The sequence below is a fragment of the Impatiens glandulifera genome, chromosome 2 (assembly GCF_907164915.1).
Source record: "Impatiens glandulifera chromosome 2, dImpGla2.1, whole genome shotgun sequence".
Taxonomy (NCBI): Eukaryota; Viridiplantae; Streptophyta; class Magnoliopsida; order Ericales; family Balsaminaceae; genus Impatiens; species Impatiens glandulifera.
Genome location: NC_061863.1, coordinates 17,135,784 through 17,207,872, shown reverse-complemented (window position 1 = coordinate 17,207,872; position 72,089 = coordinate 17,135,784). Strand labels below are relative to the sequence as shown.

At 30.4% G+C, this 72,089-nt stretch overlaps 5 protein-coding genes across 6 annotated transcripts in view; 4 read left to right on the top strand and 1 right to left on the bottom strand.

Annotated features, from left to right (window-relative positions):
* Positions 1 to 20,184: 20,184 nt before the first annotated feature.
* LOC124927379 (F-box protein FBW2) lies at positions 20,185 to 22,245 on the top strand. 2 transcript variants are annotated; one of them, XM_047467786.1, is made up of 3 exons: positions 20,185 to 20,344; positions 20,660 to 20,981; positions 21,404 to 22,245. In XM_047467786.1, exons 2-3 carry the CDS (start codon positions 20,668 to 20,670, stop codon positions 22,041 to 22,043), a joined length of 954 nt encoding a protein of 317 aa, XP_047323742.1. In that variant the 5' UTR covers positions 20,185 to 20,344; positions 20,660 to 20,667; the 3' UTR covers positions 22,044 to 22,245. The 2 variants fall into 2 exon arrangements, with proteins under 2 accessions (XP_047323742.1, XP_047323743.1); XM_047467787.1 differs by having other exon boundaries at positions 20,186 to 20,344; positions 20,668 to 20,981.
* A 12,280-nt stretch (positions 22,246 to 34,525) lies between these two features.
* Positions 34,526 to 38,539, top strand: LOC124924425 (alcohol dehydrogenase-like 2; the record flags this gene model as incomplete). The annotated part of the gene is made up of 9 exons (XM_047464468.1): positions 34,526 to 34,732; positions 34,842 to 34,891; positions 34,999 to 35,324; positions 35,877 to 35,959; positions 36,432 to 36,507; positions 36,787 to 36,851; positions 37,755 to 37,850; positions 38,032 to 38,193; positions 38,303 to 38,539. Coding segments are annotated over 9 exons (1,182 nt in total), but the record flags the coding sequence as incomplete, so codon positions are not given.
* Positions 38,540 to 41,252: 2,713 nt separating this feature from the next.
* LOC124924424 (alcohol dehydrogenase-like 2) lies at positions 41,253 to 46,927 on the top strand. The gene is made up of 11 exons (XM_047464467.1): positions 41,253 to 41,294; positions 41,352 to 41,409; positions 42,252 to 42,391; positions 42,468 to 42,517; positions 42,592 to 42,917; positions 44,086 to 44,168; positions 45,097 to 45,172; positions 45,247 to 45,311; positions 46,287 to 46,382; positions 46,522 to 46,683; positions 46,808 to 46,927. The coding sequence occupies exons 1-11, from the start codon at positions 41,253 to 41,255 to the stop codon at positions 46,925 to 46,927; spliced, it is 1,218 nt and encodes a 405-aa protein (XP_047320423.1).
* Positions 46,928 to 59,172: 12,245 nt separating this feature from the next.
* LOC124924423 (F-box protein FBW2-like) lies at positions 59,173 to 60,935 on the top strand. The gene is made up of 2 exons (XM_047464466.1): positions 59,173 to 59,489; positions 60,320 to 60,935. Exons 1-2 carry the CDS (start codon positions 59,173 to 59,175, stop codon positions 60,933 to 60,935), a joined length of 933 nt encoding a protein of 310 aa, XP_047320422.1.
* A 10,079-nt stretch (positions 60,936 to 71,014) lies between these two features.
* The window catches only part of LOC124926836 (galactan beta-1,4-galactosyltransferase GALS1-like), a 1,646-nt gene continuing 571 nt past the window's right edge, over positions 71,015 to 72,089 (bottom strand). Inside the window, exons 1-2 of the mRNA XM_047467147.1 lie at positions 71,557 to 72,089; positions 71,015 to 71,487 (exon numbers count right to left, since the gene is read on the bottom strand). The exon at positions 71,557 to 72,089 is cut by the window's right edge and continues 571 nt beyond it. Of these exons, the coding sequence (XP_047323103.1) occupies positions 71,109 to 71,487; positions 71,557 to 72,089 (912 nt within the window). The 3' untranslated portion in view covers positions 71,015 to 71,108. The remainder of the gene's footprint in view (positions 71,488 to 71,556) is intronic.

Here is a 72,089-nt window from a genome sequence, read left to right as displayed (position 1 = left end):
AAATAAGATCGTTCGTACACGATCTCGTTTTAAAACGTTATTTGTTAATAGGTATATAAAACCCTATTTGTTGATAGGTAGGTGAGATCGTTCGCACACGATCCCGTTTCCAAACCCTATTTGTTAGTAGGTAACTCAAACCCTATCTGTTGATAGGTACGTGAGATCGTTCATACACGATCTTGTTTCTAAACCCTATTTATTAGCCGGTACCCTAAACCCTATATGTCGATATGTACGTGAGATTGTTCGTACACGATCCCATTTCAAAACTCTATTTGTTATTAGGTAACTGAAAACTTATATGTCGATAGGTGTGTGAGATCGTTCTTACACAATTTCGTTTTCAAACCTATTTGTTAATAGGTAATCCAAAAACTATTTGTCGATTTGTACGAGAAATCGTTCATACACGATTTCGTTTCAAGCCTTGTTTGTTGGCAATCATAGAGATCATTTTTAAATGATCCGTTAACAATTTTGTCTATCGAAGGGACCTGAGATCATACGTACATGATCCAGTCAAAACCCTATTTATTGAAAGGTCGAGACATTGTTTGTGTATAATTCCGTCGAAACCCTATATGTTGATAGGTACGAGAAATCGTTCGTACACGATTTCGTTTCAAGCCTTGTTTTTTGACAAGCATAGAGATCATTTGTACATGATTCGTTAACAATCTTGTCTATCGACAAGAATCTAAGATCATACGTACATGACCTAGTAAAACCCTATTTGTCGATATATCGAGACATTGTTTGTATACAATTCCGTCAAAAACCCTATATGTTGATAGGTTGAGACATTCTTTATAAACAATTCTGTTAAAACTTTGTCTGTTGATAGGTACAAGAAATTGTTTGTACATGATTCCGTTTAAAACCCTATTTGGCAATAGGTATCCAAAACACTATATATCGATAGATCAAGACATCGTTTATATGCAATTCCGCCAAAACCTATTTGTCGATAGATCGAAAAATTGTTCGTATACGATTCCGTCTACAAACCCTATTTGTCAACAAGTGTTCAAACCCTATTTTTTAATAGGTATATCTCCTAATTCACTAAAATGAAAAAAACATATCGTTCGATAGGCATTCAACCATTGTCTAATTAACAAGCACAAAGATCATTTATACACGATCCATTAACAATCTTGTTTGTTGACAAGGACCAGAGTTCATATGTATATGATCCATAATCTAAACCCTATATGTCGATAGGTACGAAAAATCGCTTATATACGATTATGTTTCAAGCATTGTCTAATGACAAGTACAAAGATCATTTATACATGACCAGTTAAGAATCTTGTCTGTCGACAAAGATTAGAGATAATATGTATATGATCCATAATTTAAACCCCATCTATCGATAGGTACAAGAAATCGTTTATATACGATTCCGTTTCAAGTCTTGACTGTTAACAAGCACATAGATCATTTGTAAATGATATGTTAACAATCTTGTCTATCGACAAGGACAAAAGATCATATGTATATGATCCATTATCTAAACTTTATATGTCAATATAATCGTTTATATACGATTATGTTCCAACCCTTGTCTATTGACAAGCACAAATATCATTCATACAAGATCCGTTAACAATTTTATTTGTCGATAAGCATACGAGATCATTTGTGTGTGATCCACCTAAACCCTATCTCTTGGTAGGTATCACGAAATCCTATCACTCAAATAAATACTTCAAACCATATCGCTCGAATAGGTACTCTAAACCCTATCTCTCGATAGGTACTCGACAGGCTCGCGATCATACACATATGATTACCTTAAGATGTTGTTTGTTAGTAACTCACACAAAAGTTGTAGATTTCATGTCTCTTTTATGTCTCATTAAGCAACACTAACCATTAGTCATTTGTACATGACTATCATAAATAATCTATTGATGATTATGCTAAAATTGATTTTTCAATATCTATGATAATCTCTATATCATTATCCCATGGATTTTATGGATACTTTGTTGAGATTTGTAAAATATGATTTCAAGAGTTATCCTTGTTAGGATAATCATCAAGGAAAGATCTTTGAGCGACGTTTAGAAACACCTCGACGAAATGTTATACATAGCATCACCATGTCACTCCAACAGCAGCACGCTACAGGTTTCATCTTTCTAAACACCCTCATTATAAATTAGATAAGATAAACTTAGTGTTAGATGTCATACTCGAATTAGTGTTTTCAAAACCAGTTTCTTGTATTCAAATTCGATTCGAGAGGGGAACTCTATAATCACTAAAAATCTACATACCAAATTTATAAATTTAAAATAATTATTTTGATTTATTTTCAAATAAACAAAATCAAAATAATTAATCCCAAGGCCAACAACTAATTAAAATAATTATTAGTTTAATTAAACTAATTAATTAAGGATAATGTACAAATAAAATAAATAAATTATTTAGGATAAATGTTGTACTTATTTTATCTCAAAATAGTTTTATAAAAATCAAAATGATTAAAATAAATAATTTAGGATGAAATGTCGTTCCCATTTTATCCTAAAAATTGTTTATTTAACCCAAAATGATACAAAAGAAAATAAAATAAATTGACAACATAAATGTCATATTTATTTTAAATATTGTTTGTATTTTAAAAGATTAAAAATAAAGACAAAAGGGTGAAAAAAAAATCAATTACAAATAAACCCTTAAGGTTTTAAATAAAAATAAACATTTGTCATCGGGTGTAGCCGAAATTCGGGAGAACAACTACAGCCGAAATTGCGACCATCGAATGGGCGCTAAATTTTCATTCAACGCCTAGGAACAGCCTGCGTCACCCGCTACAACCAAGGAACGCGCATCCGCGAAGCAGGCGATCATTTAACGCCCCGTTAGCTGAAATGCGATGGAATGCTTGGGATGCAACAGAACCCAGACATAACACAGATGGAATGCTTTGCGTCTCTGCTTACATCCAAAACGACGTCGTTTTATGCCTGGTTCATCGTCTTTCTCACGATCGTCGGAGCGATAAGAACAAGTCCCATCTTTGATTCTTAAAGATGGAACTCCATCGATATTCAACCATTTTGGCTAATTCAAAAGGTGAAATGATCACAATACCACAGTGAACATTTCTCCTATAATCCTAGACCTAATTATGGCCTAAACAAGCAACTGAGATGAAACAACAACCAAAATACCATAAATGAATTTTGGCTAATTCGATCCACTTGACTCCCTCAATTGACTTCGGGAGGCTATAAATAGCCTCCCTTAACAATTCATAAGCCAATAGATATCATCTCAAGACACGAATCAAAAGTTTCAGAAAATCCACCATTGAAGCTCTAAGTTTTTGATTTTTTAAAAAAAATTTGTAAGGCCTTAAATCTTGGATCCATGCATCACAAAAGCTTCCTTAAGGTCTAAGGAGTTTTCTTCAACACTTGGTAAACTTTCAATCATCCTTTAATTCATACTTTCGTTTTAAATTAAAATATTTATATTTCAGTTTTTATAAGCTTGTATGTTGCCTACTTTTTGAATTTGATGATTGAAAATCATGTTGAGTTATAGAGCCTACACTTATAATAAACTCTACATTGTTAATTAGAGTTTATTGGGTTTTCTTTTTGGTTTTGGGCTTGGGCCTAACCAAAGTTATTTAGGTTTATTACCTAAATGTTTACCCTATAAATATGTGATTATTAAGGGTTTACATTAATAAAGACATAATTCTAGAGAGATAAAGTGAAAGGCAAAAAACTCTGTATTCCTTCTTCTTCTTTATACTGAAATCTGGTGGCGGTTGAAGTGGACGTAGCTCAATTTGAGTGAACCACTATAAATCTGTGTCTTCTTGTGTTCTTCTTTCTTGCTTTTGTTTTATAGATTGTTTCAAGCAGGTCGGATTTGAGAGATACAAATCCTAACAACTGGTATCAGAGCAGTTAGGCTAAATCTGAGCATTGAAAACGATGGCAAGCGAGAACAGTTTAGGACATTGCATTGGAAGATTCGATGGGACAGATTATGCCTTCTGGAGAATGCAGATTGAAGATTCTCTATGGAAAGAAGCTTCATGTTCCTTTGAGTGAGAAACCAGAGAAGATGGATAAAGCTGAATGGAAACTCCTTGATAGACAGGTTTTGGGAGTTGTCTGATTGACGTTAGCCAAGACGGTTGCTCACAATGTAGCAAAGAAGAAGACCACCATGGGTCTGATGAAAGCTCTTTCTGATATGTATGAGAAACCATCTGCTAACAACAAGGTACACTTAATGAAAAGACTTTTTTACTTAAGAATGGTTGATGGTACTTCTGTCACTACTCATTTGAATGAATTCAATATAATTGTGAATCAATTGCTATCTGTTGAGATTGATTTTGGAGATGAAGTTAGTGTCTTGATTTTGTTAGCATCTCTACCAAATAGTTGGGAACCTATGAGGGCAGCAATTAGTAATTCATTTGGAAATGCTAAACTGAAATTTGTTGAAGTTAGAGATTGCATTCTTGCTGAAGAGGTTCGTAAAATTGATTCTAGTGAAACATTCAAAGGTTCTGCTCTGAATGTGGAAAATAGAGGTAGAGGTAATGATAGAAATTTCAACCGAGGTATGAGCAGATCTATGTCAAGGAGTAGGAGGAGTCAGTCCAAGTCTGGGCGGACATTTGAGTGCTGGAATTGTGGTAAACATGGTCATTTAAAGAGGAACTGCAAAGAATCAAAGAAAAACGTTGATGATAAAAATGATGCAGCCAACATTGTTACAGAATCTGTCATTGATGCGTTACTTCTGTCTGTTGATAGCCCGATAGATTCATGGGTTTTGTACTCAGGAGCGTCTTTCCACACCACTGCTCACAAAGAATTAATGGAGAATTATGTGGCTGGAAACTGTGGGAAAGTAAATCTTGCAGATGGTGAGCCAACGGATATTGTTGGCATGGGGGACATCAAATTGAAGATGTCAAATGGTTCTATTTGGAAGATTAATAAGGTGAGACACATTCCAAGTTTAATGCGCAATCTGATTTATGTTACACAGATTGATGAAGAAGGTCACAATTACATTTGTGGAAATGGTGCATGGAATGTGACTAAAGGAGCAATAGTTGTTGCTCGAGGTCACAAAATTGGAACGTTATACACGACTTCAACTTGTAGAGAAACAGTAGTTGTTATAGTTGATGACTCAAAGAACAGTGAGCTGTGGCATTACAGGTTGGGCCATATGAGCGAAAAAGAGATGAAAATTCTTTTGAAGAATGGCCAGATTCCAGAACTGAAGTTTATTGAACATCAGTTATGTGAAAAGTGCATTCTTGGAAAATAGAAACGGGTGAGTTTCTTAAAGATTGGAAAGGAGCTCAAGAAAGAAAGACTAAAGTTGGTACACACTGATGTGTGGAGACCTGCACATGTTTCTTCTATTGGCGGATCACAATACTACGTGACGTTTATAGATTATTCGACAAGAAAGGTATGGGTATACTTTATGAAGCACAAGTCTGAAGTATTTACTATTTTCAAGAAATGGAAGGTTTTGGTTGAAAAAGAAACAAAACAAAAAGTTAAGTGCTTGAGATCTGACAACGGAAGTGAATATATCAATTCAGATTTCAAAGAGTATTGTATTGTGAATGAGATCAGTATGGTGAAGACTGTTCCTGAACTCCTCAAGAGAATGGAGTATCTGAACGAATGAATCGAACATTGAACGAGCATGCTAGAAGCATGAGATTGCATGCGGGGCTGCCTAAAACCTTCTAGGTAGAAGCTATAAATACTGATGCCTACTTGATAAACAGGGGACCCTCTATTCCTCTTGAATTCAGAATTCCTGAAGAAGTGTGGAGCATTAAAAAGGTAAACCTTTCTTATTTGAAAGTGTTTGGTTATTTATCATATGTTCATATTAATGAATGTGATAGGAGCAAGTTTGATCCAAAGTCTAATAAATGTTTTTTCATTGGTTATGGTGATATCGAGTTTAGTTTTCGTTTCTAGGATAATCAAATTCGGAAGATCATTCGTAGCAGAAATGTTATCTTCAATGAACAGATTCTCTACAAAGATTGTGTTGGGAAGACATCAGATGGTAATTCTAAGTTGGAAGAGACTGGTATAGTCAATTTCAGAGAATTTTCAGATGAATATATACCGACTGTCGAAGAAGAACAATGTGTTGTTAAAGATGAAATCATTGAGAACATGGTCCTAGAGGCAAATTAGCAAACACCGGTTATATAGTTGATAAGATCATTAAGGAATCGAAAACCAGTCGAGAGGTGGTATCCATCTTTGAACTATATATTGTTGACAGATATAGGTGAACCTGAATGTTATGAGGAAGCAATACAATCTGATGAGGTAGAGTATGTTGTTGTGACAAAGGTTGCTAAGGAGATGATGTGGTTACAACCCTTTTTGCGAGAATTGGGTCAAGACTACGAGGGAAGTGTGTTACGATACGACAGTCAGAGTGCCATTCATTTGGCAAAGAATCCTGTTTATCATGGCAGGACAAAACATATACAAGTTCGTTATCATTTCATCCGGTAACCTTTAAAAGATGGAGTATTAACTCTTGAGAAGATTCCCGGGAGTGAGAATTCAGCTGATATGTTGACGAAAGTTGTGACAAATGAGAAACTGAAGTTGTGTGCAACTTCAGTTGGTCTTCTTCGTTAAAACACCGAATGGAAAGCCACTACCGATCTAGAGATGATGAAGTTAGTCTCCAAGTGGGAGATTGTTGAGTTATGAAGACTACACTTATAATAAACTCTACATTGTTAATTAGAGTTTATTGAGTTTTCTTTTTGGTTTTGGGCTTGGGCCTGACCAAAGGTATTTAGGTTTATTACCTGAATGTTTACCCTATAAATATGTGATTATTAAGGGTTTACATTAATAAAGACAGAATTCTAAAGAGATAAAGTGAGAGGCAAAAAACTTTGTATTTCTTCTTTTTCTTCATAGTGAAATCTGGTGGCGGCTAAAGTGGACGTAGCTCAATTTGAGTGAACCACTATAAATCTATGTCTTCTTGTGTTCTTCTTTCTTGCTTTTTTTACAGATTATTTCAAGCAGGCTGGATTTAGGAGATACAAATCCTAACAAATCAATCATATGATAATTTATTAGCTTTTTGTGATAGTCAAAACCGATCAATCGGTCTAAAACAAAAAAAAACAAATTTGAATTTGGAAAATTATAAAATGAGTTTTCTGTTCTTGGACTAATCCTCAAGAACAACAGCTTAAAAAGCTTCCCAACATGTTTCTACTGATGTTGGGAAACTATTGGGATCATGTTTGATCCATCACGATCATGTTTAATCCAATCAAAATTTTCATAATAAATGAAAATTTGAGTTCTTAAATAGGTCTAAATGAACAACTAGTGTTCATGTTTTGGTATCAATCAAGTATATGAAGTATAAGGAATATATTGGTAAGCTCTTTACACTTCAAAACATCTTTACAACCAAAACCCGATTTTTGACCATAAACTATTTTGAACAAATTGATCATCACTCAGGTCGAATGATACTTTGGGATGATGATTTGAATGTTCCTAGAAGTTTTTTTAAGCAACCAAGAAATTTCAGTTAAGACCGAGATGTCTGACCGAGGCTTTTCAGTTAGGAATGAGAGGTCCGAACAATGTTCTTCATCTAGGACCGATGATATTTACATCCGACCAAGAAGTCAGACCTAGGACCGTGGAGCCTCACACCCGGCCGAGAACTCCCAAACCTAGGACCGATGACTTCCACCCAAGACCGAGAGATCCGACTGATAATTCTAGCACACGACCGAGAATTCTAGCACCCGACCGAGAATTCTAGCCTAGGACTGAGAGGCCCTAACACCCGACCGAGGGACTTTCGCACCCAGATTGAGGATTCTAAACCCAAATCAATGGGTTCTCGACCAGGACCGGGGGCTTTTTGGCCCCGACCGATAAAATAAACCAAAGACCTAGGACACTAGTCCTAAGGCCCATTTAGTTCTAATTTTCAAAATCCAAAATTATTTTTGTAATTTTGGAACTCCAATCCATTTTCTAAAAATCCCGAAAAATTATAATATGATTTTAAAATATTTTTAGAATAATTCCACAAAAAATATATTTTCATAAGGCTTGTTTGAGATTTATGTTTAAACCCTGATTACTTTGAATACTAATATTCTTTAGGTATTTTTCTCCCTAGTCATCATCAACAATATGTATCAGTATTTAAATAATTGTTGTTACAATTCTTTAAATATGCACAAACCTACGCATGTCTAGGATTGAAAGAATAATCAGTTAAAATAAAACGTTATACAATCGATTTTCAAAATCCAAATTTATAAGTAGAAACCATTTTTAAAACGGATACGAAGGATGAAGCGTAAAAGCCCTTTCCCAAATATCACTAAACTACGAACTTAAAGAAACTCTACCTAAAATATATTTGTGTACGTATGCCTTTTAATGATTTTCAAAAATCAATTGGAGACTCTATTTCAAATAAATAATCTTTAAAATTAATTATTTTAAATTAATTTAAACATAAATTTTCAAATAATCAAATTTCAATTTGATTAAAATAAATCTAAAAATTATTTTAACTTGACCCCAAATTAATTATTTATATAATTAATTTCAAAAGTTGTCATGGATTATTTAAAATCTTTTAAAATAATGTTTTATTTTAAAAAGATTTCTGGCATGTAAACCGATGTTTAAATTTTCTAACCTTGAGTTTTCTCCATAACCAAAGGGTTTTTCGTGGGTTACAGTTTCAATTTATTCATATCAACATATTGTTTAGATTAATGCAATAAAGATTCATTTTGTTTTAGTTCTCCATTTATAACATATCAACTCCATTCAATCAAACAGGTAACAAAAATAAAGAGACGTGAGTTTTAGAGTGGAAAACCCTTTAACAAGAGTAAAAAACTAAAGGACACTTATGTCGCTTAAACATCCATTATAATTTCTCTTATAATGGATTACATAAAGTTTTTACAAAATAAGATTTATAATCTAACAGATTACTTAAACTTTTAAAAACATCGTTAGTAAAGATGACACTTACCTATAGAATGTATCTTTACCAATGGTAAAAATAGCTAAACCTATGTATCTAGAAAGAGAAAAGAAGGTAGTTGAAGAAAAGGAGTTTTTCTTCCTAACACTTACATTCCTCATGCTCTCTTTGTATGGTTACTTATTTCCTTCTTTATTGTATATCTTGACTGTGAACCCTTGTTGTTTATAATATTATATTATATTATATTATATTATATTATATTATATTATATTATATTATATTATAATATATTATATTATATTATATTATATTATATTATATTATATTATATTATATTATATTATATTATATATTAGTCCAAGTATAATAGGTCGGACACCCCAACAAACTCCCCCTCCGACTCATATGGCGGGGTCCAACAGATTCGTTATTCTCAGACAAGTCTCAAGTTTTTCACTCGACAAATTCTTCGTCAACATTTCTGATCCGTTCTCACTAGTGTGCACTTTTACCGAGTGCAATTGCTTTGTTTCAAGAATGTATCGAATCCAATGGTATCTCACATCAATATGCTTCGACCTGAAATAAAATGACGAGTTCTTAAAGAGGTGGATAGCGCTCTAACTATCAATAAACACAACAAATTTCTCTTGGTTACAACTCAACTCTTCGAGAATTTTCTTCATCCACAAAACTTCTTTGCAACCCTAAGTGATTGCAATGTACTCAAATTCTATGGTGGACAAATCAACATATTTTTGCAGTTTTGATTTCCATGAAACAACTTCCCATTCAAAAGTCATTAGAAATCCTGAAATAGATTTCCTAAAATCAACATCACCTGCCATTTCTGAATTTGTATACCCAACAAGCATTGGTTCACTACCACCAAAATACAAGCACACTCTAGAAGTACCTCTTAGACATCTTAATATCCATTTCACACGTTTTTAGTGCTCTTTACCAAGATTTGAGAAAAACCGACTAACAAATCCAATAAAATAAGAAATTTTAGAACGAGTACTTGCATACATCAATTTGTCGACAGTAGATGAATAGGGAACTCTAGTCGTTTTTCTTTCTCTTTCTCACTAATAGGACATTACTCCGAAGTGAGCTTGAAATGACTTGTAAATGGAGAATAAACTGTTTGGCCCTTACTCATGTTAAATCATTCAACAACTTTCTCATTATAGTCTTTTTAATATAATCAAAGTTTTCCATTATTTCTATCACGAGAAATATGCATGATTGGTATCTTCTTCTTCGGTCCTAAATCATTCATCACAAAAGATTTGTTCAACTCTCTCTCTTTAATGTACCAATTTTACTAGTTTCATGGCCAATGATTAACATGTCATCGACATATAAAAGAAAATTAATAAAGTTATCTTTTGATTACCTTTCTAAAAACACACAATGATCGGACTATGTCTTGTTGTACACATGACTCACCATAAAAGAGTCAAATTCCTTGTACCATTTCCTTGGAGCTTGTGTGAGACCATACAAGTTCTTTTTCAATTTTCACACAAGATGCTCTTTCTCTTACTTTGAATCCCTCTAGATGCTTCATATACATTTATTCTTCCAAATCACCTTGAAAAAATGCAGTTTTCACATCAAGTTGTTCAATCTCTAGGTTCAAGCGCATTGCTATACCAAGAGAAACTCGGATTGATGACATCTTTACAACTAGAGAGAATATATCCTCAAAATCAATATCTTTCTTTTGATCAAACCCTTTAACAATCAATTGTGCCTTATATATTGGTTGTGAATTGTTATTTTTGAACTTAATCATATAAATTCATCTGTTCTTGTGAGACTTCTTGCTTTGTGGAAACTTTACCAAGTCATAAGTGTGGTTCTCATGAAGTGATTGTATCTCTTCTTTCATAGCTTTCAACCATGACTTTTTCATATCAAGAAAAAATTCCTCTTGGTGGGTTTATGACTCCTCTGCATTCATGAGCATCACGTAATCACGTGAAGGGTACCTCATTGAGGAACAACGCTCTCTAACGGATCTTTTCAAAGAAGGTTATATTGGTTCATCTAGAACCACTTCATCAACATTTTCAATTAAATATACATCACTGATCGATGGAATTTCATCATTAGCGATACTATCACTATCATTGGACACATCTCCCCTTTGATTTAGATGTGATGCATGTGTAGGAACTGGATCCAATTCAATAGAATTATCGCTATTATTCTCAATTGTTTCTATTTTATTATCTATTATATTATAAACATAATGATTAACAAACATTGTCTCGTTTTCACATCAAACTTATATCGTTCATCTTTTAGAATATGAATAAAAGTCTTGCACCAAAAGACGATTAGGTGGTCATAAGAAGTTCCTTTCCCGACCATATATTGTTTAACACCTCAAATTCCAAAGGAGTGCATGTCATATGTTTCAAAACATGTACCATTGTATTCAAAATCTCACCCTAAAAGGCTTTCAGAAGATGTGATTGCAAAAGCAAACATCTCACCCTTTCAACTAGTGTTAAGTTCATCATCTTAGCTAAACCATTTAACTAAGGTTTTTTATGTTGAATTCCTTACTTCATACAATACTCATCAAAAGGACCATATTACTCACCACCATTATCCGTCCAAATTATAGGGGTGTAAGTGATTCAGTTCAGTCGGTTTTTTTACTGAAAATTTCATCCCAACCATTGGTGTTCGTTTTTCAAAATCTTCATCCGACGGTTGGCGGTTAAATATCGATTCAATTTGGTCGGTTATAAAATCGATTCGGTCAGTTTACCAGTTTAATTGCTGAAAAAATAACCGATATATATAATAAAGTATAAAATAAAAAAATAACAAACATATATAATATAATAAAATAATGAAAAACTGATTAAGAAGCTTTTTATGAATAAAATTTTAATAAATTAGGTAACAAAACAATTATTTAACTTAAAAGAAAATATATTAGAATATTAACTAAATCAAAATGAGTTTAAAAAATAAAAAATAAATAAATATACAAAATAATAAATATGTGTATCCCAAGATTGGAACCCTTCACAAAAAAAAATAAAGAACATTTTTATCTTTAACACTAGGCTAGAAAAAAATATACTTAAAAAAATATTCAAACACATATATATATATGGTTGGTCAGTTTATCCTTCGGATTTTTATTATCTAAACCGTCAACCAAACTGGCCATGGTCGGTACAAGAAATTATAAACCGATCAAAACTCGGTTTGGTCGGTTTACAAATATTTCGGTTGTTTTTTATGGTTTAGATCGGTTTTTTTGTTTTTTCGGTTTTATCGGTTGTTCTTACACCCCTAGTCCAAACACACTTAAGTTTTACGCCAGTCTGTATTTTTACAAGAGCATGAAACTATTTGAAAACATTTAACACTTAATCTTTGGACTTTAAAGTATACACCCAATTTTTCCTTGAATGGTCATCAATAAAAGTCATAAAATATAAAGCACCATCAAGTGTCATTATTTTCATAGGACCATATACATCAGAATATATTAAATCAAGTATACCTGATTTTTGCGAGTGAGAAATATTTTTTAAGACAACTCTAGTTTACTTCCCTAGTAAACAATTAGCACACTTTTCAAAAAATCAATCTTCATTCTAGAGAGAAAACTTTTCTTAACTAATATCATCAAGCGTTTCTCGCTCATATGACTAGGTCAATTGTACCAAAATTCAATGTTTTCTTAATCATCAAGTGCATTGACTAAAGAATCTGTAATCGTTGCCCGCATCATATACAATGAGGATCATTTTTCTCCCTTTTCCAATAGCAAAGAGCCTTAAGTAAGCTTTCATTTCCCGTCATAAAATGTATTGCAAAATCCTTCATCATTGAGCTTACTGGTGGAGATCAAATTCATACGAATGTTAGGGACGTGTTTCACATTCTTCAGAACCGATGTGTTTCCATTTTCAAGCTTTAGGAACACGTTTCCAAAACAAATAAATTTGATAATGACAACGTTATCCATTCTAACACTTCCACAATCACTAGAAGTGTAGGATGTGAAGAAATCCATATGCGGCGTGGAATGTATTGAAGTGTCGCTATTAATAACCAACTAGTCTTTTAGCAAGCGAGATTAATATCACTATCATACAAACTAAAAGAATCATGGGTGGCATAGTGACTTTCTAAATTTTATCATTGTCATTGGTTTTTCTTTATTTATCATTTGTATTTTTGTTCTATTTTAGGAATATTCGATAAAGTATCTTGATATGCCCATTTTTGCCACAATAATAACACTCAATATTAGCATTGTTACTAGATCTTTCTTTGTTTATACTTTTCTCATTTGAACCTATACTCTTAGTCCTCCCTCTTCTTTCAGTAAGTAGGACATCATAATGCGAAGAAGAATCTTATGATTTTCTTCTCATCTTTTCATTGAGGACACTACTCTTCACCACCTTCATATTACAAATATTATTTGTAAATGAGTTAGACAATGACGTTATGAACGTCTCCCATGAATCTAATAGTGTACCAAAAAGCATAACTAGAGACGGATCCATGATTTAAAGTTGTGATGGGCTTGAATTTAATGTAATAAATTATATATATATATATATTAAAATGAGACGTTATATTATAACGTTTAAATAAGTTGAGCTCTACGAGAATTTACAACATAAAACTCATCTATAAGGGTGTGTTTGATGAGGGAGAATTGGAATTGGAATTGGCATTGGAATTCTAATTCCAATTCCATGAGAATTGTCATTGAATTACAATTCAATTCCTATGTTTGGAAAAATGATAGAATTGTAATTCAATTCCAATTCCTATGTTTGGGAAAATGATAGAATTGTAATTCAATTCTAATTCCAATGTTTGTAAAATAAAATATCGGTTCAAAATATTAACTTTTAAAATATGTTTTCACGTTTTGGCACATTTAATACGTTTTTGACATTTTTTCACATTTTCACACGTTTTTCACGTTTTAACACGTTTTTCACATTTTCACACGTTTTTCACGTTTTTTAAACGTTTTTCACGTTTTTCACCTGTTTTTCACACGTTTTTCACGTTTTCACCTGTTTTCACACGTTTCTCAAATGTTTTTCACGTTTTCCACCTGTTTTTCACACGTTTTTCACGTTTTTCACCTATTTTCACCTGTTTTTCACCTGTTTTCACACGTTTTTTCACGTTTTTCAAACGTTTTTCACGTTTTCACCTGTTTTTCACCTGTTTTTCAAACGTTTTTCACGTTTTCACCTATTTTTCACACGTTTATCACGTTTTCACGTTTTAACACGTTTTTCACGTTTTCCACATTTTTCACACGTTTTAACACGTTTTTTACACGTTTTCACGTTTTTTACACGTTTTAACACGTTTTCACGTTTTTCACACATTTAAACACATGTTTCACGTTTTCACACGTTTTCACGTTTTTCACACATATTTCACGTTTTTCACACGTTTTCACACGTTTTTCACGTTTTTCATGTTTTACACGTTTTTCACGTTTTAACACGTTTTCAAACGTTTTCACGTTTTTTACACGTTTTAACACGTTTTTTACGTTTCTCACACGTTATAACAAGTTTTTCACATTTTCACATATCTTTCATGTTTTTTACATGTTTTTCACACGTTTTAACACGTTTTCACGTTTTTTCACACGTTTTCCACATTTTTGGCACATTTAACATGTTTTTGACATTTTTAATATGTTTAACATATTTTTCACACGTTTTGATAGGTTTAAAACGTGTCAAACCTATCAAAAACATGAAAACGTGTTAAACGTATCAAAAATGTGTTAAATGTGTCAAATAAGTGAAAAAATTGTTAAACGTGCCAAAACGTGAAAAACGTGTTAAACGTGTTAAAACGTGTTAAATGTGTTAAATGTGTTAAAAATGTGTCAAACGTGTCAAAAACGTAAAAAAAACATGTGAAACGTGTCAACAACGTGTTAAACGTGTTAAAAACGTTTTAAACGTGTTAAAAACATGAAAACGTGTCAAAAACGTGTTAAACGTTCCAAACATGTGAAATTTGTTAAACATGCCAAAACGTGAAAAACATGTTAAACGTGTCAAAAATGTGGTAAACGTGTCAAAAACGTAAAAAAAATGTTAAATGTGTTAAAAACGTGAAAACACGTTAAACGTGTCAAAAGCGTAAAAAAATGTGTTAAATGTGTCAAAAACGTGAAAACATTTTAAACATGTTAAAAACGTGTTAAATATGTGAAAAACTTGTTAAACGTGCCAAAACGTGTTAAACGTGTCAAAAATGTGGTAAACGTGTCAAAAACGTAAAAAAATGTGTTAAATGTGTCAAAAACGTGAAAACGTGTTAAACGTGTCAAAAACGTGTTAAATATGTGAAAAACTTATTAAACGTGCCAAAACGTGAAAAACGTGTCAAAAATGTGGTAAACGTGTCAAAAACGTAAAAAAAAAACGTGTTAAATGTGTCAAAAACGTGAAAACTCATTAAACATGTCAAAAACGTAAAAAAAAACGTGTTAAATGTGTCAAAAACGTGAAAACGTGTTAAACGCGTCAAAAACGTGTTAAATATGTGAAAAACTTGTTAAACGTGCCAAAACGTGCAAAATGTGCCAAAATATAAAAAAACGTGTTAAACGTGTCAAAAACGTGTTAAAAACGTGAAAATCATGTTAAACGTGTCAGAGACGTGAAAAACGTGTTAAATGTGTCAAAAACGTGTTAAACATGTCAAGGACGTGAAAAACGTGTTAAACGTGACAAAAACGTGTTAAAAACGTGAAAATCATGTTAAACGTGTCAAAAACGTGTTAAACGTGTTAAAAATGTGAAAATCATGTTAAACGTGTCAAAAACGTGTTAAACGTGTCAAAGACGTGAAAAACGTGTTAAATGTGTCAAAAACGTGTTAAACATGTCAAGGACATGAAAAAAGTGTTAAATATGTCAAAACGTGTTAAACGTGACAAAAACGTGTTAAACGTGCCAAAAACGTGTTAAACGTGTTAAAAACGTGAAAATCATGTTAAACGTGTCAAAAACGTGTTAGACGTGTCAAGGACGTGAAAAATGTGTTAAATGTGTCAAAAACGTGTTAAACGTGCCAAAAACGTGTTAAACGTGTTAAAAACGTGAAAATCATGTTAAACGTGTCAAAAACGTGTTAGACGTGTCAAGGACGTGAAAATGTGTTAAATGTGTCAAAAACGTGTTAAACGTGCCAAAAACGTGTTAAACGTGCCAAAAACGTGTTAAACGTGCCAAAATATGAAAATATGTTAAACGTGTAAAAAACGTGTGAAAAACGTGTAAAACGTGTGAAAAACATGTAAAACGTGTTTAATGTGTGAAAAACGTGTTAAAATGTCAAAAACATGAAAAACGTGTTAATTTGGAATTACAATTCCGACCTAAAAAGATAGGAATTGAGAACTATCAAATTACACTATATTGAATTCCATTGGAATGGAATTCTAATTCCAATTCCAATTCTTAATATTAAAGTGTCTAACAAACATAAGAATTGGAATTGGACCCTCCAATTCCAATTCCAATGCCAATTCCAGGGTTATCAAACACACCCTAATAGACTTTATACTTATATCTTTAGCTAAATCTCATTTAATATAGAGTGTCAAACAATCGGTAAAAAATCATCTTTTATTTTATTATAAAGTTTTGTCTTCACCTTCTTCATTGCTGAAAATGTTTGCTCACATGTAATGTTAAAACAAAAGATGAATCAATCTAGTCAACATAAAATAAACTTATGATCGTCCACTTCCGGTCAATTGTGTACACAACTTAACAAGTGTAGAAATCTTCAAATTTTGCATCACATTAAGTTTATAATGTATCAACTTATACTTCAATGCAATGATCTCTTGATCTTTAAAATTTTCATAATAAAACTTCGTTGCAAGTTTGTCAATATCATCACTATATATATAATTTAATAAACGATTATACCAATTAATAAAATAAGAATTATAATTTGTTTCAAAAGAGAAAGGGATTATACCTAATTGGAAATTAAAAAAATAAATACGAAGATAAAAATAATTAGACAACAGAAAATTAGTGGAATAAAATCTAAGTACGTTTTTTTGCAAGCAACTTGAAGAGAATTTGAAAAGGGAATCAATGGTTGAACTATGAAATAATTAGGGTATATAAAAGAATTAATATATATATCTAAAATACTTGAAAAAGACTACTTATTTCTAATTTTATTATATATATCATATATTATATAATATATATTTTTCAATTTAAAGAAAAGTTGAATTAAATAAATAAAAAAATTGAAGGAGTTGGCTTAAGCACACCTAAGCCCATATGTGGATCCTCTGTGCCATAACCCTTGTACTTTATCATAAACTTGATTCTCATTTCAGCTAACTGATTAATAATACTCTAAAACGTGATCACATGATTTTTCCATCTTGGTACTTCAAGCTCATCATTTGCTTGATCAGATAGTTTGTTGTTACTAGTCTTTCGAGCATATAACTCTTTAAATTTTATCCATAGACCCTTCGCGTCTATCTCTTCATTGACATGGTTGAGAACATTATCATTCACTCATTGTCTAATTTAGCCACATAGATATCGATGACTCAAGGCTCGTTGCTCATCAATTTTGTCTTATAACTTTCATTAACAAACACAAGTAATAATAATCTTTGACATAAATGATATCTTCCATCTTCCTTTTCTACACATGATAGTTAGAGTCATTGAGAGTAATCATTATACTCGTATTTCTCTCTATTATTATAAACAGTACAATGATTACAACATGCTCTGATATCACTTATTCATAAAATTAACCTCAGAAAAAGTAATGCGGATAATATTTATTTTGTTTTAGTATTCGGTTTATTAACTATAAATCTCCATTTAACGAAACAAATAACAAAAATAAAAAAGACGGGAGCTTTAGTGTGAAAAACCCTTCAACAAGAATAAAAAATTACGGGATTTTTAAGCCGCTTAACCATCCACTATAATATCACTTATAACGGGTTACACAAAATTTTTACAAAATTAAGATTTACAATCTAACAAATTAAATAAACATTTAAGAACATCGTCATTAAAGATGACACATAAATATATAATGCATCTTATCTATGGTAGAAAACCAACCCCTAAATAATTAAAATAATTAAAAAAAATGGTAGAAAACCAACCCCTAAATAATTAAAATAATTAAAAAAAAAGAAGAGAAAGTAATTGAAGAAAATAAAAATCCCAACACATATTGCTCTATCTATCTGATTTCTTGATTATCAGTCTTAATTGTAAACCTTTGTGAAGTATATAATAATATATAATAGTATAGTATATATTATTAGTTCAATAATATAATATAAATTATTAGTTCAATAATGGTCCGGAATTCATATCTTGAAAAATTACTCTAAATCCAGAGTATCTCTAAATTTTGAAACAATAATTAATTTTTTTTTTCTATCAATCTAGAAGATAATTCATTTTTAACTAACATTCTAGCCAAAGTCTTTTTTACCATCATCATAATATAATGAAGTCAAATCACCTTCTAATTTTTTCTTACATATAATTATAATGGTGGGTTCGATTAAACTGACCAACTGCACTGTATAAGCTCGGTTTGGTCTATTTGGGTTGAAAATCCGTTCGTTTTAAATAATTTGAATAATTTGATCATTTTACACCTTTAGATGTAAGATACAAAAGATATGTAACTGATATTATAGAAAAATAACTGTCTAAATAGAAGGAATAAAAAAAAAGAAAGAAATAGGCTTAAAATGATTATATGTTTGTGTCCCCCACACAAAACTAATTAATATTGTCCCTCCTCCATTTAAATTGATAATCCTTCAGCAGTAAGTTAAGATGTTCAATGCTCAATGTACAATGGTTTCTGACCTCCCTTAACCTGATATGTCTATATCTTTACACTAGCTGATTCTTCTCTTTCACAAAATAAATCAAACTTAATTAATCGAGTAACTTTCTAAGTTAGAAGAAACTTACGATATAAAATATTTCTTAGTTTGCTAGGCTAATGAATATGAAAATAGAGTATTTAATGTCTTTTCTTTCTTATCTTGGACTATAAAAAATCTTTACAATTAAAGCTTAAAAACTCTCAAATAAAGAGATATATAAAATGTAAAGGACTTCCTAAATGTAGGCATTTTATTTTACTTCAAATTGGGAGTACCAATCCATGAAAAATGGGCTCTAAGCAATTAGAGGAAGGAAGAGGTGTTGATGTGAAAACCCCTGAGGTATGACTTAAAAAAATTAACATTTATTAAGTCTATAATAAAAGAAAATTGAATTATAAGCCACAAATAATATAAAATATTTCTATTTTAATTTTAACTCTTTTAACTTGAACTTAAATATTATAATAATATATAACAAAATAGTATAAATAGGCATAAAAAAATAACCAAAACAATTCGATAAAAGTCGAATTAAAATATTAAAATGTTACGGATTCAATCTAGTTTGGAAGAACTTTGAATGAAAGGAGGACCATAACGATAGGGTACACTACAACAAAATATATCGATAGACTTAAAATGGGGAAATTTGACTAAATTACTTTAAAGATGTCTTTATTTGATTTTTAGCAGCGCATAAAATTAAATACGCTGGTGACACTTTTTTTTTAGACGAAAATGTCTCCGTTGCGAGACGCAACCCCGACCGGCATTCGCGAGACGCAAATTTTTTTTTTTTTATTTTTTTTGTAAATTTTTCAAAAAAAAAATTTGTGTATCGCGAATGCCGGGTTGCGTCCAATTATTGTAGACTTTTCAAAAGGCATTGTCGACTTTTCACCTGCCATCCGATTTCGTTAAAAAAAATATAAAAATGTTACCTGCGCTAGTAAAAAAAATCAAATAAAGCCATTTTTAAGACTATTTCATCCAATTTTACTCTTAAAATGATTATATGATTATATGTTTGTGTCCCTAAAATATAATACTTATAAAATTAGATAAATTATTATTAGAAGCGTTTTTACCGGAGTCTTTAATCTTTACTGTGGTATTTTCTTGTATAGGTAGCAGAAATATCTCCTCGATAGACTGTTTGGTACACTTCTTGCCTCTCCTTCATTCCTTCTATCCCCATCTCTGCAACAATCCTCTTTTTCTCTCTCTATCTCTCTCTCTGTTTGTTTTCTTTCGTTCCCCCACCGTTTGTGGCGGAATAGCCGGTGGATCTTAATCAAAACCCGATTGTGAGAGTTCTTGGTGGCCGGATTCAACCAGGTAACCCCAGATTTCAACTTCTTCAATGTATATTCTTATCTCAAATTCCACATTTTTCATCTGTTTCTTACATGAAAGACAACTTTATAGCGCAGCCACCATAGATCTATGTTTCTTTCCATCAGATTAGAAATGGGGTCTTCTGTTCTTCATTTGAGAAACCCTCCAACCCCTTTTACTGATTTTGGGTAAATCATCTAATAAATCGAAAATGTGGTTAGACTAAGGTTAAAATGAAATCTTGAAAATTCCCCCAAAATAAATGTTTAACCTTTTTTAACTGTTTGATTCTGCTTCAAATTTTCCATTTGAAAGTGTCTCAGATGGAAGAAGAACAGGTTTCGGATCATCGGTGTTGGGATGAGCTATTGCCGGATACGCTTGGCATAATCTTTTGTAAACTATCTCTTCAAGAATTGCTCACGGTTGTTCCAAGAGTGTGCAAATCTTGGGAGAAAGTGGTGAATGGTCCTTATTGCTGGAGGGAAATTGACATTGAAGAATGGTGCAACGGATCCACGCCGGAGAATATCGATCGGATGGTTCGTATGCTCCTCACAAGGAGCTGTGGTTCCTTACGCAAGCTCTATGTTTCTGAACTTCATGGAGATCCAATATTCTCCTTCATTGCTGACAAGTAAGATGCCCAATCTGAATTCACATTTCTCAATTCAAGTATTATTGATTTTTTCCCATTATTTCAAGTTTTTCATCTGGTAAAAGTCTTGAACTTTAAGTTCCAGGAAAGGTTTATTATTTGGATATAGTCTATATTGCTTTTGAAAAAGTTGATTTTAGTTAAGTGATTAAAATATTGTTTGCATTTAATATTTTAAAATGTTATACAGTCTAAGCAGGATAATCTTTGGTGTTTTGGTTGATTACTTGATTAATTTGGTATTTTGATCAAATGATTTCAATTGGGAAGTTGATTGATGATGGGATAATGAGTTTTAAGCCTTTTTCAATTTTGAGTTATTTGAATTGATGATGGGGTAGAGATTAATTCTTCATAAAACAAGAAAACAAAATTGTTTAATTTCCTGATTATGATTGCAGTGCGAGTTCTCTTCAGATGCTGCGATTGTCGAGGAGTGACATAACCGATGATGTGATTGAAAGAGAGGCGGAGAAGTTCTCCAATATCACATCCTTAGACCTAAGCTACTGCTGCAAACTGGGTGCTCGAGCACTCGAAGCAATGGGAAAGAAATGTCGGTTACTCTCATCCCTAACAAGAAACATGCACCCTTACTACACAGAAAGCAAGGAAATATTATCGCAGGATGAGGAGGCTTGGGCCATTGCCAGCACTATGCAAAAGCTGAAGCAGCTTGAAATTGCATATCTCTTGGTTGAAACAGAAGGTGTGATGGAGATCATCCACAAGTGTCGAGATCTCGAGTTATTGGATGTGAGGGGATGTTGGGATGTGAGGATCGAGCATAAGGAAATTGAGGATAAGTTTCCGAATTTGAAGATTCTGGGTCCTCATGTTCATTACTGGAACAAGACTCATTGGGAATATATGATGTCTGATTGCTCTAACTCACTTTACGATTCGGATGACATGTTGTTCGACTATGAAGATGATGACGATGATGAGCAGCTTGAGCTTCGGTTCTACGATGGGTCGGATGGGGATTTTGGTTACGGTTGGCCTTTGGATCATGATCGTGGCTGGCCTGCTTCTCCTTAAGGTTGGTTGGCTGGCTGGGGGTGGCCTTTGGACCATGTTTCTGTTTGTTTGTGTTGTGTTTTGTTTTGTTTTAGTTGAATGTTCTTCTTGAACATGTGGTTCTTATTTCTAGTATCTACTATGAACCTCCTTTCCAAAAAAGAAAAAAAATGCATCTACTATGAACCTTTATCTATCTAATCTTATTTATCTATTCCATGTTTATTTTGAATATGCAAAGAAAATAAAAAAATGGCCGACATCCTTGAGATAATTAAAATATTCATAAGACTTTTTGGTGAGATTGTTGTTGAAAAGGGAAAAAGGTTAAAAAGAAAGTTGAAGAATAAAACATAGATCGTCAGATTTCCGTGTCTTGTCTGATCAAATACTAATTAAATCGATTGCACTAGAGTCACGTGATCTTTGACATTTTCTGATCCACATTCCCATTACTTTAATAATTATATTAGTCCACTTTTTATTGTATTTATTATTGTATTCTTAATCAAATAAGAACATATAATTGAGCTGGATTGGTGTTTATGCTCTATATTAATCTTAACAAATATTTATTGACAGAATTTATTAGACTAATTTTATAGGTAAATTGAAGTAAGAGTAATTCATAATTAATCAAGATTACGATTTAATTTTTTTGTTTAAAACGTCGTTAAGTTGAAAAAAAAGATGCAATAGACAATAACATCTCTATGCAAAGAATTTTTTTATTATTAATTTAACTAGTATAATAATAGATCATAACTCAAATAATTAATAAATATTTTTCAATAAAGTCATGCAATATCAATTGAAGACAAACACCCATGCTTAGCCAGTCAGCCTAAAGAAAAGTAGACATCCAATAAAATCAAGTCTATTTTGACATTTTAATATGTAAAAAAATTGCTTTAGTGATGAACTATTTTTATTGGTACCAAGTAATTTTTTATAAACATTTATTTAATTTTCATATAAATATTCTTAATATATATATATATATATATATATATATATATATATATATATATATTATTGTTTGTTCATAAACTTTTTGTTTTTTAAAATTTTATAACATATATAAATCTAACATGTAATTTTTTTTTATCTTTTATACACTACTTTACTACAAAAATATTATCATTAGTTTTATGTCTAAATCCACTAGGTAGGTCAAGCAATAAAATCACTCATAAGAAATCAAAAAAATATGTTCTATGTTTATTCAGAAATATCAACATAAAAATGTTTAATAAGCTTATTTTACTAATATTCTACTCCTAAAAATAATCATTCTTTTTCTAAATGTCCAATTTTTATTTCTATTTAAAAGAAAGATATCATGATCCTCGCACCCTGACATTCTATTAAATTTAAGACGTTTTAAATGAAAATCAAATTCATAACCTTTAGTCTCTAAGAGAGTATTATTGTCATTTGAGTTACCTTAGCAGTTACAATTTTCTTTAAATATTGAATAAAAATACATAACCTTATATATTATTAATTCAAATAACTACTCAACATGATTTGGAATTTGGATCCATCTTAAGCCTTCATATTAAATGCAAATTAGTGAAGGAGTTGCAAAACTGGGGTGTTTTTTGCAACGTGTAACAATTTTCATGCCTAAGATGTGGTAGAACCACTTCTTCTAAAAAAACAAGGTATGGATGCATGTAAAACCAACTTGTTCCAAATGGACAAATTCCATTTTCAAAGTCCAAGTGCTTGCATTGCAATCTATAATCTCGAGTTTAGCCATAAATTATTATGTACAGTACTGTAATTTGGCTCAAATTGTAATTTTTTTATTAAAATATTGAATTTTGTTATTGTTATATATATTATTAGTTAGTCAGAATTTCTTTTAATTGTTATATTTTATTTTATATAATTAATATAAGTAATTTAGTTCAGGTTAAATGTTAAGTTAATGATTAGTATGATTTCAAACCTTTGTAGTGTAAGTTTTTTAAAATTTGTTTAGGGTGTCTGCCCTGTCGGGTATAGGCGGTGGCCTCCATGGCCTGCCCTATTTATGCATGAACTATAAAATGTTATAAATACTTTTCTTTTAATAACTACATTGATTAAACTTCTAACTAATCAATTTGAGATTTTAGAAAATACCAACTATTTGGACATACATGTTGATGAAAATCAGATTGATATAATTAAACGACCTAGACTCTAATAGGTTTACTAGCGGCGGAATCGCTCCTGAACGTCGAATTACAAACTTGTTTTCCTCGTTTTGCGATAGTCGGAGAAGAGCGCAAGCCAGGTCGGAGCCAGAATTTGAAATCTACCGGGGGTAATTTTTTATCAAAAAATCTATCCGGACTAGTTTGATAATAATTTAAAGTAAAAACAAACTGTCATCATGACCTTCTAGCGAAGGGAAATAATCAATGCCGACGGTAAATTACTGTCGCTATTGTCAAAATACATACACAAATGTTTTGAGCCTTATACTTGGATCCGCCCCTGGTGCAAGCAGCATTCTCCTTCCTCGTCGATGAACCTATTCTCAAGGCTCTGACAGGCGGTTTGATTGCGCCGAATGATGCTATTATATCTTTGTTATCATGGCAGAGCGAGAGAATGAGAATCATAGTGAAGCCGTATTCTGCTAACTGCTGATTAGAAGATGAGATTAGATTGATGAGCGGTTTGATTGCGCCGTCTCTTGCAACATTAATTTTGATTCTCTGATTTATTCCATGGCTTCTTGTTATGTTCTTCGATTGAGGTGGATTCGAGATCAGGGTGTTAGGTTTTTTTGTTTTCTTAGTCCATGAAGAAAAGTCCAGCAAATAGGCTCATCTTGGACCCCACTTAATACACTTATTTGGGAGTAAGATAAAAAGGAGAGAAAACTTCTTTTGTAAGAAAGAAAACAAGAGAAAGAGAGAGAAAAATCAAGAAAGAAAAGAGGGAAAAACTTCAAGTTCAAGTAGTCTTAGTGTTTTAATGATCGCCGAAATTTGCACCCTTGAATCGTCCAAATTTTTTAACATCAGCTTCACAACTTCTGGGCCAACATTCTGAGGTCTAGAGGTCGGGGTTTCGTTGCTGGAACAATAGCAATTATTTCGATGATATCCTTTCTTTCTTGTTTTTTGATTGTTTCATTATCCTTGATGTGCATGTTTCCAAAGGTATTATGAATTTGTATCCTCTAGTATGGTCTAGAGATGACTTTTGTATTGCTCTCTTGCTGGTGATAGTGGATTTTAAACGGCATTAGGTATCCCGTGGTTTTACCCATTGAGGGGTTTTCCACGCTAAAATTTTGTATTGTTTGTGTGTGTGGTTGGTTGGTGTATTACTCACTGTTTTAGGGCTGTGTTGATTGCATTTTGCATACCTATTTGTTAGTTTCCTCACAGGTTTAAACGGTTTGGGAAATTGTTGTCAAACGAAAGTTAAATTCCGCATTTTGTTGTTTACCGTTGTGTTGCATTTTCATCACAGAGATGAGGTGAGAATTTAGATCGTCGCAGTTCTCAAAAGCGCAGGCGATTAAGAGACGACGATTCTGTGATGAGTGTTTGGTATCATGGTATCATTATTAGTAGGGAAAGAAAAGAGATAAAAGGAAAAGAGAAATGATTGAGATAGAAAATTTCGTTACTGAAAAAATAATAGATTTTTTTCTCTTCTTTACCCTTATTCTTTATCCATTTTAATCTCGTGATGCAGTAACACCTAATTCTCTTTTCCAAATTCTCTTCCTCTTATCACTCCTCAAAGGAAAATGATGAAGCGAGAACAAATATTATTGTCCCATTTTGGGACAGCAGATCCGAGCCCCTAAAATTAGGTAATTTTCGAGGAAAGAAAGACGCATTGCGTTGTCGTTGTGTTTGTTAAAAGAGAATAAAATTAAAGCGGTACAATTACAATCACGGTGGATAAATCTGTGTTTGTTATGAATGATTTGGTATCATTATTAGAAGAGAGGGAGAAAAAAATATGAAAATATGAGGTAAGAAAAAAAAATATATAAAAATATTAGTTAAAGCCGATCCGAACTCGCCTAATTGGGCTGGACTCACAAGGAAGGGATCATTTGTACCATAGACTATTACGATTTAATAAAGTAAGTTTAAAAAATATAATAAAGATAAATATATAATTATAAAATTATATCGTTTTATATATATTTTTTAAATTGTAGGGAGGACAGTTATCCCTCCCCCACGCACAAGGCCCAACAGTAAATCTCATATATAAAAAATAAACATTTATTCATTTATCTCCCTCTTTCATACCTAACCTCGAACTCGATTTAAAATATCCGAACCAGACTATCGAGTACCCACGAATACCGGGCATACGGGTACTCATTGCTCATTCTAGTTCCCTTCAGGCATGAGTCACTTCCTTTGGTCGTTCTGCACATTGACAAAAAAAATCAGGTTCTTAAATACTCTATGCTTCTTCATTACAGTTGGATGTAAACTAATGTTAATCATTAATTTAGATTGCTACTAGTGATCTAAATTCACTTGTAAACTAATGTCTATATCATTAATTTAGATTGCTACTAATGATCTAAATTCATTTCTCTTGCATTGTTTGTTGTTATAGTTCGGTTTTGATTCTCTGTTTTGGAGTTGTTCAGTTCTGAGCTTCCTCTATGATATTAACCATTTGTTTAAGTGCATTAGTGATTGTTGGGTACTGGTTTACCCCTATTGTTTTCTGTTATGCTTTCTGCATTTTCAGCTTCCTAGAATTTGGGAGGTGAATTTCCTTGAGATTCATCTTCTCCAATGGTTGGCATGCGCTCGTCTAGTGTTTTAATTCGAGCAAATCAAGACTTAAAAACTCTCAAGGATGTGCACCTTACCTCTTCAAAGACTAAAATAAGTCTGAAAATTATGCTAAAGAGAACACCATTGGAATGACTGGTGATTGCTCTAAGAGTTTAGGAAATGTTAGCTGTGGGATGAAGTTAAAAGTGTTGAGATCCATCATGAACCAATTTAAACATTACCTTAAAGTGTTGAGAAATGTCAAGTTTGGAGCCAAGAACAAACTGTGATTTTAAATGACCTTAAATTAGGAGAAAATGTTCTTATTAATGTATTAAATGATGATAAATATATGATTGAGAATTTAGCTGCACATGTTAAAATGAATATATCAGGTCTGAATGTCTCTAAAGATCCTATCGTTGAGCTAAATATGGGAGAAATCAATCATACAGTTAATGGTATTCATGAGAAAACAGACAGTCATAAAACAGTTAGTTAAGTGATCCTAAGAAGAGCTACAACTTAAGTGATGATTCTAGTGAAAAGGGCAGAGCTGAAAACTGCTGCAGCTAATTGGGCAGGACAGCTAATTGAATAGGGAGACATGGGCTTAGGTGCTGGTTGTAAAGCTAGAAATCATAAAGGAATCGTGATTATGACAAATAATCTCTAACTTTCTCTAATATTAATTCTATCATTTTTCTGTTTTTGGAAACAGGATAAACTAGAGAGGATGTGATATATGTTAATTGCTATCGACAAGAAACTTAGCAAGAAGGTTAATTATTTGGAAAAAAATCAAGGTTAATTAATTTGGGTTTTATTGTCTCCAATTTAGACATGGATGTGAAACCAAAGCAATGTATGAATAGTGGCTTCACCTTCATTGTTAATTAGTTTTGCAAGTTATACAAATGGGAAGAGGGTAAAATGTTCAATTGCAAGCCCCAGAAACGGAACAGATCTGGGTCAATCTTCAAAACATTCCTCCATATTGCCTGCTTGGAAATTCGTTGAGATTAGAACTCACAATGGAAAGTTACGAAAGACATCTATGGCTAGAGTTTGTATTGAGGTTCACCCATGAAGTGTTTTGCCTAAAGAGATTGAATTCAAAGATAGAATGTGGAAAATGATACAGATTGGAATCCAATATGAATTGTGTTCGTGCAACACCTTCACATATTCCATCCTAAAGTGTCCAATGGACAATCAACATAATAATCAGGATCCCCTCTATAGCCGACTGTGTTAATTTAGAAACATGTAAACCCAAATATCTCAATTCCATGAAAACAGGGTCACTATTGAGAAGGATAAACATGTTGGTGAAAAGTTGAATCTTGGGAGAAAGGAAAGGAACCCAAAAAAACTAGAAAATATATGCAGAATGCCGACAAAAGTAAAATTGTGATTAGCGTTGAAACTGAAGCCCCCTAATGCTGAAATTAATGGCCTCGATATTCAACAATACTCTTGAGTTTGAGTTTGAGTTGTCTTCGTTCTGCTATAGAAGTTGGAAGAAACAATCTTATTAAAACAAATTAGAGAGACATCTAGTATACACTCATAGAGATAGTGAAATCTTTTTTTTGTTTAACTCTTATTTTTATTTATTTTGTGTTTAACATTTGATTATAGTGAAGTTTTTTTGAATGTCCTGTCAATTTACTCTTTGATTTGAGAAGGTTTCCCACATTAAATTCTTGGTACGGTTCTTGTGTCATTTATATTTTCATTTATATTTGTTGTTTTTCTTTCCCAAAGTTCCAATCAAGAGAGAATATTTAATTAATCACGAGTATTTATTCTGCTTTATTCTCAAGATGAGGATGGTCCAATAACGCTAAATGTTAAAAGACTTGCGCATGTTAACGATGAAGAGGTCAATGACAAAGCGGGGAACGAAGGTCACATGTCCCAAACAGATTGGGAGAGTCGGGGTCGAGAACTTGACGCAAACTTAGAATGGAATAAGATAATTTGAAAAAATAAATTGCTGCAATGAGTGTGAATCAGCCGTGGATCAGGAAAATCATAAAGCAAATAAATCAAATTCAAATACATGTGAAAATAGAGGTTCAAAACACAATTGTATTACTCCTCTAGTCTCTAGTGAAACCATCAAGGCTTTAGCTGTTAAAAATTCAAATTAGAAGAATGGGTTGATTCATTGTTCTAATGAAGCTAGTTCCAAATCAATGAAGGCAAAGAAGAAAAATCTAAAAAGACAATGACAAATAAAGGCCATGATGTACAGGGCGGAGCCAAGTAGGGTGACCCTTATATCTACTAGATTTGGTTTCTTTTGTTGATTTGTTATAAAGATTTTTTTACAAGAATTATATACTTTATTATATAATAATAAAAGAGTCTGTGTTTGTGTACCACACTAATATATATTTATTATGTGAAGTGATAAAACGTAGGGAATGAATGATGAAATAACGTGACATCATACCAAAAATGAGAAAGTGTGAAAAAAGAGAATAGATAAAATTTATTTTATTTTTTAAGTCAATCAAATTGCGCAACGTTATTTTCCTCTCATTCTCTCTCACACATTCCCCAATCATTTTTTAAATTTATTCCTTCTTGAAAAATATTTATACTATCACACTAAACCCGGCCTAATTTTAAAAATTAAAATTCATTCCAAAAAAAAAATTCCTTATAATTCTAGTGTTAAAATAGAAGGTTGTATCGGTTCTAGATTAAAATTCATTCTCACATATTTTATTAGTTCTAAATTGAAATTTCAATCTTTTTTGAGATTTGTATAATTCTTAGGGTATTTGTAATATGTTATAGCAATTTGTATTTATGTGAATAGTTGTTATACTCTTAATATTTTGATAATAACTTTTTAGTATCTAATATATAAATGGTGAGAATTTTGAATTCAACAATATTATTTTAATGACAAATTCGGAGAGAAAGCAACAAAAATAATATTATTGATAATCTTTGAAGTATACATTGAGATTCAATTATTGATGAAGGGCGGCTTTTGGCGGCGACTTATCAACCGCGGACGATTTTAACGACGTTATCAAAGGCAGGGAAAGAAGAAGGGAACGACGACGACAAATTCAGCGAAGAGGGATTTTGGGAACGGCGAAATCGGGGAAGAGGGAAAAAGAAGTCACAGTTTTATATTAAAAATAAGTAATGTTGGTGTTATTGTATGCAGACGTTAATAATCATTTAATGGTTATTAACGTCGATTTTAGGAAGAAAACCATGGTTAATAAAAAACACATTAACCACGGTTTTATCTAATACCGTGGTTAATAATGTGAACCAAGAAAACGTTTCGTTTTCCAGTAGTTTCACATTATTAAGCATGTCATTAGGTAAAACTGTGGTTTATAAATAATCACATTAACCATAGTTTTACCCTAACATTGTAGTTAATAATGTGAATCAAGAAAACGTTTCATTTTTCAGTAGGTTCACATTATTAACCACGGGCGTTATGTAAAACCGTGGTTAATAAATAATCATATTAACCACAATTTTACCATAACGGCGTGGTTAATAATGTGAACCAAGAAAACGTTTTGTTTATAGGTTCACATTATTAACCACGGCGTTGGGTAAAACCGTGGTTAATAAATAATCACATTAACCACAGTTTTACCATAACGACGTGGTTAATAATGTGAACCAAGAAAATATTTTGTTTTCCAATAGGTTCACATTATTAACCACGACGTTAGATAAAACCGTAATTAATAAATAATCACATTAACCACAGTTTAACATAATGGGCATTGGTTAATAATATGAACAAAGAAAACATTTCGTTTTCCAGTAGGTTCACATTATTAACCACGGTGTAAGGGTAAAACCGTGGTTAATAAATAACCACAATAACCAAGATTTTGCCTATAGCCGTGGTTAATGTGTTTTAGTGTAAACATATTAACCGCGACATTACCTAATGTTGTGGTTAATGTGTACATATTAATCACGGCATTACCTAATGACGTGATTAATAATGTTTGATTAAGGAAATATTATCTTGTTAATTATGTGTTTTACAAAAAAAAAATCAATCTCCAAACGTGTAACACCACATTCTCTCAAATTGTCTAGCTACTTAGAGGTGGTCTTCAACAAATTCCCCCAAGAATTGGTCAAGAAAGTTAGCATGGGCTTGGACTTAAGATTTTTTTACCTAATCTTTAACCAATCCTATAAATACTCGACCTATCCTAGTTTCATTTAAAGATACCTTCTTTTCAATGACCGAAATTTTAAGGCACCTCTCCAACCTAAATGGTTACATCTTATGAATCAACAAAAGAATCATTGAATCCTACACCATATTATATCATTTTTTATTATTTTGTTAATTATGTGTTTTACAAAAAAAAAATCAATCTCCAAACGTGTAACACCACAATCTTTCAAAAAAATCAATCTGTAAGGAACATGCTAAGTGACTGCAGTAATTGGTTTCTCCTTCTAATCTTTAACCAATTAACTTCTAACAAATATTCAATCGGGTTCTTCTTATATATCTTCTATTTCCTTATAACAAATTGAAAAAAATCTCAAATGAACCCGGATTGCAAATTGGTTTGAAGGAAATCAACAGTTTAGGAGAAGTGGTTTCATCATAGACAATTAGACTCTTCTTGGAAATTTTGAAGAAGAGATTGATGATCATTGAGAAAATTATGTAAGGAACGTGTTAAGTGACTGCATGAATTGATTTTCTCCTTGTGATCTTTAATCAATGAGCTTCTAACCAATATGCAACCGTGTCCGTTCTTAGATATCTACAATTTCCTTTTAAAAATTTTGAAGAATATCTCAAACGATCGAACACGGATTTCATATTGGTTTGAAGAAAATCAGTAGTTTAGGAGAAGTGGTTTCATCAATAGAAAATCAGACTCTTTATTGAAATTTTCATCTTGAATTAATCATTCTAACTAATTAAAGATGATGGAAATTTTGAGAAAGAGATTGATGATCATTGAGAAAATTCTATAAGTAACGTGCTTAGTGACCGTAGGAGTTGATTTCTCCTTGTGATCTTTAACCAATGAGCTTATAACAAATATGCAACCGTGTCTGTTCTTAGATATCTTCAATTTCCTTTTAACAAATTGAAGAATATCTCAAATGAACACGGATTGCAAATTGGTTTGAAGGAAATCGGTAGTTTAGGAGAATTTATCTTAAATTCCTTATGGGGAGAAACGAAAGCATTCTATTTACAGGCCTCGAAAATAGTTTAGAAAAGATTATCAGTGACGACATTTGTCGGTGGTCGTTAATAGTCTGAATATTGATTATTAAGGACGACGTTATCATAAAGCCGTTAACCACGGCTTTATAATAACGCCATCCTTAATAATCAATATTAAGGAATTTGTCGGTAGAAGATTATTAGGGACGACATTATCATAAAGCCGTGATTGATAAACTTTTTATTAACCACGGAATTATGCTATTTCCGTGGTTATTAATATGCTCTAAAAAATGCGGAGAAAGCGCAGGGAAACATGACTTTTAGCAACAACGTTCATCACAAAACCGTGGCTAATAATAATGGTGGGAGTGTAGCGGGAAAGCCAAAACATTAGTCATGACAAATACAATGAAAGTCGTGGTTAATAATATTTATTAGTGTCGGCCTTACATGGATGACACTAATAATATCATTAACCACGACGTATGTTCGTCGTGGTTAATGTTGATCGTTAAAAATACTTTTTCTCCTAATGGGCCAACTAATTTACATTTTTCTAATAAATTTTTTGAATTTTTTTCTTAACTTCATTATTCACTTCCCAATTGAATAACGGTGCAAAGATGTGTGAACCAGTTCTAAATCATTCAAGGAACTTTCCTACGTTGTTATTTCTAAATTTGGGTTCCATCCACTTTTTACCATCTCTCGCAACAGGTATAACTTCATATTTATTTTTACATATTCTATTCTAGTTATGTACTATGATTGACCTAGACGTATGTTTATGAGAAGATTAGGCATGTCCCTTAGTCATAGATTATAAATAGGCTTTCATCATAGAAATATGCCTAGGTTTTAAATTTTCCTATGTAAAAATTGTCAGGTTTAAAATAAAACACCAACAATTTTGAAGTAGAAACCGCCTTTCTAGACATGTACGTGGGGTATAACACTGATTCACTTTCTAACGTTGTAATTAAACACTGAACTCTAAAAAATTTGTATGAAAAAAAATCACAATTTCTTGAAAAACAAATTAGGTGGCAATTCTCCAAAAGAATAAAAAATATCTGCAGACCAATTTTAAGGCGTACAAACTCTTAAACTAGACATCATGAGTAATGTAATATAAGTTATAATATATTGGTAATCATGTCTAATAAATGTTGTAATTGTATATAATTGTATATATACAATAGAAGGTACATTTATCAAAGTATATCAAAACATAATGCTCTCCAACTCAAAATATACTTGTGGCGTCCTACGTGTGAGTTCAATATGGTTTCATGTATGAAAACCATCATAACTTATCCATATTATGATTTTGTATATTGTTTGATAGGTAAGAAATTTAAATTATTTTAGGAATGTTTGATTTGTAGATATCCAATTTATAAATTTTGTATTAATTTTTTGCACACAAATATTATGTTATTGATGCTAGTTATGAAATAAAAGAGTTTATTTAGCTCCATATTCAATGTCACATTGAGAAATTTCGGGGAAGTTCACCTTCAAGTTTAACCCATGAAACATTCAACAATATATATTCATCGTGGAGGACTATAATCAAACATACATTGGGAGGAGTATGATTTTTTTTTTTGGCAAATTTTAAAGAATTGTGGTAGATTTTTTATATAGCCTCAAACTGTATCGTTGTAACAATTATGTGTATACACATTTTTATAAGAAGACAGTCATCGATGAATGTGTAAATGACGATGGTGACGACAATAACGACCACTGCAATGACGACTATGATGGCGATATTTTGTAAGAAAACATTCACGATGATTATAGAGAAAAAAAATGAGTATATTTAGATATTTTCTAGTGTCAAAATTGTGAAGACGTAAAGAACGAGATAATTAGCCATATTGTACATTACTTATTAACATTAAGAGCCACCAATATTGTTTAACGAGGAAATATTATCTTAAAAAAACAAAATGTACTTTGCTAAGTAAAATTCAATTTTAATTCACTTGTTCTATTAATATAAGTAACATATAAAAAATATATATTTAAAACTAAAAACTAATAACCTTAAAAACTATAAGCATCTGCATCAGATTCATAACTTAACTTAAAAAAAACGTTTCCAAATATATTTGTATCTTGTTCATCTACATTTGTTCATACCAAAAATACATCTAAAAATTATTGTTCAATTTCTTAAAGAGATGCAGACTCATACATATCTCTAATTATTATGACACATAATTGGGATAGAAAGTAAACAAAAGCAGATGAACAATTGAAAAAAAAATCAAAATGGGACCCTAGAAAATATATATAGCCTGTCATTGTTTCTCCACTATCAAAAAGTCACTTTCCCTTGGCCCCCACAATTATTATTTCTCTCCAACCAGTATCAATACCTGTCTTCTACAAATATTAAATTGTAGATAGAAAGAACATACAGCTGCAGCAAAGCTCCATGGAGATCATCAGATGCAAGGGTTTGAAACTTTCTTCATTTCTTAAAATAATATATTATTATTAACTTTACTTGATCACATAAAGCTTGTAACATTATTAATATTATTAGTAAATTTGACAATATTATCATTGTTAGTACAGCTGCCATATGTAGAAATCCAGGAGAAGCTTTAGTAATAGAAGAGATAGAAGTTGATCCTCCTCAAGCTTGGGAAGTTCGCATTAAAATCATTTGCACCTCACTTTGTCACACTGATGTCACTTTTTGGAAACTAAATGCGGTATATTATATATAATCCAAAACCATACACTTATTTAAAATAATTATTTGTCAATCATTTTGTAATAACTTAACCTCTCCTAGTCCTAATCATAATTACATCCGTCCAGGGACCTAATACAACGTTTCTACCAAGAATCTTCGGCCATGAAGCCTTTGGGTACATCACTACTAAAAAAAACTAGACCATTAACAACACAAATGTAGCTAAAGCTCATCCGAAGTTGTTGATCTATCAATAACGACGGTTTTAAATATTGTTTATAGGGTTGTGGAAAGTGTGGGAGAAAAAGTGGAGGAAGTGAGAAAAGGAGACATGGTGTTGCCTGTGTTTCAATCCGAATGTAGTGAATGTATGGATTGTAGATCAACGAAGAGCAATTTGTGTACAAGTTTTCCGAGTCAAGCTTACAATGGCATGCCTAGAGGAGGAGGCAGTCGGTTTAGGGACACCAAAGGAGAAAATATTCATCATTTCTTGTATGTCTCGAGTTTTACAGAGTACACAGTTGTTGATATTGCGAACGTTGTTAAGATAAGCGACCATATAGCTCCTGATAAGGCATGTCTTCTAAGTTGTGGAGTTACCACAGGTAAGTGCTTTAATTTATCATTATTAGTTAATATTGTGCACAAAGTTCTCTTTCATTTGTTTTTTAACTTAGTGTCATCTCTTATATAAATTTTTGTGAAAATAAATATAATCTAAATTTTAGAAATCACTATTATAAGTTTATTATATTACATGATATTTATCAATTTTAAAAAAACATGTTTTTTTTTTGTTTTTTTAAAGAGGAGAATTATGAAAAATATTATAATATTATATTTTTTGTTAACAAGTATCATACCAAAAAAATATAAAAACAATTACTTTTTTAATGAAGTATAATATTATTAAATCATGATAAATTATTTGAATTATCAAAAAAAGACCACTTGTAGCAGGTGAGTTTAGTTTGACAAGATGAGAAACATACAAGTGGATAAATGATTGATGTTACTTGGAGGGGTTGTTTGACCTAATTAATTATTTTAACATTTATTCAATATTAATATTATAATAACATTTTTTTTTATAATACATCAATTAGATTTCTTTTATTTTACCTATAATTAGATGTCATTTTCGGTTACATTTACAGGGCTTGGAGCAGCAATGAGAGTTGCAGAGGTGGAACAAGGCTCCACTGTTGCAATATTTGGGCTTGGTGCTGTGGGTCTTGCGGTAATTTAATTTTTATATTAGAAATGTTAAGGAAGAAATCCACTAGGATACAATAATAATTATTTTTAAGATATAAAAAATTACAATTTCATTCTTAAAAAATAAAAATCTTAAGATGAAACAGAAACATAACTTTGGTGATAAAAAATAAAAAGATTTTTTGAAGAAATTGGAAATTATAGTAATAAACTAATAATCTATCATCAAAACTTTGAAAATAATGATATAAAAAAAAATTTAAGAAATATTTTATAATTTTAACATAAATCTATCAAACAAATAAGGTGAAAAGGATTTGCCTATCAAAAAGTTTTATCAAATATCTATGATTGGATTAACTGTAAAACACCCTGATTAAAATGAAAAATTACGACAATTTAAGTGGTTCTTGAAAGAAAAGACATTATTTTCAAAATAAATAAAATTTAACCTAACTTAATTGTTTAGTTTTTTTATAAAAGAATTGTAACAGGTTGCAGAAGGTGCACGACTAAGAGGAGCTTCAAAGATAATAGGAGTGGATTTAAATCCCGATAAATTTGAAATTGGCAAGTGTTTTTTCTTTAACCAAACATTCGTTTTTTACATTAGTTCCATCTTTTTTTATTTGAGTATGATTTGTTCAAGTTCTCATGTCTCATCATCATTAGTGATTAATTTTTATGTTTTTTATATTTATGATAACTTAAATGACAAGATTTACTTCGTAATTTAAATTAAATTGAGGATAAGAACCATATAGTATCGTTTGAATACATTTTATATATTGAACAATTTTAAAAACAACCGATTCAATTATCCGCATTGTACTTTTCATTTATTGACAGGAAAGAAGTTTGGAGTGACTGATTTTATTAATCCTAGTGTCGTCCATGCAAAATCTATCAGCCAGGTAAGAAGACTATCTCATATTGCACAAAAGTTTAGATAATTGTGTTCACTTTTAACAAGTTAAATGGGCTATTTCATAATTACAAATGGAAGATTTAAACCAAAATAGACTGCAAATCTTATTTGGAAATAAGTAATTCAACCATTTCATAAGATGGAATTTGAATATGTGATGAATGAGAAGTAGTTAGTCTATTAGAGTTCAAATAAACTTAAAAAATAGAAAGAAAAAAAAAAGTTCACTTAAACGTACATTTTAAACCTACTTGCTATAAAAAATTGTTTCACTTAACCTTTTTGAGTAAATATTGAATTTATATTTAGAATTTAGAATTTCAATTGTATTTCTCTTGTAAATCCAAAATAAAATACAAAAATATTTTCAAAGTAATTAATTATTAGTCAATACAACAAACTTACAAAGTTACCATGTGTTTCATGGTGTGGACTTGTCACTTAATCTATAAGTATTTAAAACTCAAATGTTGTTATTTATTTTATCATGTATTTATTTTGTGAATATTTAATTAGTTTGACACTTAAAATGTATATTAATTAACAATTAAATCTTATTTTTTTAGTTTAACCAAATACAAACTTATTTTTTTTTAAATATCATAACATCAACATTAAGATCATCTTACTGTGTAATTAGGTGGAGAGGAACACATTAATAGTATCATATGGTACAAATCATATAGTAATGATGAAATTCCTAAGTATGGCCATAAATTACTATCTCTTAAATATTTTTGATTTTTAATGCTTTTCAATTTTGTTGTGATACTTCATGACCCATATATATCGATAAGATATTCCTTTCAATATTTTAATTAGTGTCTTAATTCCCACTTAACATATAATCTATTGTTTTACGAAAATTAATTAACAAGTTTATTGGCAGGTAATACAAGAGATGACATATGGTGGTGCTGATTATTGTTTTGAGTGTATTGGTCTATCTTCCTTGATGAAAGAAGCTTTCACTAGTTCTCGACCGGTATCTCTTTTTCTTCTTTTCACATTGTTGTTCTTTTTGAAAATATGCATAAATCTTCGAAATCCACGACTTTGTGTCCATTGTATTTATAGTCTAGTTAGCTCTTTTCGATTATTTTTTCAATTATCTCCTTCAATCCCTTAATCATGAAGTACTTAAAATATGAATTAATTACTTGTAGGGTTGGGGGAAAACGGTAATAGTAGGTGTGGATGGGCATGGGTCGACGTTAGACCTCGACTTATTCAATCTCTTAAGGGGAAGAACGGTTAGTGGCACCATGTTTGGTGGAATCAAACCCAAGTCCGACATTCCAAAACTAATCCAAATGTACCTAAACAAGGTAATTAACTTCTAAGCAAATTAATTAAAAATATCTTCTAGCTAGTAGTATTTTGTATATATCTAGATGAATCTACTAGTAAAAATGTATTATATAATTTGGAACGCAGGAGCTTAACTTGGAAGGATTCATATCACATGAAATAAGTTTCAATGACATTAACAAAGCATTTGAGCTACTTGAGCAAGGGAAGAGTCTAAGATGCATCATTTGGATGGATAAATAAATTTATCCATTGTCTTTGGCCATTCAAACTTAATTTCTCGGATAAATATTACTATTGTTCATTTGTTTTATGGTTGCAAAACAAATATCTTAATCTAGTATAAGGTTAATTATTTATTTATCTTTCTGTTTATTAAACCGAACCTTAAATTTTCAAATTTAGTGGGATTGAACAGCATGTATTGATCAGCATGCAGGCAAGGATACATTTAAAGTAAATATGATTCTTCATAAGATTGGGTTAATAAACTATAAATACATTCAAGGATTTGCTTTTTGAGCTTGGATTGTACCGGCGATCCGATAGTTTGCTAGTAGTATTTGTAATATACTTTTTCTACGGACTTAGGGCGTTACATGTGGTATCAGGGTTGAACCATACGGAGAGCACTTTTTGAATCTCGCGGAAACAAAGTGTTATGTGGATCACTTCTAGAGTCCTCTTCGGAGGAAAACGGGAGGATGAATGAGATCGTGACGTCGACGAGGACGTCGCGTGAATAAAGTTGGGGAGATTTTGATGTCCCACATCGAAAAATCCTAATAAATATGAAGTCCAAGAGTTAGAATAATATATCATGGATACTTTTTGAACTGGGTTGTAGTAACTATTGATTTGTTCGAACATATTTATAGATTATTTAATTATATATACCTGAGTTTGGGGTTAATTATTTTTAAAATTTTGCCTATTTTTTTAATGTAAATTTACAACTACGATCTTTACTTTAATTTTAATATTACTTATTTTATCAATTAAAATACCTTTATTTTATTTATATTAAATTTTAATTTTAAATAAAAAAATTATTTGAGTAATTTAAAATTAAAAACCTAAATAACTTACTTTTAAAAACAAAAGTTTTTGAACAAAATCCCAAAAAGAACTTAAAAATCCAAAATCAAACAAGCTTCTTTGATGTGAGGTTATTTAGAAAAAAAAAATCTACAAGGGAAAAAATGGTTAACAACAATGGATGTCATGTATTTCTCCAACTTAGAGCACGTTTGATTTTTTTGGTTTTTTTTAAGTGTTTTTAATGGCTTTATTCAAAACTTAGTTATCACTATATTCATCTAATAATTCTTTTTATCTATTAAAATACCATAAATATTCTTTATTAACCCAAAAAAAAAGAGGGAAAAAAAGTACAAGAGTGTTATGGTCAGGGTTGTTATGGAGCCGAGCCAAGCCAAGCCGAACAATTTTAAGCTCGACTCATTTAGCATATATTAGGGCTCGAGCTCGGTTCGAGCTCTTGTATTAGAGTTTTAGCTCAACTCACATTGAACTCATAAGTTGCTTGAGCTCGGCTTGTTTATAGGAAATTAAGCCTATGTTTTGATTGAGTATGTACACATGAGAATGCCCAAGTAAGATTTGTAATAAGTTATATTAGATAATTTGTTGAATAGGGTAAAATAATTTTAGTTATAAAGTTATTTCTATTTATGTTATTATATCAATAATTTAAGGACTATTTTGTAAGAGGTAGGGAGTTATTGTATCAGTTAATAATATCGGGAGATGGCCCCGTAGAATTTATTACGTTTTTTCTATTCTTGTTCTCACATTTAGAAACATTACTCAATTATACGTTTTTTCACTTGATTCTGAAAATTAACCATTAGTCGCATTAATAGGGAGAAACGGTAAAAAAAAATAAATAAATAAAAAAATAAATAAAAAAAAAAAAAATAGGAAGCTGGGATTTTAATTAGTAATCTAATGCCGTCACTCTTAATTACTCATATATTAGATTATGAAAGGGTGGGCGGCTGAAAGAAGAAAAAAGTATAGGTTAAGGCTAGATTGTTAATGATAATAATAAGTAAATAAGAGGTAAATAAATTTAATTTGGCTTATTTGTTTTATTCTTTAACGATTTAAGTACGTTTAACAAGATTAATTAACTTAATGGTTTTAATTTATTTGTTAATTGTTAAGGTGGTAGTATGGTACAGATAGAAAGAAATAAAATAAAGAATTAAAAATTAATTAGTACACCTGCTTAATTAATTCCATTTTTTTATTCAAATTAGTTTAATAATTTATTCAATAAATTAATGAAATTAGCAGAACCTCATTTTTTAAATATATTGAAACCTAATTAAGACTAAGTTGACTTTATGGTTTACAAGCTTTAATTTTAAATATAAATTAGACAACTCAAAATTATAAAGAATTTATTTAAAAATTTCTATTCAATGGTAAAAAATTGAAATTGATAAAAACTGTCTAATTAATTAGGCAAATAACCAAACTAAGTAACCCAAAACGTCTTTGTTTTATTATAATATGTGGATATCGATAGATGATCATATCCAACTTTTTTTAATTCTTTATAAAAATATTTTAAATTAATATATAATTTAATGTTAAGATTAATAAAAATAATTTAATTTAGTTAATTAGTTATTTTCTTTATTTAATGATTCAGTGGTTGGGAATTGTTGTATTAATCTAAGGTCCACCACCAGTATACTCATATTTTGTTTTTTTTGTTGATTAGCTCACAATGCCGGCTGCCGAATTTGGGATATCTTAATCCTAACAAAAATTATTATTATTTTTTTTTTTTACTTTACAATTTTGAAGTAAAACTGAAGAAATATATTATTTTGTATTAAAAATTTAGTATTATTTAGTCAGTGGTGATTGACAGGTTGTAGCTCAATTTATTATTAGATAAGTGAAGATTCTTCAATCTTTCTCAAATCTGGGATGACAAGAAAAATAGACATATTAACTATTATATTAAATTAAATAATATATATAACATATTAATTAGTTTTGTTGAATTAAGAAAAACTAACCTCACACACACATAACTATGCTGTTTGAACTCAAAACTCTTTCGTTTGAAATTGAATTCGTAACATTTTAAGTTATCTCTTACCACTAAAATCCTTGGACGAGTCTATATATATAGGATAGAAGGAACAGTCAGCTGCAGCAGAGCTCAACCATGGAGATCATCAGATGCAAAGGTTTGAAACTTTCTTCATTTCTTAGAATCTTATATTTTGAGTCAACCAAATTAATTTGAAGCAGTTTCGGATTAGAATTAGGATTCTCTGTTTTTATTTCTTATTAAGTTTCGATTTATGATTATTTCTCTGTTTTAAGCTTCAACAATTATTAAGGAAGACATCAATCTGTTTTCTCCATTTACAAATATTAATTATCTTTCTTCTTCAAGAACAAATTATCATTTTGGTATAATCTTCTAAATCTTGGTATATATTATGATTTCGTTCAACATGGTTCTTCGATTGTCATTGTTTTACCTCAGATTTCTGATTTAAATTAAGGTTATGATTATAGCGTTATGTTGATCATCACAGAACTAAATTTGGGATACAATTTTTTTATTATTATTAAAGATAAACAATACTAATATTAAGATTGATTTTTAAAAATAGTTAATATACAATTATATTATGATATTAATCGACGAAAGTAAAATAATGATGGAGATAAATTAATATATATATTAAAGTTAATGCTTGCGGAATTCTCTAAAAGAGCAATTAGATCTCGAATCAAATATCAGTTTTCTAGATCGAATATCAACATTGTAAATGATCCCAAACGGGTAATTGAAATGTTGAAGGTTCTACAATGCTCTAGAAGATAATAGAGAAAAAAAATCGTGAGAAGTATCTTATCTATAAAACAAACAAATTTAAGTTTGATTTTAATTTCAATTACACTTCTGATTTACAAATATTTATGACTTTGGAAAAAACAACTAAAAATTTGATTGATATAATCTAGAAGATACAAAATACTAATAATTATTAACTTAATCAACCAATACATATTGCAGCTGCCATATGCAGGAAGCCAGGAGAGGCTTTAGTAATAGAAGAGATAGAAGTTGACCCTCCTCAAGCTTGGGAAGTTCGCATCAAAATTATTTGCACTTCTCTTTGTCAAACCGACATTACCTTTTGGAAACTAGATACGGTATAAATAAAACCCTTCACTAAATTTAAATAATCATTTGTTAATTAATCTCTTCATCTTAATTACATATGTCCAGGGACCTAATCCATCCTTTCTACCTAGAATCCTAGGTCATGAAGCTATTGGGTAAGTATATAAACCTCTTTCGCTAAATCCCATCAATAGCGACGGTTTCTAAACATAAATGTTTTTGTTTTAAGGGTAGTGGAGAGTGTGGGGGAGAATATAATGGAAGTGAGAAAAGGGGACATGGTTTTGCCAGTGTTCCAATCTGAGTGTGGTGAATGCAAAGATTGTAAATCGACGAAAAGTAATTTGTGCACAGGATTGTTAAGCCAAAACTACATTGGAATGCCTAGGGGAGGAGATAGTCGGTTTAGAGACACCAATGGGGAGACGATTCACAATTTCTTGCATGTCTCGAGCTTTACAGAGTACACAGTTGTCGACGTTGCCAATGTTGTTAAAATAAACGAGGACATAACTCCAGATAAGGCTTGCTTATTCGGCTGTGGAATTAGCACAGGTGATGATTAGTTATTTTTATTTTACCATAATGCATTACATTAAAGAAATAAAAATAAATAATTGTTAGGTTAAGAAAAAATAATTAAGAATGATATGACAAATCCTAAAATAACTCAAAAAATCTTCACATGACAAGATAAAAAGATTATTTTCTAGATTATAGTTTTATTTTAGCCTTAATTTTGTATTAATTATTTTTAATATCATATTTTAAATTATTTATATCCAAGACCACCAAATATATATACCCAAATCAAGGTGTTATTGTTACCAAAACCACCAAATATATATATCCAAATCAAGGTATTATTGTTACCGAAACCACCAAATATATATACCCAAATCAAGGTATTGTTTCAATTCAATTGTTTGATTTTATTTAAAAATATGATTTTTCAAGTTATGTTCATCTCAATTTCCTTCTGACCATTGGATCCAAAGACATTATTTGAGTTATATATTTGTTTTGTTGGGTTTAAAAAAATTAAACTATAATAAATATCCCTTCATCCACTCATTTATCTAAATTATTAAAATATTTTATATTTAAAAATAAAATTTTATCATTATATATTAATATTCTTTATGTATTTTTATTCAAAATATTACAGCTTTTCAAAACCACCATTTAAAAAAATTATATATAATTCAAATTTAAATTACTTAATTCCCATATATTGAAATTTTAATTCTTAGTAAGTCAATATAGTTAATCAGATCTGTAAATCATATTTGGCCTTCAATTGGTTAAATGTAAGGTGAGATTAAAGAAATGTTTGATGAAATGAATTATTTGTTATTTTTTTATCAAAATATTCTTAAATTTTATTTTAAAAAAAATAGTATATTGTTTTATAATTAAATGATTTGATAAAAAAAATTGATATTAAATTATAAAAGTATGGGTGAGTTGACCAATCATGAGAATCAAGTTTGGATGAATGATTGATGTTAGTTGAAGTGGTTTATACTAATTAATTAGTTTAAATAATGAACATATTATTTATAATAATGAATATAAAAATTTGTTTAAGAGACCAATATGTATATGTGACGAGTTTAATTTTATTTAAAAACGCTTTAAATATAAATGGAAAGACATATTCTTTAAAAAAAATATAAATAAAATTATTTGAATATAACCTTAACAAGTTAAATATTTATAGGACTTGGAGCAGCAATGAAGGTTGCAGAGGTGGAACAAGGCTCCAGTGTTGCTGTCTTTGGGCTTGGGGCTGTGGGCCTTGCGGTAATTTCATTTGTATAAAGCTTAGGAGAAAATTCTCTATTAATTAGGATAAATTGAATAACCCTAACTTATTTAAAAATGATCCTTTTACTTATAAAAATTATTGAAAATTAATGTTGTTTTTGGTAAAAAATTATGAAGATATAAATATATTATAACAATTATTTTGTAAAAGAGAAATAAAAGATGTTTTTGATTGATAAGAAACCGAATAAGCCCAAAGAATAATAACAATTTCATATTTTAAAATAGTCAAAGTTTAAAATTTAATTAAAATTTTTGTTCTAGCTGAAAATTTATAAAATGGAGAATTTATTTTTAATTATTAAATTTAACTTTAAAAATATTAATTATTATATATATATATATATATATATATAATTAAGTATTACATTAATTATTAATAATAAATAACAATTAAAAAAATTATATTTACAAAATCAATTACATCAAATTCATTTATTTTTTTTAATAAAAAATAGTTTTCTTTTAATTTATTAATATAATATTTTTTGTGAAATCATAAAATCAAATTTATTTATAAACTCCTAAAATTTTAAGATTATAAATTTTTAATTTTTAAAAGTTTAACTAATTTAGAATATTTAAATCATATTTGTTAAAAAAAATTAAATCGTTAAGTTTAAAAGTTAATTCAAAATCTAATCAACTTTGTTTTAATCATACTGGTATCACATAAAAATGTTTAATTAATTCTGAAAATATTTAAATTAAATAAGAGGTTAGATAAGTGAATTATTGTGCTACATCATCATAATTAGTCAATTTGCATAAGTAGGGTAGCTCTTTTTATTAATTAATTAGTCAAATTTGCATTTGGTCTAGATCTAGACAACTAAATCATAAGATGTGAATATTTTTATTTAGCTTATAATAACTAATTGGCCTATAATATAAATTGTAATAGGTGGCAGAAGGAGCTAGGTTAAGAGGAGCTTCAAAAATCATAGGAGTGGATTTGAACCCTAATAAATTTGAAATTGGTGGGTGTTTCCTTTGAAATAGATGTTTTTTTTTTCAAGAGCATCTCATTATTGTATATTTTGATTATTGATAGGAAAAAAGTTTGGAGTGACTGATTTTATTAATCCTAGCACCATCAAGGAAAAATCAATCAGCGAGGTAAGAAACTAATAAAAACATAATCATGTCTTTTTAATAGTGTGTTGAAACCAGTTTTAATCAAAACGTTTTTAAATCTTTAAAATCTCATTTGGAAACATTAACTCAATTGTTTTTCTTGTAATGGTGTGGGTTCGGATTACTGCCCACTGCTAATGAACTGTTTTTAAATTTAGTTCATATAAAATTCCTAACAAAAAAAATGCATTGTCAATAAGATTGTTGTTTTAATTATAGGTGGTATTTGATTTAGCTAGATGAGTACTACTAAATTTAGTGGGGGAAGTGATTTACTTTATATATATATATATATATATATATATATTCAATTTAGGAATAGAGTAAGAACCTCTAATTTAAATTAATATGTTTGGAGTAAGAATCGAATTTATAATATCTGATCTATTAAACACTAATTCTTATCACTTAAATTATCCTAATGAGTTTATTCTTTTCAAAATAGTTAACTCATACAGGGAAAAAGTTGTAACCAAACTTAAGTACATATAAATTTGGGATGGTTTGATGATTGACAACAACCTTTTAAGGTTACACTCATTTCTAATGTATCACCACCCATTTCACACCAAACACATTTCTCTTTAATATTAGTCAAATTCGAATTCAAGTACAAAAGTATTTTCAAATAAACTAAGTACAAACTAAGTATTTTTAACTATTGAGAAAAAAAATTACATTATTGTTATTTTAGATATTATATGGTGCATTTGAATGGAAAGAAATTAATGTATCTTCAAAGATCAAAACCAAATTATCATGATCGTATGGTATAGATCAATTGGAATGTTGAAATCCAAAACAGCCCAAATTGTTGTTTCTTAAATAATTTTTAGTGCTTAATATATTTTTTTTTTTGCCAACATTTGAATGTGCATATGTATTGGTATGGTTTGGCTATTTATTTAACGAAATAAAAATAAATATTAGAAAGTAATGAACACGTTTTATGGGCAGGTAATACAAGAAATGACGGATGGTGGTGCCGATTATTGTTTCGAGTGTATTGGTCTATCTTCCTTGATGAGTGAAGCTTTCAGCAGTTCACGATTGGTCTCTTTCTCTTCTTTTTGTTCTTTCATTATCGCTTAGTAATGAACTTAATATAAGATATGTTGCATCTTGTTTCATATATAATTTCTAGCCCAAATAATTCATTTTTATCGAAAAATATTTTGAATTTGCTTTGTAGGGTTGGGGAAAAACTATGATAGTAGGTTTTGATGGGCATTCACCAACATTAGACCTCAACTTACTTGATCTTTTAAAGGGAAGAACTGTTAGTGGCTCCTTGATGGGTGGAATCAAACCCAAGTCCGACATTCCAAAACTAATCCAAATGTATCTAAACAAGGTAACTAACTTATAAGCAAATTAATTAAACATACTCTAGCTAGCTAGTAGTATTTTGAATATATCTAATTAATTACTTAGAAATAATTTACAAGTAAAAGTACATTATATATTTTGGAATGCAGGAGCTGAACTTGGAAGGGTTCATATCACATGAAATAAGCTTCAATGATATTAACAAAGCTTTTGAGTTACTTGAGCAAGGGAAGAGTATAAGATGCATCATTTGGATGGATAAAGAATAAATATATATATATTCCTATTTGATTATTCAAACTTATTTTTATTGTTTTATAGTGTTTGCATGCACAATAAAGTTGTAAATTTGTTTTATGACTTCAAACTTATTTACGTTACTCCTCGTAAAGTAGTTTCCCTTGTACTTCTTTTCTTTTCATTTTATGTTTTGTGACAAAGTATTAAATGTTGTTTACTAGTTTATTGACAATTAGTGCTATAATTTATTTTTGTACGATTTTGATTTTAGTTTTGCTCACGATAACTCGATATCTAAATTGTCATGGTTAAATTAAAAACATCCATTTAAAAAATTAAATAAATATATTTTTCAGTTTATTAAATCACACCTTCAATTTTTCATATTTAGTGCTGGACAGGGCATTATTGAACTGTTGGAATTTTTAGGGTCACTTGTATAATAAATAATTGTGCATATGTCATATTTAATATAAGCCAAAATAATGTGATCTAATGTAGTTTAAGTTTATGGCTTATGGGTGTATTTGTCATGAATATAAAGTGAGGATACCTAAGTGACATTTCTAATTTTATGAAGGGGTTAAATTAGAAATTGTCAAACCATAATAACTAACTTATTGTTGGTTATATGTAATGGTAATGGTCCCCATTTGAAGTAATGTCAATTCTCCTTTGCGTCCCCGTTCCCATCAACAGAGAGAGAAAACTATTGACTTACTCATCAAATGGAAGAACCATTCCACATACAGAAAGTCGGAGATTAAATACATTTTCTATTACAAGGAAAGAGAAGATTATGCGATTAATTAAGGTACGCTTCCGCCATATTCAGATTTTAATTTCTCACACATTAAATTAGTATCTAATTAGGATAATTCTAACCAGTACAAAATTTGAACTGAATTTTGAAAGAAAAGAGAAGAAAAAGAAAGATATATATTTTTTTAAAAACAAGTTTCAATAAAAATATCCAGCCTTAGTAGCTCAAAATGCATGAAGAAATTTGTAGAAATCTAATTTAACAATAAAGATGATAAATATTACCATAGTTGAAGTAGCTCACTTCTAGTCGTTAATACTAAAAAATGACAGCATTCGATTACTTAGGTATCCATCATTAATGACTCCATCAGGAACACGTTATTAATATCTAATAACAGGTTTTTGTTAACTTCATTAATAAAAAATCGATATCACTAAATTGCTATGCTTAGTAATTCCAACTTTGTTTATCTCATCCTTGTATGAAATTAATTATATATTTTGGATATTTACCATTCTTTATTTTTATTTCATGCCATTAATTTAATTAGCGAATCGATTATTATAAAGTTTTCAATAGTTACATTGCTAAAAATATGTGGGTTTCAAAATCCTCCAAGAATGACAACCAAAAAGAGTAAATGCACTGATATCTGTTGTATGTTCATTATAGAGATATTCCCGGTCGATATTGACTTAGACAATCATAACACAAAAAAACTTTTTCAAATGGAGTATTAATATGGAATTAACTCTTGCGGTTAATATGAAAACGTGTTATCAATAATACACTCAAAATTTCTTTAGACCGTTGCAACTCTAGAAGATGATTGACGCCATGGGAACTTCTTTATCATGAACACAAATAAGAGAACCAAAATAATACATTTCTAGAGTATTAATACTATGCAATACAAACAATACAATCTTGCTCTAAGAGAATATTACTCAAAGAGTCGTTTAAACTAGGATGAATTATTACTATATTTAGTGCACATAACATGTCTTATTAAAAAATATATTTGTACACTCATTTTTCACAATTATAATTTTAAATCACAAAAGTCCAAACTTCAATCTTAAAAATTATATTTTAATCGACTCATTACAAGATATTAAATCGACTCTTAAATCTGTTTTTGCTCTGTTATCTTTCTTGTTATTCTCAAAACCCAATTAACCTAAATAAAAAATAATGTCCATTCACATTATATACTCTGGGCCTAAATAAAGCTCATACCAAGTTAGGTCTCTCCAACTAGGAGGACAAAACCCAACAAACTCCCCCAACCGACTAGTAAGAGGGTAATGTCAACCCGCAATAGAGTGATAAAACTCAAACTTGTTTCAGGACAACACCTTTGTCGTTCCTTGAAGATATCTCATAATCCACTTCACGGATTTCCAGTGATGTCTTCTCCGATTTGATAAATATCTACTCACCAAACCAACAATGTGCGCTATTTTAGGTCTAGTACAAACCATAACATACATAAGACTACTTACTAACTGCTGAAGAATATGGAATGTTCTTCATAAAAAAAATTTCATCATTAGTAGAAGGACAACTAGTATGACTAAGCTTAAAGTGAGAAGCTAAATGAATACTCACCGCTTTAGCTTTGTCCATATTGAAGCATCAAAGAAATTTATCAATGTACATCTCTTGTGACAAATACAATTTTATGTATCCTGATCACGGATAATTAGAATCCCAAGAATTTGACGTGATTGTCTCAAATATTTCATTCCAAACGACTTACTCAAAGTCTCTTTTAACTCACTAAATTTAGAAATATATCTTTCAACGATCATCTACATAAAGTAGAAGAATAATAAAATCATCATCAGAAAATTTTCGCACAAAAATGCATGATCAGTCTTCTTCATTTTGTACTTATGTTCAATTATAACTAAACTGAACTTTCGATACCATTATCGCGGCGCTTGCTTCAAACCGTAAAGACTCTTCACTAATTTGTAAACATAGTCTTCTTTCAATTTATCTTGAAAACCCTCTGGTTTCTTCATGTATATCTCTTCTTCTAAATATCCATGAAAAAAGGTTCTTTTCACATCCATTTGTTCAACTTCTATATTAAGGCTAGTGGTTAAACCAAGAACAACACGAATAGATTACATTTTCACCACATGAGCAAAGATCTCGCCAAAGTCAATACCTTTTATTTGCGAGAACCATTTATAACCAATCAAGCCTTATATCTAGGATGTAAAGTATGCTCATCTTGCTTCAACCGATAAAGTCAACGATTTTTCAAAGCCTTCTTCCCTTTAGGCAACTTTGTTAGCTCAAAAGTGTTATTCACACGAAAAGATTGCATCTCATTCTCCATGATATCCATCCATTCCTTTTTATTTTCACTTTCTAGTGCTTCTTGAAAACTCTCGGATTCTTCAACATCAGTGAAAAATAATACTCATTTATTGAGTATCTAACTGAAAGACATCTTTGTCGAGTAGACCGTCTTGGTTCATTAGAAGGTATGAACTCCTCAACATTTTCATTCCCTTGCTCATTTTTATTTCTAGAATTAGATTCAATGTTAGAGTCAACATCAAAAAATAATTAGTATTTAAAGGGTTAACAGAATATAAACTCATACCTTGATTTTCAGTTTGATCATTTTGTGCTTATCAAGTTATGAGCATCTGGAATTTAATTCATTTCAACCATCTCATCTTTTACTTGAGTGGGAACAACCTCGTCTAATTTGTTGATATCTTCAATAATATAATTCTCCTTGAATACAACATCACAATTACAAATAAGCTTCTTATTAACCGGATAAAAAAAACCGATATCCAAACTCATCCAGTCCATAACTAACAAACACACACTTATTGGTCTTGTCTTCTAACTTTGACCTCTCATATTTGGGAACATGCATATAAGTCATACACCTAAATACTTTAAGATGATCATAAGAGATATTTTTACCACTCCAAATATGGTTTGGCACATCAAAGTTCAAAGGAATATTTGGCTCATAAGAGATATTTAACTGTGGTGTTTTCAGAGGCGATTTTTGGTGACGAATACCCTATTATCGACAATACTCATCAAAAGGTCTAATGTACTCTCCCCCTTTTCCTTTTCGAGTACATTTCACTTTTTTTCTAGTTTCCCTCTCAATTAAGACTTGAAAAACTTTGAATGTGTTTAGCACTTGATCTTTTGTCTTTAATGTATAGGCATAAACCTTTCGGGAATAGTCATCAATGGAGGTTACAAAGTAGTATGCACCATTAAGTGATCATGACTTCATTGGCCCACATACATCAAAATGCACCAAGTCTAGTAATTTTTACTTTCCTTTTGATTTAGATGATCTAAATGACATTCATTTTTGTTTTCCAACCATACAGTCTGGACATATCTTCAAGTGCACATTTGAAACTCCACATAACACGTTTTTCTTAGTTAACATAGCTAAGCCTTTCTCGCTAATATGAGCTAAATGTTTGTGCCACAACTCAGAAGAAGAATCATCTTCACAAGTGTTGATATAACATTTAGATATAACCCCTTTTAGAACAAGAGTAGTGCCATTAGTCATCTCAATACAAACATTACCAATTACAATCACTTGAGCTTGACTAGTATTTCCCCTTCGGGCAATACCAAAACCACCAACCTCATATGTTGAGAAAAAATCTCGTCGTGATGTAGCATGAGTAGAAACACCACTATCTACAATTCAGTCCATCTCATCACAAAATATATTAACATTCTCAACATCATTTTAACAAATAGTAATGAAATAATCAACAATAGCAACATCATCATGATTTCTACCTTTTTATGGTTGGAAGTAATGGGTGTGTTCAGAGTTTTTTCTTATTTCTTCTTCTTCTTCAATAATTTAAAATAATTTTTCTTGATATGGCCCTTCAGACACAATGATGACACTCAACATTTTCCCACTTATTAGAAGCCCCAAGATTTTTACCACGATTACTAAATCCATTGAGAGAACATCATTTGGAGCAAAATTAGACATAGTTGTTCTAAAAGTCTCTCATGAATTAGACAGAGTACCAAGTAAACATAAGCCTTGTATCTCGTCATCAAAACTGAGTTTTGTCGCCTCCAATTGATTAATAATTCTCAAAAAAGTATTCAAGTGGCAAGTTATTGGAGAACCAACTTCATACCTTAAGGACATCAATTGCTTGATAAAAAATAGTTTGTTATTACATGTCTTTCTCTCATAGAATTCTTAAGTTTAGTCCAAAGAGTACGAGCATCAGTATTAGAAATCACATGTTCGGGATATTATTATCAATTTATTGATGAATCTAACCACATACTTGTCTATGCAAAAAATTTCAATCATCCACACTCTTTTTGCAGGCTTAACTGAAGAGAACACTATCAAATGAAAAATTTTCACATACAACAAATCTTCTATTTTAGCCTTCCAAATATTATAATTTGAGTCATTTAAACTCATCATTCTAGATATGTTAGTCTCTATCCTTATACTAAAAAAAATTCTGATACCACTTTGATGGGAAAATATATTCTTCAAAACAGAATACTTTCCCAACTTAATTGAGTATAAGAGATGAGCCAAATATAATAAAATCAAAACAATAATTCAAGACAATTTTAGCGTGGAAAAATCTCTCTTCAAATGGAGAATAAAAAACCACGAGACCAGAATAGGACACTTAACAATCCACTATCATCAATAAGGTTACAACATGAGTTCACTCTAGTTATAACCAAATTACAGTCACTAATCAATTACATCAAGATCCCACAATAATTTTGACAAATAACAACAAAAAATAGAAAGAACAAGATCAACCAACCTTAGTAATTCTACAATTCTAGTATTCCTGTGAACTGACTTAATAGCCTCAAAAAATAGATCTTCACCGTTTAGAATATATCTCCATAAATAATCAACAAGATGTCAACGTTTGAAGTCGATCAAACGATGCAAACTCCAACAAATGAAAATCTTCTCCAGCTGCTACCTCAAACCCTTGAATATATTTTTTCTCTGTTCTCTCTCTTGTTGTTCTTAAAATCCAGTTAACCTAAATGAAAATAATGTCCCTTCACATTATATACTCTAGACCTAAATCAAGCCCATACCAAGTTGGTCTGTCCAACTAGGAGGACAAAACCCAACAGTATTCTATATCGATCCTGAGCTATCTTATTACCATTTGACACTTCAATTATATATAAACCCAGTTTGGGTATATTTTATTTAATTCTTCTTTCTTGCGATGATCTTCTTTCTTGCGATGATCTAACTTAGTTATATATACTTTATTATTCAATACTGAAAATCAATCCAAATTAATTAAATAAAAAATTCACAGATTTCAAAATCAAGAAAAATGTTAAAATTGGGGTTGTTGTTCTTGATTCATTCTTGTGGCTTGATTTGAATGCTTATAATTTATTAGTATATCATATAAAACAGCAATAAGGAAGTCTTCATTGATCACATATTCACATTCTTTAATTTATAATTCTGTGTTTAAATATTTTGATTTAACTTGTGTTTTTTTAAATAATCCTTAAGTTGAAACTTCATTTGACATGTTTAAAAGGATAAAATGTGGGTCAGGTGTATGGGTAATTTCTGGAAGCTTGAATGAACTAAATGAGTTTTAAAATTCTTAAAAATGTAAATTTATAAACTTGGCAAACATTGGTTGATGATTGTGATCTAACCCATACTCCAAATGATATGATATTTTTTTAGTTGTTACATCCCCCTCTACTCTACTCTACTAACCTCAATCATTATCTTATCAATGTTTTGTCATTTTGCTAGTGGTTAATTTATTCATTTTTATTCAAGAAAATTTGTTTTTGAATAAAAATTGTCTTTTGTCATTAGTAGACAATCTTGGAGTTCTAATTTGCGAATTCATTTCAATTCTAGTTATTCTGATTTTTTTTAAACGGTTAAAACTATTTAATTAAAATCTAAAAAATGAGAGGGTCAGAAATCAAATTTAGACAAACCTTAATTATTATTAAGCATGATAATTAAAAGACCCTAAAAATTGATTAGTATCATTCATACCTTCTAAAAAAATAGTGATTACAAATAGAAAATACTACATTCAAACCTAACCATCCCAGTCTGGGATTTTCGCATGCCATTTATCTTCATTGAGAGGTCTTCTTCTCCGTCATCTTCCTCTTTCTCTAACGATAAAAGGAGATTGTATTGAAGAGAATGATGAGTATTGTTGTTTCTCATTTTGAATTCTCTCTTTGTACGAGCCCGTTCTGAATTGATCAAAAGAATTGTTTTTGTGAATTTCAGGGTTTTAACTTTTGTTATATTCAACTTTAATTTTTGTATTCTTGTCCTCCTTATCTTCAGCTTCAGCTTCAAACTCCACATCGATTTTGGAATCTTCTTTATCGACTTAGAACTCTCTATTTCAGTTTTGAAATTCTGGGTGTTTTAATCTTGAGTTTCCTCAACAACAACTTGAGGTTCATCTTCCATTTTAGGCCTAATCCTTTGCATTACAGAAAATTTTATTTTCCTCTTCACCTTGATTCCCTTTACTTTCTTTGTTACGATGCTTTCATTTTTCTCAGAATCCTTTTTGCTTTCTTCTACAAATGTTTGATCTTTGAGTTTAGCCTTCTTTGTTTCCTTTTTTTTCTTTTCTGTTTCATGGCTTTTTTACTCTTCTTTTTTAACTTTACCACATTTATTTTGCAAAAAAGTGTTACAGAAAGCACACATTTTGGATTTCCATTAATAAGAGATCTCCGTGATATCGTGTTTTCCTTTTCAATCAACAACTGTCATTTTCATTGGCAAGACACTCCTAATATGCACTTCAATGCTAATTCTAGCAACGGACAAGTACTCTCCTCCTTCAATTATTAGGTCCATATATAATGGTTTCCCAATTGTACCTACAAAGTGACTAATTGCTTCAGCATTGTTTGTACATGTGGGCTGAAATGTTCTAGAGTTTGAACATGTACAAAAATAAAGAAAAGAGAGAAATTTTATTGCTTGTGTCTTTGTTATTTTTTTGTTGTGTTTCTTACATAAGTACTCCAGTTCTTAAATAGTAAATTACATTTACAGAAAAGGAAATAATTAAATAGTAAAATCATGTAATTGATAATCAACTGCCAATTAGTAAATCAATTAATCTAATTGATTGATTTACAAATCAATTAGTCTAATTGATTGATTTGTTGCTGACTTTCTCAACATTCCATTCTTGGAATTATTTTTCTTCTAGGATAATTCTACAGAACCAAATTTGGGCATATTCCTTTGATTTGCTATATAGATTCATCTCTTTTGACCACTTTTCCAGCTTCATGCAATTTGATCCTATGTAAGTATGCCCATTCTCCAAAATTTCTTTCAGATTTGAGCTTTTTTTGAACCGCAGGAAGTAAAGGTAATGTATGTTTGCAAAAACTTTTTCAAGTCCATTTTCTTCCCACTATTTAATTAGAGCCTCTTTATAGTTGAGAATGATACTCTATTTTTCCCAATAAAGTTTCCATCCACCACAAACCCAGTCTTCAATACATTTCTCCTCTACTTTACAAGGCAGTTGAATTCGTCCATACTTCGTTGACTTTCCATGTTGAATTACTCCTTATAGTGTAGGTCTTGGTTTTGGGAGCCTTCATCAGCTCATTCATTGCTTACCATTTAACTATCTCCTCGTATTCTATTTTTTCTAGTAAATTCCAGTCCTGAAGAAAATGAATATTGATTTGGACTGTTATTTACCGAACTTTCTCTTTACTAATTATGATTTCTTCATTCTTAGCATGCATTAGGAGTTTGGTAATCTGGTTTTAAGACCAAACATTTGGCTCTTTTATTATAACCAACCTTCCAAATTCTTTATTTCTTCCCCTATTTTTCTACTGCATTTTCTTTAGAATTTTTAACAGTAATTGATTTTTATCTTTGCTGCATTCCTTTTTTTTCATGAATTATTTCTTCAGCAATCCTATCAATTTTCTTTTTAGCTACCTCCCTTAAACCTTCCATCACAAATTCTTTGACTTCCTTATACTTATTGCTTTTATTTTTTCCCATTTTGATAAAAAAAAAACAGAACAAAGCAACAAAGATGTCAATTACATAATATTAGAGTACACCAAAAACCCTAACCTTACAACCAAGTTTTGTAGATGAATGACCGACCTAACAATTAAAGGCGATACCGTATCGTTCGTGCTGATTGTGTCGATTGTGTCGATTGTGCCGATCGTGCGCACGTTTGACAAGCGACACTGGACAACTAACAACGTGATCATAATAAGCGAACCGTGACCTTGAAATGTGCAAATCTTGTCGATCGTTCTATTTGTTCTGATCGTGTCGTTCGTACCGATCGTGTTATTTGTGTATTCGTGATGAGAGAATTTGTTGCCGGAATTATCGCCGAAAACCTACATCTCCAAACATTTTCTCCATCTTCCTTGAATTTTCAATTAGGTAGACCGTTGTTGTTCTGAAAATTGGATACAGCCTAGACGGTCTATGTATCTATAACGTTGTGTTACATCTTTGTTATCAATTATAATTATAAATTTGAGATTTCTCGATTCTTTCTGTTACATTTTGCTAGATCATCCATCATGAATTAAATTTTGATTAATTGGCTGAATTTCTGATATAGCATTCATGCCATATATATATATGTTTGTTGGTGGGATGGTGAGGGTAAAAATGTCAAATTTTTATGAAAATTAATTTTTTATTTATTTATTATTTCATCAAACGTGGAAAAAACAAGAAAAAACCCTAAAATCCAGCTCATCCAACTTGCTCCAACTCATTTTTTTACAGAATTTCCCTGTGCCAAATTATTTTAGATTTAATATTTTTATACTATAGACATTTTTAAGTTGAGGGCATTTTTTACATAAAAAATTTATTTGGGAATTTGTGACACTTAAGTCATTTTCCATGAAATTTTCCATTGTTAAATTATTTTAACTTTTATTTAAGATTTCTAAATTTAGTGTTCTGGGCATTGTTTTTAACTAGTATTTTGATTTTGGCCAATTACTATAGAAAACCTTTAGGTTTCTAACTGTTTTTCAATGATTATTAAATTTCACCGACTAATATTTGTATTGAAAAAGTTTATAACTGGAGAATGACAGGATAATAAATCGAAATTAGTAATTGAGTCTCAGATATTTATATATATACAATGATGCTTAATTTTTAAAGTGTCCGAATTGTCGGATCGAGATTTGTGGTTATCTAAATAACTGGGAGTAAATTAATACTTTGATCGGATTGTGGGTTGACCCGCCCATAAGCTTAAAATATTTAAAAATAAAATAAAAAATGTTATATTTATGTATCGAACTTATAACCTAACAAAATAAGTACAACCTTTTAACCAACTAGATTAATAAGATTTTATATTTTTAATTCAACCAAACTTGATGAACGCGAAATATTTTAACAATATAAGTTTAACTTTTTAACTAACTAATATATATATATATATATATATATATATATATATATATATATATATATATATATATATATATATATATATATATATATATATATATATATATATATATATATATATATATATATAAAATGATGCTTAATTTTCAAAGTGTCGGGATTGTTGGGTTGAGAATTGTGGTTAATTTAGATATATATATGTGAGGGTAATAGATATTTTGGTCGGATTGTGGGTTGACTTGGCTATAAATTTAAAACGGTTAAAAATAAAATAAAAATGTATCATATTTTTACCATAATTTTTTTTCACGGTTTTTTATATTATTTGTCGTGCAAATGCACGGGCTACATGCTAGTTTTGTTTAATGTTTTAATTGTATTTAGCAATAAAATAATTATTAATTATTTGCGACAGATTTTTCTTTATTCATAAATATTTGTAACGAATTTTCTTTTCCATCGTGGAAAAATTCGTCGCTAATTGGGACGCAAATTTCCAGCGACTTCCAAAGGTCATACAATTTCCTCGCTAATAAGACATTTTTTGTATTGGAACAAAAGAGGAAAATGTTATAAGTCTTTTGTTCTTGTTATAAAAAAAGTGTTGATAGTCTGGAAAATTGCGAGAAGTTATAGGTCCAAGATAATGTTAATTATTTTAGCATATTTTAATTAGTGACTTGTTGGTTCAAAATTATAGAATATATAACTTAGTCATGAATTAATTTAGCCAAAATGATTTGTCTAATTTGAACTCTAAAAGCTTCTAACACATGACCTTACTAAATTTGAAGAACTTCTTGATGAAACAATGAATTGCAGTCATTGAACTATTGAGATGATAAGCAGTTCATCCCTTTTTAGTGGTCATTATTTTATGTAGAATTTGTAATAGACAAATTTCAAACTGGTCCTAAATATTATTCACCCCTTATCTCTTATATTTCATACAAACACATAACAAAATCTGATCTACATATGATTGGTTTGATTTAGTTAGTTAAAAATCAAGCATTGTTTTTTTTTTTTTATCTTTTTTATATTTCATAATTATTTTGTAATAATAAATAAAGAATAATTTTAAAAAAATATCTGTAAATATTAATAATAAAACATTAATATATATCTATATTAATAATATTTATTAAAAAATCAAACTTTTTTTTTTATCAAAAATAAAAATAAATATCACATTTTTATCAAAATTTGAAATCATATATAATTTGTATTGTAGGACTTCACCAGTACTAATATATGAAAATATAAATATTTTCCAATAAAAAGCCAACCGGTCTAAAAAGATTGTTTCAACAAATGTAGAACGGACTTATTATTCGTTGGACCTATCTAGTTGTCTTTAGGTCAGATTTTGACCAGTTCTATTTATGTATATCCCTTAGTTTAGTTATAATATTGCCCTATCTCTTAGAGCTTGTATTATATTAATTTATTTATTGGAATAAAATCAAATTTTTATTCTAAAATTTAACAATTATGTTATTTATTTAATTAATTATTTTTTAAATTTAAATATTAAAATTATCTTCTACTTAAATATTTTTATTTTATATTAATAAAAGACATATTTGATTGAGGGTATTTTGGTCCTAATAAATTATAAACTAATTTTTCTTTTAATTTCATCAATGATGGGTTTTTGGAAAAACCCAAATAAAACTCAAAATTCCAGTTTCTCAAACGAGCCCTTAGAGAATAAGCCAAACTAATAAATTAAAATCAACTTGTTAAGAAATATCTTTCCCCCAAAACATTGATTATATAAAAATATATACAAGTAACAAATATATTGTATTGCTAGTTCTAATTTTTTAAACATTTATGTCTTATCTTTCTTTTATTAGAACCGCTCAAACGGGAGTTGATTATATTAATTTATTTATACTAATCTTCTTTTACAAAAAGTATAAGACGATTTCAAAGAAAAGTTCATATTAGTTTGTTATATTGCTCATCCCAAACAAAGTCACTAGAAATTTCATTTTGCAAAACTCCCCATGGAAGAGGATCATGTTAATGATCATCGTGGTTGGGACCAGCTATTGCCAGACACACTTGGTTTAATCTTTTGTAAACTCTCTTTAAAAGAATTGCTCACCGTGGTTCCAATAGTGTGTAAATCATGGGACAAAGTGGTGAAAGGGCCATTTTGCTGGCAAGAGATAGATATTCTAGATTGGTGTAACAATGAATTCTCGCCCGAGAAAATCGATAGAATGGTCCGAATGCTCATCACAAGGAGCGGAGGTTCTTTAAGAAAGCTCTACGTTTGTCGACTACAAGGCGATCCAATATTCTCCTTCATTGCCGACAAGTAAATATTTCACTATATGCCTTTTTCTTTAAAAACTAAAAGCCACAAATTTGTAACTAGGATGAACAATTGAGTAATTAATCAAAAAAGTTTTGTTATCCTATATATACATGTTAAGTCAAAATTAAATTTATCCTATATACACGTTATAAATCATTCAATTGATTAATACTAATTATTAAATTGATTAATACAGATTAATTTGGATTGAATTATATATGAATTAGTTTATAAAATATAATATATTTCCTAATCTCATTATTTAATATGTTTTATTTTCATTTCTTGTATTTTGTTTTGCTAACTACAGTTTAATATGTTCTCATTTTTTATAAATAGCATAAACCACTTAAGTTAAAAAATATATTAATATTAAATTTTAAAATTTTGAATATTTTTTTTTATAAATATTTTTTTATCTATAATAATTATATGATGATGGAGTCTATATATGTAATTCTAAATTTATTTTAGCTAAAAACTAATTCCTCTAATTACTTTCTTAATTCAAACTCTTTAATTTAATAAGTTTAAAAAGTTTTTTAAACAGAAAAAACTGGTCCTGGCCAACCTTGTACCAAGAAAAAAGACTGGGAAATCGTTTTTAATGAAGTATAATTAGTAAAAAAAACGTAAAATAATTGGAGAATATATTTTTGTTTGGATAATCCTAATTCGATCAGAGTATAATCAAATTCGAATACAATTCAATCCGAACTTAATTTAAACCTAGCTAATACAAATTAGTATTTCAAATTGGTTTGAATTTCTGATTAATTCATTCAATGTTCGGTCTCACTCTTGACTTCTCATTTTTTTCCTTTTGTCAGCGCGCGTTGTCTTCAGATACTAGTATGTGCAGGAAGTGATATGAGCAATGATGTTATAGAAATGACTGCCGGAAAATTCTCTTCCTTGACCTCATTGGATTTGAGTTATTGCCTCCATATAGGTGACCGAGCTCTCGAGGCCATCGGTAAGAATTGTCGGTTACTTTCGTCTCTAAGGAGAAATATGTACATGTTCCACATGGAAACATTCCATAACGAGGAAGCTAGGGCCATTGCTGGCACAATGCGAAAGTTGAAGCATTTGGAGATAAGAAACTTCCGGGTGGAAACAAATGCTGTGTTAGAGATCATTGCCAAGTGTGGTGATTTGGAATTGTTGGATGTAAGGGGTTGCCACAATCTTAATATTGATCACTTGAAACTAAAAAACAAGTTCCATAATTTGATGATTTTGGGCCCTTGTTTGGATTTGGAATCATTCATTGCTTTTTTAAATAGAAATTGGGTTGAACAATTCAATACTTATATCAGACGTTTTAACCGTCATGAGATGTTTAAGAATGATAATGATGATGGTCATGTTCATGTTCATACTTGGGTGATGCCTCCTACACTTGTTGAGCATTATTTGAATAGTTTTCTTATGCTTCTATAATATATTTGTTTGTGATTTTGAACATGGATTCTTACATTCTGTAATCTATATATGTAATATATTTTTGTTGAAGTTTGTTGGTACATATTTAAATTGTGGAGTCCATTTAATAACTAAATTGAAAAATATACCTAGATTTCAATTAAGAATGACATGAGTATTACTAGTTCCTATAAAGATGTTTTGAAATGAGAATTATAATTATTCTTTTAACAAATAAAAAAAAATCAGAATAAAGAAGCTATAACTCTTAATTTGAAGTATCGTTAATTTTGTTCACGTTTATGGATATATTTAACTTAAATTTTCAAAAAATAAAAGTTTTAAGATTAAAATGAAAGTAAATAAAATTAATAAATTAATCCCTAACCTAATACTTCATCATCACATTCCTCTTGCCTTTCATCTCTTCTTGTTCCTCTTAACTAACCCTTTAATATATTTTAATATTTCATTTTTTAAATTATCTTTATTATAAATTAAATTTGTTAACTTTCAATTAAAGATAGTTTATTTTTAAAAATTATATATATATATATATATATATATATATATATATATATATATATATATATATATATATATATATATATATATATATATATATAATATTTTTTAATAATTTGCGTATCCTAAATTTTTGGTATCATATATTTTCAATTTTTTTATATAGTTAAACACTAAAATTTTACATACCTAATTTATAAATATTAAAATAGTAATTTTGAATAAATAAAATCAAAATGATTAAAATTAAGGTTAAAACACAATTAAATAAATAAATAAATAATTAAATTAATTATTGTAATAATTAATCCTAATTAATTAAAATAATGACAAAAAAATAAATAAAATAACTTGAGATAAATTTTGTATTCATTTTATCTCAAATAAATTTTAAGAAGTCAAAGAGAATTAGAATAAATAATTTAGGATAAACGTGATATCCATTTCATCCTAAATAAATTATTTATTAAGACCCAAAAAAAATAGACAAAATAAATGTCATATTTTGTAGGTTAAAATTGGTGTCAAAAGAATTTGAAAAAAAAAATCAATTTCAAACAAGCTCCAAGGTTAGAAAATGACTAGAATCTGCTACAAGAGAATTCAGTGCAACATACTTCACAACCATCGAATGAGCGCTAGAATGTCATCCAACGCACAACAGTCAGCTGTGTCGCCCGCTTCAACAGAAGATACGCGCGTTCGAGAAGCAGCGAAACAATTAATGCGTTCGTGCTTTGACACGAAACGACGTCGCTTCTCTTCCAGTTTGTCTTCTTCCTCGCGAGGAACGACAATGATGAACAGACGAGATCTTTGATTTTTCAAAGATGGAATTCCGACGATAGTACACCAAATCGGCTGATTCAAAATCTTAAATGATCACCCTATCACAGTGATCATTTCACCTATAATCATAGGCCTCATCATGGCCTGATCTATCAAGTTGGATCAAGAACAGACAAAACGAAACTAATGGCTTTTGACTGAATTTCGACCCAATTGGTCGATCAACCGACCATGAGAGGCTATAAATAGCTTCCTCTAGACAAACCTAAAGCAATGAATCCAATTTCAATCCCTCATCACTCCTTCAAGAAAATCGCCACTAAAATTTTCATATTTTTTCTAAAATTTTGGAAATTTTATGTAAGGTTGTAAAGCTCGGATCCATGCATTTATAAAGCTTCTAAAAGAGTTTAGGAGTTTTTCCAGCTCATAATAAACTTCCAATCATAATGTAATTCGATTTACAAGTTTAAATTGAAATTTTTATATTTCAATTAGACCAGTTTCATATACTACTTGATTGTTTGATTTCTTGATTGTAAAACGATCTTAAGATCATTTGTAAGCTTTTTATCGAAACAAAACTAAATCATCAACCAAATCAGAAATGCCCAAATTTGATTTTGAAATTTTTCAAAAATAGGTTTCTGATAACTCAAGAGCAACAACTCAAAACCTTCTTAACATATTTCTAAGGATGGTAGGAACATATTCAACCCAATTTCAAACCATCGTGATTATGTTTGATCAAAAACTAATTTTATAAAAATAAAATTTCCAGTTCTTAAATTGGTCAAAACGAACAACCATTGTTCATATTTTGGTTTCATTCGATCTTATATGGTATAAGAAATCTATTGGCAAGATACTTACACTTTATCAAACCTTAAAAATCGAAAACTCGTTTTCTAACCTCAAAACTGTTTGAGTTGAATGGAATAACATCCAGATCAAATAATGCATCTAAATGATGTTATAAATGATCATTGGGACTAGGCAAAACTCCCCATACCCTTAGATAACCGGATTAGAGCCTCAATTAAAATTATCAAACCTGCATTTTGATGTTCTTGACGACCGAGCGAGGGTCTAACCTCCCTTGCATCCGACCGAGGAAAGCTCAAGATTAATACAGGACCAAGAGCTCCTCACACCCCAACCAAGGAATCTCACACCCGACCGAGAATTCATAGCCTAGGACCGAGAGCCTCTTACACCCCAAACGAGAAATCTCGCACCCAACTGAGAATTCTTAGCCTGGGACCGAGAGCTCCTCGCACCCCAATCGAGGAATCTCACACCCAATCGAAAATTCTTAGCCTAAGACCGAGAGCCTCATGCACCCTGATCGAGGAATCTCGCACCCGACTGAGAATTCCTAGCCCAAGGATCAAGATCATCTTGTACCATAATAAAGGAATCTCGCACCCGATCGAGAATTCCTAGCCCAAAATCAAAAGCCTCCAACACCCCGATCGAGAAATCTCAAACCCAACCAAGAATTCCTAGCCCAAGTTCGAGAGCTCCTCGCACCCCGACCGAGGAATCTCAGACCCGATCGAGAATTCTTATCCCAGAACTAGGAGCCTCAGCACCCTGACCAAGGAATCTAACACCCGACCAAAAATTCATAGCCCAAGGATCAAGAGCTTCATGTACCCTAACCATGGAATCTCACACTCGATTGACAATTCCTAGCCCAGGACCGAAAGCTTCTACCACGCCGATCGATGATTCTTAACCCAGGACCGAGAACTTCATAAACCCGACCGAGAGTCTTCCACACCCGACTAGGAACTCCCACACCTCGACCGAGTGGTTCCGATCTAGGACCAAGGGTTTCAGTTGGGATTTTAAATTTAAAAATTATTTGTTTTATAATTTGGAACCCCAAACCATTTTTCTAAAAATTTGAAAAAAAAGAAAACAATTTAAAAATATTTTTAGAATATCTTCATAAAAAATATTTTGATAAGGGCCTATTTAAGATTTATTTTTAGATCTTAATATTTTAAGCCGATATTTTTTGAGGTACTTTCCTCAACAACCATCAACATCAATCTCAGATACCGACATTTAAATATTATTCTTTAATATTAAATGCAAAAAAAATATGTGCATATCTAGGACCTAAAAAATAATGGGTTAAATAAAATATATTTTTCAAAGGTCAAAATTTTATAAAGTAGAGACTGTTCTTTAACGAGTACGAAAAATATAGCACGAAAGCCCTTTATTGAGTATCAACAAACACCGAATTTAAAAAATCTCTAGTCAAATATACGTATAATTTTATTGATTTTAAATTAAAAATTAATCGACGACTCTTTTATCAAATAAATAATCTTTTAAATTAATTATTTTGAATTAGTATAAATTAAGATTTCTTAATCAAATTATGATTTGATTATTTTAAATCTATATGATTATCTAAATTTGATCAGAAATTAATTGTTGTTATAATTAATTCCAAAACGTTGTATTTTTATAAATATTTTAAAATAATATTTTATTAAAAAAGATTCTTGATATGCAAACTAAGATTGAAATTTCTCGAACCTCGAGCTTTTCCGGGACTAAGTGTTTTCTAGGAGTTACAACTTTCTGGCGACTTTGTTGAGGATTAAATTGTTTAACTCAAAAATATAAAACTTGGTTTTTGAAAAATGATTTTATTACGTTTTCAAGTTAATAGGAACATCTTAAAAGATATATCACTTTATAGATGCATATGCTTTTATCCTAATAAATGCCTGGACCTATAAAGAGTACAAAACCCAAATTATTTTCAAAAGTACACGATAGGAATAGGTACTTCTACAAATTTATGTGCAAAGATTTTTGATAAGGAATGACAACTTATTACGTTTTCAAGTTAATAGGCACATTTTAAAAGATATACCACTTTACAGATGCATAGACTTTTATCCTAATAAATGCTTGGACCTATAAAGGGTACAAAACCCTAATTATTTTCAAAAGTACACAATAGGACTAGGTACTTCTACAAATTTATGTGCAGAGATTTTCGATAAGGAACGACAACCTCTTACAACCCAAATGATGTTGTAAGAGTTGAACCTAGAATACCTGGAATCGACCATTCTCTTTGGCAACGAGTCATCCAATAAGATGTAGGCATTGTGGAGATTAGGAAAAACTTCCGATTAAGTTGATACTCCATGGTTTATTATAGTGGTCACCCCCCTCCACTATCGGTGTGTGATAGTCTCTTATGATTCACCTTAGCATAAAAATCATGGATACTCTGTCCAAGCTGGTTGTTTGGCATGCCCAAATAAAAAAACCTCGTCACTAAAGTCATTATGTGACTACTATATAGGTAATATGTGTACGCATCTATAGTCAAATGAACATATGGAGTATGTTTCCTTTTCAAAATAAATGCACTTTTGTAATTTGTTTTGAACATTCAATCTTAGACAATGTCTATGTTAAGTGATACTACTTTAATTCTTTGGATCGACAACTTCCATGGAAATGGGTGGAATCATAGGATTACTGGACTAACTCCCATAACGAGGTTCATCAACTTCAATATAAATAAAAACTTCATGATGTAAATGCAAAGGAGATGGAGCCCGGTGTCTAGAACTTTCTTCATAGGAGACAGGCAGATGTGCCCTACCATAGAGGAATTTATGGTTATCTTAATGATCGACAACAAAAACATTATACACCTCAAACCTTTTGTAAAATCAATTTCGTGAAGAAAGTTGCTGCAACAAGAATACGGATACACTAAGATAATATCTGAAAGTATCCTAAAGAAGGCTACCAACGATTTCCAAATTGGACTAAATTAGTATTTAGAAATGGAGAAGTTCCTCTAACCTTGAGCTCGTCAATGATGACAGTAACGGTACTACTAGCTCATTTCTTCTTAGATCCGATAGATGACAAACCATTTTCTAAAATCCTAAAGATAGCCTACCAGTTGCGTAGAGGAAACAAAGTCTGACTTCTCGATAAACTCGAACGCAACCCCCAACGGTCCTTGATGACTCCATGGTCCTACTCTCCAATATCGAAGGATGAGAAAAGTCATACCCGAGCCTCTCATACGAAACGATGGTGCTTGTAATAATTTTTTTACACTCATAGTGTGAACTAGGCAACTCAAAATTAGCTGGTAATATTTTCTCTTTGAGCAATTTTAATAACAAATCAAATGACGTATTGGTCCATTGATCAATATTTTTTATGTGAAGTAATTTAAATAAGGTGGATGCTTTTGAAATTCGGGATCCTTCGTAGAAGGGAATTTTCGAATAATCCAACAATCGGTAGAATACCTTAACATCGTCAATATGACGTTCATTATTTGAAGTTACAACGGTTGGATACAAATCGTTGATAATGTATTCCATAAATTGATCATCTCGATCAATTTCTTCGTTCATTTCATCATTAACGTTATTCTCTCCTATACCACCCTGATTTCCATTTCTAAGGTCATCTAATTCATCATGATCCCTTTCATTCAAAAATCTCATTTATCCATGAAAGTACCAAAAATTATAATTTTGACGGAACTCAAATGCAATTAGATGATCTCTAACCACTATTCTATTCTGATAAGTTCGATTTGCATACTTTACATACGGACAATCAATCGAATTTCTGTTAGTAGACCTAATCGCAAAAGTATATGAACATTCCAACCCCTTAAATATAGCTTGTATCATATCAGCATAAAGTCATCCAATTTTTATCAGGGACTTCCATTTTAACTAATTACAAAACCTAATCTATAGTTCCAAAAATATTCTATCAGCATAGAAACAATTAACATCTACTTAGTTTAATTAATATCAACATATAAATAACTAATCAACATACTAGCCTAATTTTTCAATAGACTATATATCATTCAACAAACCTTTCAAATAACATAATTTTTCAATAACCTATTAACAAACCTATTAAATATACTAACATCAAGCATTATTTGGAAATAGATCAAATATATATCAAATAACATAATTCAAACTTAAATCAAACATAAATCAACCTAATTCAATAAAAATAAATTTATTTGAAAAACTATAATTACTTGGAGCGGAGAAAAGAGGAGTGACGACTCATCGAAGAAGAGAGGAGCAAGGACGAACAAAAAGGAGTGGTGTTGGACGGCAACGAGAATAATGAAGAAAGACTTAGTTAATTACAGATAGGAGTATTAGTAATGACTCTATTGTGAGCCGTTACAGATGCTCATTTAATGAGATCAATAACGATTATATATTTAGCCGTTACAGATATGACAAGCAACATCAGTAATTGTCGTTATACATCCGTTACTGATATATCTATCAATAATGACTATAAAAATATTGTTATTGATATTACTGTCTTTTTTGTAACGATTTTTTAGAGCCGTTACAGATACCCCTGTTGCAGAAATCGAAGCGACAAACTGACGTATCAGTAACGACTTTTCTTAGAGCCATTACAGATAATAGATATCAGTAACGGCTATATAAGGCCGTTACTGATATTCGTTACAAAAACATTTTTTTTACTCGTGTTAGTGTTTATTTTATTTGACTTTGAATACTATATAATTATATTTTCATATAATATTTTTTTGAGAAAATGATTAATACAATTTCATTAAAAATCCTAAAAATGGGAGGGTCAAGAATCATAACTAGACACACCCTAATTATGATTAAAGGATGACAATCAACAAACCCTAAAATATCTGATTAGTAACATTTACACAATATACAAAAAAAGTTACAATTTTCAGATAATATTGAAGAAAATTAAAATATAAAAATTGAGTGTTAATTATATAATATTATTTCGAATAAATGTTATTGTTTACTCAAAAATAATAGTTATAACTTAACTATTAACTATAATGAAAATAAGAGATTGATATCCCTAGCCTCTTTAGAGGTTCTGGGTTCGAGTCCGTCAGGTGACAAGTTCCGCTCGCCTGGTTAATTGGTTAAGTGAGTTTTTGAGCATGTGTTTAACTCGTGGGGATTAGTCGCACTCTGAAAAGTAAGCGAAATCTAGTGTTCTAAAAAAAACTTAGCCTATTAATTATAATATTTTTACCGCTTTTATAGTCAATTCATTATTACTTGCGCTATATTAACTGTCTTTACAGACCTATTATCTTAACTATTAACTACGATATTTTTACCGTCTCAATATGCAAAATACTATTAGATGCGGACTTTAAACCGCATTAGAAACTATTAACGGCGGTTTTATAAACAACAATTAGAGACTATTAACTGCGATAATTTTATCAATGTTTATTGTTAAAATGTCTTTAATGGTGAAATTTTTAACGGCGGTTGCCTACGGTAATTTGACCGCGTTATTACATTTTGACGACGGAAAATTATACAATAAGGGTGGTTTTCACTACCTTTAAATGTTAATTTTTTAACAATGAAAATTATAACAATTAACCTCTTGATGGTACAAAATAGGACAGTTATGTTGATTTGGTTTAAATAATGCAGATGGAATATGAAAAGTAAAAATGGAATTCAGCAAGAGGTATTTTGATGCAATTTGTGATAAATTCAAGCGGTATGGTTTTCATACAATATTGAACTATCATTGAGCATTCCTAAAGGGTTGAACCTAGAGCTCTAAATAATATTTTCACCAACCTTAACAACTCCCACTAAAAAGGTGCATCTAAAACTTTTTTTTCTTGATTTTCACTTCTCATTTAGATAAGAGTTTTGGTTTTACTTATTGAATCTATTTTTCTTCTTTCCATTTTATTTATCTATTTTATTGAGAATTAAAGTGGTCGATATGTCATTTTAAAAAAAATATTGAATATTAGAACTATAAATTATGTATTTGTAACTACTTTATAAAGGAAGAGAAAATTTTTGCATAAATGAACACTAATTTAAATTTTTATTAAATATTGTATTTTATTTTCTTGAATTATCTATTCATCTTAGATTGGTGCAATTTTGATTGTAATCAATATGTTGCTTTGTCAATATGTTGTTGAGTGTTGTCAGTCTTTACTTTTTACTACACTCAATGTTTTTAAATATCTGAATTTCTCATATAAATCATATCTCACTATTTAAATAATATTTTCTCTCTCTCAAATTTCTACATGATATTAGAGCAAGTTTTTCCATCTTAAAGAAACTTATTCACAATTTTTCGCTGACTCCTCCAATAGTGGAAATAGTCATTGGAGGAGAACTCAAATGATTATATTATCACATATTTTCTAAGTATTTTTATCTATATTTTATCACTCACTATGTTAAACAAGTGGGACATAATTTCAAAACTGCACTTTATATCTCGACCGAATCTGTACATCTTCGTGTCTCGACAAATTTCTTCTAACATTTTATCTGTCAAAAAATTATCACTTTACACTTCACGAGTTGCACGAGCTAGTGCAAGTATCAAATGCCAAGAGTCAAGTGTCAAGTGCCAAGTGCCAAGAGCCATTAGGCAAAAGCCAAGCCACTTCTCTGACGAATTGAAACATGGATTAGAATTAGAATCAGTCAAATTGAAAGAATGTTATCAATATTTTCATCTCCTCGACAACATCCTCTCCACTCTCATAGTTGCCTAAGGCTTTCCCTATTAGGTGGCTAATATTCCCATTAAAATTATTCCCAAGTCGATTTGAAGAAGTATGTGGCAAATTGGACAATCTCAACATTTATTACCCAACTTGAGGGAAGTATTGAATTATCTCTTTAACTTGGATTGGTGCAATTTTGCTTGCACTCAACATGTTGCTTTGTTTACACTCAATATGTTGAGTATTGTCAGTATTACCTTTTATTACACTTAATCTTATTTAAATATCTAAATTTTTCATGTAAATTATATCTCACTATCTAAATAATATTTTCTCTCTCTCAAATTTCTACACATTTCTTTAGAATTTTTGTTTAAATTTAAAAAGAAAATGCTAAATGAGAACTCAAATGATAAAAAAAAAATGTAAAAGAAATTGAAAATATTATAATTTAAAAACTGAAAAACAAATATGTAATATAATTTGGCTTACAAACTGGAAAATAAAATTAGAAAAAATACCAAGAAATGATAACTAAAAAAAAATATCAAAAAAATAATTGTTAAAGAATACGAAAATAAAAACTTTCACCGACTCTTATTTTATTTTCACAACAAGAGTGTCGGTCGAGGAAAAGTGAGGCAGGTCGCTGGTAAAGGAAGAGAAATTATCCTTTTTTTCCATGCCAGTGGTATTTGGGGAGAAGAAAGTCCAAAGACCACGTGTCTCTAAATATACACTTTTTTCTTTTTAATACTTTGATTTTCTTATAATGAATATCATGATTTGATTAATAAAAAGAAATATGACTCAAATAATAACCAATATATGGAACCAGCTCAAAGAGATAGGTGCTAAATATTATTTTCTGATGTTTTTTTGTTTTGTATTTTCATCATAAATTACAATTTCAATTAAGATGGGTTAACTTATGAATTTAGGTGGATTATTTTCTAGTACTTGTTGCTGTAATACAAAAATAAAATCCCATCCCCTTTTCTAGCCCTTTTCTAGCCTAGTGGCAACAAGAGGTGGATATCCCCCAGGTCTCCATGAGGTTCTGGGTTCGAGCCCGTCAGGCGGTAAGTTCTGCGCCTGGTTAATTGGTTAAGTATGTTTGCGGGATATGTACTTAACCCGCGGGGATTAGTCGCACTCCATAGGAGCAGCGGAACCCATTGTTCTAAAAAAAAAAAAATCCCTATAATTAAAAAATAAATAAATAAAAAAGAGAACCAAAAAATATTATATATATAAGAAAATTAAACACTATATTTTGCTGCAAAAAATAACTCCTAATCTATAATACTCAATTAATGTTGAGACACCGCCATGGCAGAAGAAAACAACCCGGATGAGGAATTCTGAAAGTAATCGTGCTCAAATTGTCTAATCATCGAGGCCAGTTTCTTCATATTGTCATCGTAGACATAAGGAAGGCTGTCGAACCAGGTAACATTCTGGTCCTCAAGAGTAACCCATTCCCGACAAAGCTCTTCATGAACGGTGATCGAATTGTGGTAATGATAGTACCGTATCTTCGTCTCCGTCTGATGTAGTGTCCCGCCGACCACATTCTCTGACATATGTATCCCTGTCGCAAAAGCATTCTTCGCCTGAATCGCATATTTCCTGTCTCTTCTAATCTTCGTTCTTTGGTCCCTAAACAGCAACTTCTCAAATCCCCAGTCCCTAAAATAGAAGAACCAATCAGATTCAGCAACTTATCAATTGAAAAGAAGAAAATTACAAGGTACCCACCTCGAGTAATCGTGATTTGAATCGTTTAAGCAGAGCATAGTAGACATGGCATTCTGCTCAATTGTGAACTGGGTATTGTTAGAGAAATCTGTGAGGACTGATTCAAGAGTGTTCCCATCGGGCAGATAGATGTATTCGTCAACGTCGAAGTAAAATGTCCAATTAGCATCGTGCCGGTATCGATGAAGGCAATCATTTACAATTAGAAACTGATTGTAGTAGTAACCATCGTACTCAGCCTGATCTCTTATGTCCTGTACAGTCACCCTACCCGCCTTCACCCACGGCTCCAGCACTGCTTTGACCTCCGGAGTTATGCCACCGGCGTTGTGAAGAACGAAATGAGATTTCGGTCCGAAGAACCAAACATGATAAGCCATCCACTCTTTTATCCTCGCCGCATTAAGATTTCCATAGAGCGGTGAGCCACAATAAATGTAATCATACATGTAAGGAGGATTGAATCTGGACTCATCATAGGACCCCGGCGTTTCTTCCAAGACCGGAATCTTCTCGTACCGTTTTGTCGATTC

What these genes read in the sequence shown, in the direction of transcription:
- LOC124927379 (XM_047467786.1), top strand. Translation starts at nt 20,668, where the DNA reads ATGGAAGAAGAACAGGTTTCGGATCATCGGTGTTGGGATGAGCTATTG. An exon ending in TTCTCCTTCATTGCTGACAA is followed by an intron (nt 20,982 to 21,403) that starts GTAAGATGCCCA and finishes TTATGATTGCAG; the next exon opens with TGCGAGTTCTCTTCAGATGC.
- LOC124924424 (XM_047464467.1), top strand. Translation starts at nt 41,253, where the DNA reads ATGCTGTTTGAACTCAAAACTCTTTCGTTTGAAATTGAATTC. An exon ending in CGGCTGTGGAATTAGCACAG is followed by an intron (nt 42,918 to 44,085) that starts GTGATGATTAGT and finishes AAATATTTATAG; the next exon opens with GACTTGGAGCAGCAATGAAG. An exon ending in CTTTCAGCAGTTCACGATTG is followed by an intron (nt 46,383 to 46,521) that starts GTCTCTTTCTCT and finishes TTTGCTTTGTAG; the next exon opens with GGTTGGGGAAAAACTATGAT.
- LOC124924423 (XM_047464466.1), top strand. Translation starts at nt 59,173, where the DNA reads ATGGAAGAGGATCATGTTAATGATCATCGTGGTTGGGACCAGCTATTG. An exon ending in TTCTCCTTCATTGCCGACAA is followed by an intron (nt 59,490 to 60,319) that starts GTAAATATTTCA and finishes TCCTTTTGTCAG; the next exon opens with CGCGCGTTGTCTTCAGATAC.